This window comes from Leptonychotes weddellii, chromosome X (assembly GCF_054177405.1).
Source record: "Leptonychotes weddellii isolate Sample4059 chromosome X, ASM5417740v2, whole genome shotgun sequence".
Lineage (NCBI taxonomy): Eukaryota > Metazoa > Chordata > Mammalia > Carnivora > Phocidae > Leptonychotes > Leptonychotes weddellii.
In genome coordinates, this window is record NC_138385.1 from 52,225,842 (window position 1) to 52,297,930 (window position 72,089).

The 72,089-nt window shown below is 37.2% G+C and overlaps 1 protein-coding gene across 1 annotated transcript; it reads right to left on the reverse strand.

Moving 5' to 3' along the window:
• Positions 1–23,950: 23,950 nt before the first annotated feature.
• TBX22 (T-box transcription factor 22) lies at positions 23,951–31,751 on the reverse strand. Its single transcript, XM_006726911.1, has 8 exons — positions 31,577–31,751; positions 30,777–30,960; positions 29,959–30,060; positions 28,407–28,581; positions 27,352–27,516; positions 26,916–26,980; positions 26,446–26,531; positions 23,951–24,570 (listed from the first exon to the last, which is right to left on the reverse strand). Exons 1-8 carry the CDS (start codon positions 31,749–31,751, stop codon positions 23,951–23,953), a joined length of 1,572 nt encoding a protein of 523 aa, XP_006726974.1.
• Positions 31,752–72,089: the final 40,338 nt, after the last annotated feature.

The window sequence follows — 72,089 nt, forward strand, 5'->3', positions numbered from 1 at the left end:
TTGGATAAGTTATTTAATTATCTGTGCCTTGGTGTCATCACTTATAAAATGGAGTTAATATTAGCAACCCTCTTGAGTATTAAGGTGAATTAATATATGTTAAGTACTTGAAATCATGACTGGCATGTAGTAATTTAAAGTAATTTAATTTTAGCTTTTAAGTAATCACATGCATTGCATTGGTCAAATTATAGCTAACATTTATTAAATACTTACTACATGTCAGCTCCCTCCCTGAAGGATCACTGCAGGCTAGCTGGGTCCTTTGCCCAAGACGCTTGTTCCTTTCCAGGTGGCCTATTCTAAATTCTGGTAACACTTCTTCCCTAAAAATGGTGTCAGTCCTGTTCTTACTAGTTTCTTTTGGACCTCTCTCATCAGGACTTTTATGCAGTATGAGCCCTTTTCAAATGTTCTGAAGATTCTGGTTACATGCCTGCTGGCACACTGGATGCAGGCACCTAAAAAAAATACATAAACTCTTGAGAGCTAAGCAGGCACTGGTTGAACCAAAAAGCATCTCTGAATGGGAAGAAATCAGAGAGGGAGACAAACCATGAGAAACTCTGGACTCTGGGAAACAAACTGAGGGTTACAGAAGGGAGGGGGTGAGGAGATGGGGTAACCAGGTGATGAGTATTAAGGAGGGCACGTGATGTGATGAGCACTGGGTGTTATACACAACTACTGAATCACTGAACACCACATCAAAAACTACCGATGCACTATATGTTGGCTAGTTATAAAAAAAAAAAAATGCACCTCCAGACAGGCCCTAAGTTTCCATCCTTCTTTATTTTTTTTAAAGATTTTATTTATTTATTTGACAAAGAGAGACACAGCGAGAGAGGGAACACAAGCAGGGGCAGTGGGAGAGGGAGAAGCAGACTTCCCTTGGAGCAGGGAGCCCGATGTGGGGCTTGATCCCAGGACCCTGGGACCATGACCTGAGCCGAAGGCAGACACTTAACGACTGAGCCACCCAGGTGCCCCAGTTTCCATCCTTCTTGGGTTTTTTTTTTTTTTAACCTCCTTAATCCTTACCTTCTTCAAGCCCCACCAAAAGTGTCATCTTTTCTGTGGTAAATGTATACAATAAAATATTATTCAGCCATAAAAATAATGAAATCTTGTTATTCATGACAACATGGATGGACCTAGAGGGTATTACACTAAGTGAAATAAGTAAAATAGAGAAAGACAATAACCACGATTTAATTTATATGTGGAGTCTAAAAAAAAAAAAAAAAAAGACAAATTAACAAACAAACAGACTAATAAATACAGAGACCAAACTGGTGGTTGCTACAGGGTAAGGATATGGGGGAATGGGCAAATAGATGAAGGGAATTAAAAGGTACAAACTTACAAACTTTCAGTCATAAAATAAATAAGTCACAGGGTGAAAAGTACATTACAAGGAATATAGCCAATAATATTATAATAACTTTGTATGGTGACATGATAACTATACTTATTTTGGTGAGCATTGTGTAATGTGTAAAGTTGTCAAATTACTATGTTGTGCACCTAAAATTAATATAACGTTGTATGTCAACTATTCTTCAATTTTTAAAAAGGCAAACTGGGCAAACGTCAGATAGGAGATTCCTACTTTATGCTTAATTAAGACATGTAAATGGTGGCTGAAATTGGTCTGAAATATTTAAATCATTACTCTTTATTTTGCAGAGTGTGCAATTTTCAAATGAATTTGCAAATGTTAATTAAACATAAGTATGATGTAAAAAAGTCTCATCTCTTATTAGTCTCTTTATATGAAATGCTTGATGACTGACATTTGCATAGTAATTCATTAATTCAACATTTAGTGAATGTCCCTTTTGTGTCAGATACTACAGATGCTTGCAGCTCAGACATGAATAAAACATGGATGAGTTGCTGGGTATTCAATCACTTCCCCACCTTTATGGCTTTCCCTTGTCTCTCCCTGGCCAGAGCCTCAGACAAAGTAAAAGGCTGGGACTAAAGGAAGTGAAAAATAATGCTAGTGGAGAATCTTAATGTTTCTAAAAGAACACCAAGACATATGGTGGTAGAAGTAGTGAAGGAGCTAATTCAACCACTTACTCTGTTATTAAGCTGTCAGTGACTGGGTCACAACCATCTGTGGTGGAGAGAAATCCATGTTTTCTTTTATTTCTTACCCAGTATTTTTGAGGACTAAGTTCCAGAAGTCAGAAAGAGTGAAAGGGATTCAAGGGAAGAAACAATAAAGCATCTATGTACTTGATAAATCCTGAAGTTTCTCTCAAATTAATACTGGCACAGAAGGAGACCAACTTTTCTTTCCTATCTCCTGATATCTCTATAGGAGATATTTTTAGGTACTTTGGGCTTTGACAGTCACACTAAAAGTCAGAGAAAGGTTTTATTGAAAGGTATCTACAGAGAGAACTCTATTAAAAAAAAACACTAAGAGCAGTCTGGGGGTAAAAAGGGATTGTATTTTATTGTATTTTATTTATGGAAGTCCACATGTTCTTTTCATCTGCCTAAATAAAATTGCTCTGAGACTTAAGAGTTGGCCTATTGCTCAAAGCTTTGTTCATACATGCATCCCACCTTTTAGAATTTTATCCTTTTAGTTTAAGAATTGTATTGTGTCATATGCAGAACCCAGTTTCTGACTATAGACAAACTAGGTTCTAATCCCCACTCAGCCACACAAAAGTTGTGATGCTGTCTCATTAAACCATCCTAAGATTCCTTTATCTGAAAAATGGAGCTAATAACAGCCTATGCATAATTACCTGAGGAGTGCATCTGTAATGCATATGGAAAGCTTAGCACAAAACCTGGCACATAGAAGACACTCAGATTGGGGCATTTCTTGGGCTCTCTTCTGTTCACCTAAATCCATCTCTGAGTCCTGACTGCAAATGCATGACTAGAAATTGACTTAGAAATATGTGAAGCGCCCAGTTCATGGAGCCTAAAAGCACAGAAGATGTTTTAGAATTCTGCCAAGGGGTGACCCTGGGTCTGGACCATAATTCCTTCATGCCACAGCCTCTAAGTCCCAACACAATTGAGTTTTGTCTACTTTGTTTTTCCTTTCTCCACAGCACTTTACTTTTGTTACCAAATCATCACTTGTTCTCATTTTCAGTTGTTGAGGTAAGTTTTATTTTTATCCTGGAAGTAGGGTGTCTAAATTTCTTTCTGTGAATAGAAATGAATGGTTTGGTCTGCCTGATGAAATCAGTCATTGGAAAATATAACCAAGAAGAGCTTTGTTCTAGGATCTGTTCTATATGACTATGAGGACTAGATTTCTAGAAAGTCAAAAGCCATCTACCCATTGCCCCCAATCAATCAATCAATCAATCAATTCAGGCAGCTTCAAAGAACCTGCAGATATCAAGCCAGAATAGTGAACTTCCTCTGGGCAGATGATGTCCAGGTCTATCCTGAGAGCCCAATAGGCTCCTTCTCCAGAGATACATAGTGCATCTTCCTGAGGTATGATTTTAAGAAGTATGTTTAATGTCAATAAGCACTTGCTTTGAGGCAGGCAGTGTGCTAATTTTCTTATATGCCCCATTTTATATAAACTCTCAACAACCCTATGAGATTGGTATTACTTGTCCCATTTTGCAGATGAAAAAACTAAGGTGCAGATAGCTTACACAATTTGTTCAGGGTCACAGGTAATGGAGAAACTGGTAATTTGAAGCCAGATCTGCCCAATTCTAAACCCCATACTCTTAACCATTATGCTATATTGCCACCAGTATATTCTCTCCAAGCTAGTGAGGTGTAGTAGGTACCCTTTTTCCTTGAATTTGCACATATCCCTGGAAGGCATATGACATAAGTTTTATCAGTTACTGATAGCTCCATTTGTGAGTTTCAAATATTTTCTTCATTCTTTCCTTCATTAACTAAACATTTACTGAGCACATACTTGTCACCAGGAATTGTATATAGGTTTCGGGTGTACAAAAATAAAAATAAGATGCAGAACCAGCTCTCTAAGAGTTCAGTTTACTATTGTGTTGCCAATTGACAGGTTTGATTTGTTGGGGGCAAGCGGGATTATATTGATAAAAATGACTTCCATTTTGTTCATCTTTGTATTCCAGCTCCTAATCAGTCACAGAATAGGTACTTAAACAAACAAACAAATAAATAGGGGTGTCCAAGTCAAGAGTCACCACCCTCCTGGTTTTACAAAGGAGAAGTCTTGGTGCCTGATGCCAAGGCAAAAATTCTAAAAGTTTAGGCTCCTGACAAGTGCTAAAAAAGCAGCTTCCCCCTTAAGTCATGAGAAAAACAGCCAATTTTTCCCCTTGAAGCAGCCTGTACCTTGTATAGTGACAAAACAGAAAATGAAACGTGAAACAAACACATCCTGTCCATCAAACATTTCTAAGACCAACATGGAGTTAAAGGTACCACTGTTAACAAGCAGTATGGTCAATGGTGGATTAACTGTCTAATTTCTTATATTGACAAAGTGGTTGGCCATATATGGTGTGGTAGGAGATGCTATCACAATGTCAACCTGCAATTGTGTCTGCCTAAGGATATGATCACTGCCTTACCCCCATTTTAATCCCCAGCACTGGCATACACAGTGCTTAAAATTCATACTCCTTTGATTTAGGGTAGTGGTTAATTAAAAAAAAACAAAAACAAAAACTATGGCCAACCAGATCTTGATAATATATATAAACAACTGAAAAAGAACTTACTGGAGGTATGAAGCATTGTCCAAAGACATTTTGATGGGCTAAGGGAGTTAAAAGTTAACATTGAATATATTAAAATCAGGCTTAGGTATGATATTCCAGTGAGCTGGGTTAGAGCTTGGTCTAACTGGCCTCAAACATCCCACATAGCTCAAATACTACAACACATTTTTCTTGGAACTCTCCCAACCTGTTTTATCATCATCATTTTTTTTATTTTATTATGTTATGTTGATCACCATACATTACATCATTAGTTTTTGATGTAGTGTTCCATGATTCATTGTTTTAACACCACCTTCTACCTACAAAGCCTTGGAGCATATAAAACTCCCTTTTACATGTAGTCTTATTGGATGTTCACAATGAGCTTATGAGAATCGTATGTCCAATAAATATTTATATAGGGAAAATGTTTTCCAGGATAAGAAAGTATCCCAGGGTCATGTGAATGATAGGATGGAATCTGCCATTGAAGCTTGCAAATGCTATTATCTTTGTGGAGTGACACACGCACGTCAGGATACTTCTTTGCTACTGACAAAGTGATTTATCAAAGAAGAATGTATATATTCTATTGTGTATCAGCCTATTCTGATACATACTATATATTTTATATTATATATCTATATATCTGTTTAATATTATGTATATATATATTCTATATATATTGCAGAGATGAATATGACTATGAAGGCATCAGTGGAACATGAGATAAGTAAATACAACTTTCTCATCTGAATCATAAAATATATGCTTTCTTTCCCAAAATGAAAAATGGGTTTTACTTATGGAAACATAAGCACAATCATTTGAATTTAGATTGCTGCTTAACAAGCCCATTTAGATCCTGGGCAAGTCAATGGACACAAGTCATTTACAAACAATATAATTGGTCAAAATCTTTTTGCTGAAGGAGAATTCAATCAACTGGGCTCTTATCCCTGAAAACCAAATGATCTGGCCATATGCATTTGTCTTCTTTCCATCCTTTTGCATAATTGAAAATCATCCCATTATAAATAAAGATGCTGAGTAATATTATCTAATATTTCTACAGTATTGCATAGGTTACTAAGAACATTGATATGCATTATCTCATGTAATCATGGTGACCTCCCTTTGAAGTAGTTACTGTCCCATTTTATAGTTGAGGAAACTGAAAATAAGTGATTAAGTAACTGGCTCAATTTCATATAGCTAACAAGTAGCAGGACTACAGTTAAATTTAGGTCTTCTGGCTATAATTCCAAAGTTTTAGTCATGACACTTTACTCTTGCTATGGAAAACATTTACTTCTATCCATTGGTAACAATTATATTTCAAACTCTGGTAAAAATCCATAAAAACATTTTGCCATGTAACATTTTCCTATGTAGCAAATCAGCAAAACTCTGCCTTCTGGAAAATATAAAGCAGCTATACTTGTTTTCCTACATAAATTGATATTGGAATGATTTGGAGGACCAAGTCAAGGAAGAAATAGTGAACAGTTTGTTTGGCTAATGTGGTTGCTAAGGCAATAGGAGGCTTTCACTGTTTATGCTTTTGAAAATCAAATGCTTTTTAAAATTTTCCACTTGAATCAAACAATATAAAAGTATTGGGCTCCTATTTCAGGAATATCACATGTAGAGTGTCTTCAGGGATACATTTTTTTTTTTTTTATGGAGGGAGACAACATGGTCCTTACCAGGCAGTTAATGGAACGGTTAACTATTTTTATTGTTTCTCAGTGTGTCCAGGCTTTGTGAGACACATGGGTAGTGTCCTTGCAGTGGCCAACACCAGAGGAGGTGGCAAATATGGAGAGATGTGGCATAAAGGTGAGGTATATTCTCTATAGAAACACCAAACAAGGCATAGTCAAAGCTATATTTGAATGAGTTGATGGGATTAGGAGCAGAAAAGTGTTTTGGCTAAACAAGTGAAAAATAAAAATATTTTCAAACATGTTGCAGGCACCACTGCCTCTGTAAAAACAACTCAGCCTTTTCACATGCTGTTCCTTTATAGTGTATTTATTTTAATGAAGTACATATTTTTCAGAAGCATTCCCTATAGAGTATAATCAGAATTGTTCTTTTTAGCAATGCATGGGATACATTTTTATTTATCACTGTCAGAAGTGAGTCTGTGGGGCACTTTTTGGTATTTATTCCCTCTCCTCTTAGTAAATGCCAGGCTGTTTAGTTAGCGTTCTTTGGCTCTCTCAAAACAGGCCATTTTCTCTTAAAAGAAAAGAGCAATCTAAAATAGAGCTTTTCTGTTCCTAATGTGAGCATCTTTTTGCTTGTTTTCTCTGATCTTCCCAATGTTGCTGAGAAATAATGTCCTCTTAGCATTGCTGCTGTGACTCTATCATAAGCAGGTTTTAGACCCAGGAGCTCAGTCATTTTTTTTTTTTTTTAAATTCAGTCTCCATTCTCTGGGATCCTGAAGTGTGTATTCTAGTTGATTGAGGATAGTACTTCTATACTAAGCTTCATGCCCCAGACTGTAATAGTTTTTTAAAGCCCTGCCTCTTCCTTCTCTTTATATATGGAGCACAGCCTCTCTCCCAGCCTTTTGTGTATTTAGAATTTATAGACTATGTAATAGCCAGAGGAGGGTGTGTGAATGCATGTTCATTCCCACCAGCCCCAGACTTCTTTCCTCTTTCATCACTGGTCATCATTTTTAAGAAGGCGTACTGGGACAAAGGTAGCCTCCAGTGCTCAGGTTGGTCAGCAGTACCAGGAGAGAGGGTCTTCTCTCACAATAGGAAAGCAGATTTGTGTACATCCACTTGTTCCCTAACCTGAGGCCAAAGTTTGTGATTTTCTGCATCAAACCCAGTCTGCGAAGATGAGGGTAGGTCCACTTCAAACTCCTGCAAAGAGGAGGGGTGAGAAGTGCACCTGTGCAGAGCACTTCCATTTTCTCAGGGTGGGGGAAGCACACACAACCATGTCATCATTTGCTAGGTGGAACTCAGAAAAGGTTGAGCATGGCTTGAGGTTAAGTTCAACTTCTCCAAAATCCAGGTTCTTTTTTTTTTTTTTTAAAGATTTTATTTATTTATTTGAGAGAGAGAATGAGATAGAGAGAGCATGAGAGGGGGAGGGTCAGAGGGAGAAGCAGACTCCCTGCCGAGCAGGGAACCCGATGCGGGACTCGATCCCGGGACTCCAGGATCATGACCTGAGCTGAAGGCAGTCGCTTAACCACCTGAGCCACCCAGGCGCCCCAGGTTCTTTTTGATTACATGCTTTCATACTTTCACCCTCATGGTTCTCTGAGATAACAGATCATCTCTTCCTTTTGGGGCATTACCATTTAAGTTCTGGAAACTTGTACTTCAGAAGGTGCCTCCTCTCTGCTCTTCCACTAACTTTATTATCATTAGCCAAAAGCAGTTTCTCTCTGCTGGACAGCGATAGCCAGCAAGAGACCCAAAGAGGACCCGTGTTTTTCCTAAGACTGCTAAGCTGAGCCTCTTGCTTAGAGCCCTTGGTGGCTTCCCACTGCCTTCAGGCAGAGGTGGTCTGTGCAGCAAAGCCTGGAATGAGCCCTCCAGATGAACTGGTGATAAACTCTGAAAATAAAATGCTTTGAAGGAACACTAAAGTTAAACAGGTGCTGAGTTATTGCCAAAGGCTGGTGTATCTGAACATAGTATTTGTTTGAGAAGTCTTTTTTTCTAATAGAGAAAATACTGTTTTTTATTTTTTTAAGAGAGAGAAAGAGAGTGAGCCATGAGCATGGGGCTGGGGGAGGGGCAGAGGGAGAGGGAGAGAGAGAATCTTAAGCAGGCTCTACACCCAGCATGGAACTCGATTCGGGGCTCAATCTCATGACCCTGAGATCATGACCTGAGCTGAAATCAAGAATTGAATGCTTAACCCACTGAGCCACCCAGGTACCCCAAGAAAATACTTGTTACAGAGTCATCAAATCACTTCAATACCCAGATAATAAGAGAAATGTCCTGTTTTTGCAGATAATCTATAGGACAAGAAATTGTGTTACAGGCTTATGGGGATCACTTTCCTGGAAAACCTCCAGTGGCATTTAACAGAAAACTATCCCAGGAAACCTTGGGCCAATCTATTCACCACTCTTTACCTCAGTTTTTCCATCTGTACAATGAATGATGGGCTTCACTAAATAATATTTAAAGGGTTCTTCCAGCCCTGATGCCTTATGTTCTTTGAAATTCAAACAACTGGGTTACTAAAGAATTCTTTCTTTGAGTATAAAAAGGGTCTGGCATTTATGCTCATCCTAATACAATCTGAAAATTCAGAATAAGGAAAGGAGCAGATCTTTCTTTGGTCTAGACAGAGGTGCTGTTAACCTCACATCATTTCTGGCCCTGCAGTTTAATGGGGGAGCACCTGGACCATACATGAAGCCAGGTAGTCTATCCCGGACTATTAATAACTTTAAGCAAGGAAACTTTTAAAAATATTTTTATTATGTTAGTCACCACACAGTACAACATTACTTTTTGATGTAGTGTTCAATGATTTATTAGCTGCATATAAGGTTCTTATTACAGCTAGACTTAGCTATATGTAAAATGTACTTCATAGTCAATAGCTCTGCATTATTCTTCTGGGGAAATAAAGCTTTTCTTGACTGGGTGAGGTTTTTGATATTTTTGTAAAATGTGATGAACTTCATCACAGAAGCAGTATGGATCAATATCAAAGGATGCAAGTGAAAGTAAGAGCAGATACTTTTCTATGTAGTAATGATAAGGACACTGTTTTGTTCTTGAGTAATCTCCCCAATCTCAAAATCATTCCTAATATAATGTTAAATACCTGCCCTCTCTTTTAAGAGATTTAACATTTACTTTATTTAATATCATAATTTCTACCATTTTCTCTTTTTTAAAGGTTTTATTAATTTATTTAACAGAGAGAGAGACAGCGAGAGAGGGGAGTGGGAGAGGGAGAAGCAGGCCTCCCGCGGAGCAGGGATCCTAATGTGGGGCCCGAGCCCAGGACCCCAAGCTCAGAATCTGAGCCAAAGGCAGATGCCTAACAACTGAGCCACCCAGGCGCCCCAATTTCTGCCATTTTAATTAGTTTTTATAAATGATTTGTATTTTTAGAAGGTTAGATCCTGATTTTTTATTTTTATTTTTAGCTAACATTTTCTCAATTTCTCTTTTGTAATCTGTATCACATTTTACAAAAATGTGTCTGTTGATTAGACATGTGAATTAAAGTAAATGTATCTTTTTAAAAACATTTTCTATGTTGAATAACGCTAAAAATGGCTGAAAGTAATTTTGTAAGTTCATTAGATATTTTCCCTTTAAGTATTTTTTTTTAAAGAAAGAAAAGAAAAATACCCTGATTCAAAGCAGATGGAGCTGTCAAGGATCACTCACACAGGTGAGCTGAATTGAGCTGATTAGTTAAGTGCTTACAGCTGTTAGTTTAGACTTAGAGGAAATTGTAGAAGATCAGGTCTTCCCCTTACCGGATAAGATTTGAAACAATCATTGTGAATAAAAATAGAATTGTTATAAGAATTATGTTCCTTGGATTTGCAAAGTAAAATAAAGAACAAATGAAAAGCAAAAACACAAAGTGCCAAAGACTTCTCAAATTAGCAAATACAACAGGAGATTTTGAGCAGCTTCTTGTCTTAAAAGTGAGTTTATAGTAAGAAGTAATTCAAACACCTTAAGGCAGACTTAATGAAATGTAAAGTTCTCTGTGAAATAGCTAACATTTTCCCACTCAAATTTCGGTAAAAGTCTGAAATATAAAATATTTATTTGAAAGCTGAAATATTGCATATTCTATACAGATGCATTGAAGACTCCTAAAAATGTCAAAAACAACCAGAATTCTGTATGTGGCAGATAGCTGAACAAACATCCTCAATTTAATATTAGGTCTTTAAAGCCTCCAGGTGAGTAAGTTGAAAAAACTTCTTTAACTTTAGAATTTTTGATCATACAGTTTTATTTGACTAAAAACAGAAACAGGCCTAGCAAAGTGAGATTTATAGTTGCTCATTTCTGGAAACTGATCATTTATTATCAAACCCATCCTGCATAAAACTGCCAGATAAGATCTTATTATTACAGTGTTCTCTTACCTGAACACTTCCAATGGCTCCCCATCAGGAGCTAGATTAAAGCTCTAAGGCTTGATCTCAAAGACAAGACCCTCAAAAATCCAATCTAACCCACCTAATACTAAATATGGTGCAAACAGGGATTTGTCAGCCACCATAGTTTAAGCATCTCAACTAACCCACACTGTTATAACATTATTTTAAACTGTTTTTAATGTGTTCAAGTCTTGCCTCTCCAAATAGACTACAAATTCTTTGAGAACAAGAACCATGCCTTATACTTTTTTTATTCTGTTGAACATATCATTGTATAGAATATGCTCAAAGTATATTTGTCAAATGAATGAATCAATAACTGATCATGACAGGTGGCATATTTCACAGGTTTCAGTACAGAATAGAACATTTTGACCACAAGAAAGAAGTGAGTGTTTCTCTTTCTTTGAAGTGTAGCTGCAGTAAATGCTGGGCAGTTACAACTTTTCTGAGAAGAAAGTGAGGTTATATTCTACTTATAAGTAATCTGCCTGTTTTAGAGCAGATTTATTCTATTTTAATCAAGGTAAAATGATTCTTTTTTTTTACATTTTTTAAATTTTATTATGCTATATTAATCATCATACATTACATCATTAGTTTTTGATGTAGTGTTCCATGATTCATTGTTTGTGATCCTGCCACCATTAAAATGACAGCAATGGAATATTACAACCAATTTTATGTTCATAAATTCAAAAATTTAAAATAAATGGACCAATACCTCCAAAACTACAAAATATGAAAACAACTGAGATGAAATAGATAGCTGAAACAACCATATACCTATAATGGAAATTGGATTTGTAATTTAAAAGATGACATTGAGAAGGACTTTTGTAATGGCAGAGTAAGACTTCCAAAAATCTAATCCTCCATAAAAGCAAAAATGTGTTAAAATCAGCTTTTTTAGAAATCTGGAAAATTAGCAAAGGCTTGCAACAGAGGAGTGTTATTCCGAAACCACAGCTAAATTTTGGTAAGAACAGTGAGGTTTGGGACATTATTTACCTTTCCCTATTCCCAACTCTCCCTTCCCCGCCTAACTCAGAAGTTCTTAAAAACAAATGGTTTATGGGGCGCCTGGATGACTCAGTCAGTTGAGCATCTAACTCTTGATTTCAGCTCAGGTAGTGATCTCAGAGTTGTGGAACTGAGCCTCACCTTGGGCTCCACGCTCAGCAAGGAGTCTGCTTGAGATTCTCTCTCTCTCCCTCTGCCCCTCTCCCCTAAAAATAAATAAATAAATCTTTAAGAAAATTGTTTCAATAAGTGATGGGAATTAAGGAGTGTACTTGTGATGAGCACTGGATGTTGTATGTGTGTTGAATCACTTAATTATACAACTGAATCTAATATTACACTGTGTGTTAACTAGCTAAAATTTAAATAAAAACTAAAAAGAATAAGCAGATAGCCTCTCAGTTACTGTTATCTGTGAAAATTAATAGCTTAGCAGATCACTGGAGGGGAAGAACAAGTTGGGAGGTCCTCAATGGTATAATTCCAAGATAATTGTTATTTTTTGATAAATTAGTCATCTCCTCCCTAAAAATCTGTACTCTTAGGGCTTATCTTTATCTGACATGACTCAGATTTCATTCAGTGGGAAGAGCCCATTTCATAAAACATTTGCTAAAATCAATCAGCCGCAATTCTTTTACATCATATATAACTAAGATAGCAATAACAGTTGGGGCTAAAAACACACTCACCAAAAAACTTAAAAGGGAAAACTGGAGAGTGAGATATCCATAGCAGACTATGAAAAGCTCCAATATATTCCTGGGAATCTAGAAGGTTACACACATTCTCAGTACTGTGTTCATACCCAGAAAGATCCGAGAAGGTCTTCCTTCTCACCTCTAGCTAATCTTGAGGCTCTGTGTAAACAGAAAGTTTAGACTAAAGTCTAAAAGTGAAGACTAAGAGATGTAAACTGTTTGTTTGAACATTGAAGGCATGTCCCAACATACACAGAGAACTCCTTAAGGCTGGGAGACTTAGTGGTTCAAAACATTTATTTATTTATTTACTTATTTATTTATTTATTTATTCATTCATTCATTATTTTATTACATTGTGTTATTCACCATACAGTACATCATTAGTTTTTGATGTAGTGTTCCAGGATTCATTGTTTGCGTATAACACCCCGTGCTCAAAACATTTAAAGAAATCACTGTCGATCATTAACTGACCACTAAACTAACTGAACAGAAATGTCAGTGGCAGTACACAACAAAGAATACAGACTTTACAAAATTAGTCCCAAAAAGCCACTAAACAAACAGGAACAGTAACAACAACTAACAGAACCAACAACAAATCTTGGGAAAAGAGAGGGAATCTGATCATTAGAGTTGCTATGTTATATTATTTAAAATGTCTAATTATTAACAAAAAAATGTGACACATGAAAAGAAACAGGAAAACATGGCTCATACACAAGTAAGAAATAATCAATAGTACTTGTCCCTGAAGTGCCCACATGTGATATTTACTAAATGAAGACTTTAAATCAGCTACTGTAATTATAAAAAAGAGCAAAAGGAACTTATGGAGTTGAAAAATATAGTTACTAAAATGAACAAAGTACTACAGAAGCTTAAGTGGAGATTGGAAGTGGCAAAAGAAAGAATCAGCAAACTGAAGACAAGTTAAATGTGATTTTGTGGTCTGAGAAGCCGAAAGGAAAAGCAATGAAGAATAAATGAACAGACCCTCAGAGACCAATGGAACACTATCAAGTGTATTAGCAGATGCAAATAAAAGTCTCCAAAGGAGAAGGGGCAAAGATAATATTTAAAAAATTAAAGGACAAAAACTTCTCAAATTAGAAATGATCTATACATCTAAGAAGCCGATGAACTCCAAGTAAGATCAACAGAAAGAATCCACACCTGGACACATCATAGCTAAACTTTTGAAAGACAAAGACGAAGCAGCAAAAAAAGAAACTCATCACATTACAAGGCATCCTCAACATTAAAGAACTTGTCACCAGAAACTATTGAAAATAAAATGCTGTAGGATGATACATTTAATGTGCTGAAAGAAAAATATTATTAACAAATAATTTTATATTCACCAAAATTATCCTTCACAAATGAAGGCGAAATACAGGCAAATTGTCACTAATAGATATGGTCTGTAAGAAATACTAAAGAGTGTCTTTCAACCTGAAGTGAAAGGACAACAGACAATAATTCTAATCCACACAAAAAATAGAGAGCTGGGATAGAGGTAAGTACATATATAAATATATAATATATATAAATGTATTTTTGTTTATGACCTTTTTCCTATCTGATTTAAAAGACACTTCTATAGAGACACTTGGGTGGCTCAGTTGGTTAAGTGTCTGACTCTTGATCTCAGCTTAGGTTTTGATCTCAGGGTAAAGACACTTCTATAAAGTAATAATTATAAAATTATGCAGATCAGTTTATAATACATACAGATGTAAATTGTATGGCAATAGCATAGAAGACATTGAAAGGAACATAAATATATTGTTGCTATTACATTGGTATTAATCCAAGTTAAATGGCTATAAAATGTTAAATTTAATCCTCAGGGTGATCCCTGAGGGAAAAAAATTAAATACATAATAAAAGAAACAACAAGGGGGTGAAAATGGGACACTAGAAAATATCTATTTAACACAAAAGAGGCATTAGTGGAATAATATGGAACAAAAAAGAAGTCAGACATAAAACAAAAAGCAAAATGATAGATGTAGATTATATCTTATCAATAATTAAATTTAAATGAGTAGCACTTCAAATAAAAGGCAGAAGTTGAAAAATGAACTAAAAACATGATCAATATGCTGTCCAAGAGAGACATACTTTAGATTCAAAATCATAAATAGATTAAAGGAAAAAGATGGAAAAAAGATATACCATGCAAACAGTGACTAAAAGAGACTTGGAGTGGGTACACTAGTATCAGACAAAATATACTTTGAGACAAATATTGTTACTAGAGACAAAGAAGGCCATTGTATGACAATACTCATTCCATAAAAAGATATAATGATAATAAACATAAATGCACATAACAAAACTGTCCCAAAATACAGGAAGCCAAAACTGATAGAATCGAAGGGAGAAATAGACAATTCAACAATAAAGTCCAAGACTTCAATACCTTGTTTTCAGTAATGGATAGAACAATTAAGTAGAAGATTAGCAAGGAAATGGAGAACACTAAAAATATAAATCAACTAGACCTAACAGACCTCTATAGAACACTCAACAATAGCCTAATACACATTTTCACATATTTTCTCAAGTGCACATGGAACATGCTCCAAGATAGACCATATACTAGGTCATTTTAAAAAGTCTCAATATATTTAAAAGAATTCTAATCATACCATGGAATGCAATTAGACATCCATAACAGAAGAAAATTTGGGGAAAACACATTATGTAGAAATTAAATAACACATTACTGAAAACAAAAACAAACAGAAATTCAATGGGTAAAAAAAATCACAATAGAAATTTGAAAATATTTTTAAATGAATGAAAACTAAAGTACAATGTATTAAAATGTATGCATCTAAAGCAGCACTTAGAGGAAAATCCATAGCTGTAAATGTCTGACTTAAAATTAAGGAGGGCACCTGATATGATGAGCACTTGGTGTTATACACAACTGATGAATCATTGAACACTACATCAGAAACTAATATGTTGGCTAATTGAATTTAAATAAAAAATAAAATTAAAGAAAGATCTCAAATCAAGAATCTAAACTTTCCCTTTAAAAAATTGGAAAAATAAGAGTAAATTAAACCCAAAGCAAGCAGGAAAAAAAAATACTGAAATTTACAGCAGAAATAAATGAAATGGAGCCTAGGAAAATAATAGTAAAAGTCAATGAACCAAAGATGCTTTTGGAAAAGAGTAACAAAATTGACCAACCTTTAACTAGGTTGACCAAGAAAAAAGAGAGAAGGAATACATTTTTAAAATCTGAAATAAAAGCAGGGATAATCACTACTAACATTACAAAAATAAAAAAGCATCATGAAAGAGTATTATAAACCATTTTATACCAACAAATTAGAAAATCTAGATGAAACAGATAAATTCCTAGAAAGAGCAAACTACCAAAACTCAATGAAGAGGAGTAGAAAATCCGAATGGAACTATAACAAATAAATAGGTTACAGTAGTAATCAAAAAATGACCCAAAAAGAGAAGCTCAGGTCCAATTGGTTTCACTGGTAATACCCATCAAATATTTAAAGAATAACACCATTCTTCACAAATTAAAATGACAAGTTACCAGTAGAAGCTTATTGGAATAACAGCAGTGGCAGCAGCAACAAAAACAACAAAAGTAACCACAAATTCTGGCCAGGTAGAGGATAAACTGGATAACTAATACATTGTTGCTGGAAATTTAAAATGTACCTCTGCAGTACTATTTGGCAGTTTCCTAAAAACTAAACACACAACTACCATACAACACAACAATTGCACCCTTTCATCATTTAATCAGAGAAATGAAAACTTAACCTTCACACAAAAACCTCTACATAAATGACCATAGCAGCTTTATTTATCATAGCCCCAAACTGGTAGCTATTCATATGTCTATCCACCGGTCAATGGTTAAACTGTGGTACATCCATACCACAGAATACAATTCAATGGAAATATACTCCCTTCTCACTAATATTTTGATAGTATATATCCAATAATGACTTATTTTAGAAGCATTATGCTTATTGTACACTGTTGTTTTAGTTCTAATTTTTTTTAAAGATTTTATTTATTTATTTGAGAGAGAGAATGAGAGAGAGCACATGAGAGGGGGGAGGGTCAGAGGGAGAAGCAGACTCCCTGCCGAGCAGGGAGCCCGATGCGGGACTCGATCCAGGGACTCCAGGATCATGACCTGAGCCGAAGGCAGTCGCTTAACCAACTGAGCCACCCAGGCGCCCTTAGTTCTAATTTTTAAGTTAGCATTAAGGGAATTCAATATTTTAATCCCAACATCTTTATCCAGAGGACCGTTGCCATTTTTGTCTTTTAAGAAAAACTGGCCTGTGAAAACAGGATTACATTTTATCCTGTTAATTTGGTTTAGTATATTCTTTTTTTAAGATTTTATTTATTTATTTGAGAGAGAGAGAGAGAGAGAGCACACAAGACATCACAAGCAGGGAGAGTAGCACAAGGAAAGGGAGAAGCAGGCTGCTCATTGAGCAGAGAGCCCGATGTGGGGCTGGATGTGGGGCTCTGGGATCACGACCTGAGCCAAAGGCAGATGCTTAACCCACTGAGCCACCCAGACGTTTCCAGGTTAGTATTTTCTTGGTTATCAAACTTACTCATAGTTTTGGGACCTTAAACTGGTAAATATCCATGTTGTATCAAAAAGCATCAAAGACCTCAAACACTTTAAAAAATGTATGTTCAGTGTGTGTAGACATACACAATGACTAGAATTCAAACTATACACTGCTTGTGATTATGGATCTTTTTGTGTCATTTGCTTTTTGTGTTTTTTAATTTTTGATAATGTAATTATAAACTTTTAAAAGTTGGAAAACAAATGTTATTAAAAATATATTATTCCCCTCACTCAGAATCCAGAAGGAGAGACATGCATATGAACAACTCAACTAAAATATAGCATAATATGTGTGTGTGAAGTTTCACTCTTCTGTGAATAGTAGCTAGGGTCTTCACCCCTTCTACCCACTGGAAGGCTCTGTATCTTGACTAGCCAGTGGTTCAAGGCAAGTGCCCTGATTCAGCACACCTAAGGGACTGTTGAATTTAACTATAAAAATTGAGGGTAAAAATTGGATTAGTTTATCTTGATCCCCTATGTGTGGTGCTAGGATCCACAGAACCTTTTTGAAATGTGAAACTCCATCTTCACCCCCACCTCATGAATGTTACAACTATAGAAAAGAATCATGGTGACAGGTTTCAAAGTGATAGTATCTTTGCCAAATAGGTCTTTCTTCTGCCTGGCATCATGGTTTGAAGAGAATCCAACCTGAGTTTTACAAAATACCTATTAATGTAGCTAAGTATTTGGCCTGTGCATGAGTTCCCTTTGAGCCAAATACAATTATCTATGGAAGTTCAGTAGTGAGTAACTTTGTTACTTCAACTTGGGTTTTACTAAGAAATTATGCTTCCTTGGGTGCCTGGGTGGCTCATTCGGTTAAGCGTCTGCCTTCGGCTCAGGTCATGATCCCAGGGTCCTGGGATAGAGTCCCGCATCAGGCTCCCTGCTCCGTGGGAAGCCTGCTTCTCCCTCTCCCACTCCCCCTGCTTGTGTTCCCTCTCTCGCTGTGTCTCTCTCTGTCAAATAAATAAATCTTTAAAAAAAAAAAGAAATTATGCTTCCTTTAAATTTTTATTTGTTACGGGGCGCCTGGGTGGCTCAGATGGTTAAACGTCTGCCTTCGGCTCAGGTCATGATGCCAGGGTCCTGGGATCGAGTCCCACATCAGGCTCCCTGCTCCTTGGGAGCCTGCTTCTCCCTCTGCCTCTCTCTCTCTCTCTCTGTCTCTTATGAATAAATAAATAAAATCTTTAAAAAAAAATTTTTTTATTTGTTGGTATTTCTATGGGACAATTTTACCTAAAATTTTAAAAATTTAATAGAATAAAAAACACAGTATGATTAGGCATTAGAATAATTGGTAAGATATCACAAAATAGTCACATCACAAAAGAAATATAAAAACTCAATTTCAGGCAATATTTAAAGGAAGGTAAAATACTAAAACATCAACATTTTCCCAAAAAAATGACCATAAAAATGGAATATAGACTGAATTTTCAAACAAAAAATATTTAGTTTGAAGACATTAATTTTTATCCAGTATGAAAGCATGATTTTATTCCCTCTTGTTCTAGTAAAATTTTGATTTATTTATACCATTTTCTATAGCTAAAATACTACATTATACTTTGTCATGTACAAAGTATGTGATCTAAGTCCAAAATCAAAATTCTGTCATGTTTAACACAACAAATATATAATTTGATAAAAGAGTTTAATGATAAAACTTGTACTATGATTTCAAGCTTTTCTATTATATTTAATTTTAATTTTTTAAACTCTTTTAGGTACTTAAAAAAAAATCTAGTATACATGTATACATTTCAACAAAGTAGAAATTTCCTATAACTATGTTCTGTACATCTGCTCAGTATAATGTGTGTTTACATACTGATGTGAAGTACAAATTTGTAAACATGAACATTTGAAGCTTTGACAAGAAACAATACTAATCTTTTTCCTCTCAATATTTTATTGAAACAGCATGTTAAAAGTTGGCCAGCACTACACATGTAAATAGTTTTGATACTGAATATGTTTCCAATGTTCTATATATCTATTTATTCTGTTTTATGTTGTAGTCTAAACCATGTTTATTTGCACAGTTTTAATACAAACTATCATTTAGTTGCAAACCAAACCTAAGAAAGTTAAAAGTATACGAAGGCACTTATATCAAAGCAATTGCCACCCATGCCTAAGCTATGCATTTGGTTTGTTTTAAACTGATCCAATAAACATGTTAAATTCCAGTGAAATTAACTGGCAAAGTGTTGCTGTATATCAGAATATTATTGTTATTTTGGCTAATTGAAGATTTTTCAGCACAAGGGCAACATATCTCTAAATTACAGTAAAAACATTGTACTCCCACCCTGTCAATTCAATTCACAAGACAGTACATGCAATTAGATGTATCTAAGCGTATTTAAATCTGTCTTTCCACATAAGTATATATAATTAATAGTATAAGTATGCAATGAGTAGGTGTTCTTTCTGGCATCTCTTTTTGAGGAGAAAGAAGAAACAGTATAAATTATTTAAAACAAAACTAAACTAAAACTCCACTGATTTGATAAATTACAATGTGACATCTGTAATTTATTATATTGAATATTCAGATAAGGAAAAGATTTCTTATTGAGATTTAGTAAGGAGATAACAACTATATATAACCCTACTATTTACTTGGACACATAACTCTATTGTCTGAAAACATCTAAATTTGTCATCAGCATGTTTGTAGATTTTTGTAAAACATATTTTAAGTATTTATACAAAAAGTTTATTTCAATGATGTCTGACTTAGCTAAATTACACTAATAACACTTAAAAGATACATGTTGTCTGCCTTATGTACACCATAATTTTTCCCAAGATTAAGGATTAGGAAACTGAAAGGGAAAATTTCCATAATGTCCAATACACATGCTTATTTTTATTCATCATTGGCACCTTGTGAAGTTGTCAGCACATAGAACTCTGATCATTCAAAGACTGATTCACTGACTATAACTTGCTAATTCTGCTTGTGCATTTCTTTTTTTTTCCCAATTGTGCATTTCTTTTTATGACATAGATACCCTTCAATCTCATAAAAATAAAGTCATGCCCATTTCCAGACCACATGAAGAACCCATGCCTAATAGCAGTGAAATATCATAAATATTTACCTTCATAGCTTGGGGAAAATATAACTCTCCATTTTTTGTAGTACAGTGAATAGGAACAACGATATTAATGTTTGAAGACTCTAATAGTATATAATCTAAAGTTATATGTTGGACCTCAAAATGTAATGTCCAGTGGGTTTATCTCCTCTATTTAATGAAAAGAAATAATAGTTTTGATATTCTAAGCTATGTTACCTAAAGTTATATATTGGTTTATAAATGTAATTAATAGAGAATTTATCCACTTAGACATATGTTCTGCAACTAGGCTCAAACTTGAAATAAAGTTCGGAAGAAAATAAAAAAAGAAGAAAGAAAGAAAGAGAGAAAGAAAGAAAGAGAGAGAGAAAGAAAGAAAGAAAGAAAAAGAAAGTCCTTGATTTCAGAGTGACTATTCCACAAAATAGAACCTTCCTGACAAAGGAATCTGACTACAGGTCTAGGCTTGACTGAGAGTTGTGCAAAGATAAAGCAACATTTACTTATTTACTGATTCAATGTAAAGATTTTACAAAGTTGATGAAAAGTTTATTTTCTCTAGATTTACTTGGGGTACGTCATATTGCCAGGTCAAGTTAAGAATCAGATTTTATACATCAAGTCAGCTAAATTAAGATTTTTTTTATTATTTTTCTTTTTTTAATTTTTTTTAAGATTTTATTTATTTATTTGACAGAAAGAGAGAGACAGCAAGAGAGGGAACACAAGCAGGGGGAGTGGGAAAGGGAAAAGCAGGCTTCCTGCTGAGCAGGGAGCCTGATGTGGCGCTGGATCCCAGGACTCTGGGATCATGACCTGAACCAAAGGCAGACACTTAATGACTGAGCCACCCAGGGGCCCCTAAGATGTTTTCTTTTAAAAGGGGGAAGGGATGGATATATATGCATGATAAAACCAAATGGAAAAATAAAGGGGGGAAATCAGAGGGGGAGTCGAACCATGAGAGACTATGGACTCTGAGAAACAAACTGAGGGTTCTAGAGGGAAGGGGGGTGGGGGATGGGTTAGCCTGGTGATGGGTATTAAAGAGGGCACGTACTGAATGGGGCACTGGGTGTTATACGCAAACAATGAATCATGGAACACTACATCAAAAACTAATGATGTAGGGGCTCCTGGGTGGCTCAGTCGTTAAGCGTCTGCCTTCGGCTCAGGTCATGATCCCAGGGTCCTGGGATCGAGCCCTGCATCGGGCTCCCTGCTCGGCGGGAAGCCTGCTTCTCTCTCTCCCACTTACCCTGCTTGTGTTCTCTCTCTGGCTGTCTCTCCCTGTCAAATAAATAAATAAAATCTTAAAAAAAAAAAAAAACTAATGATGTAATGTATGGTGATTAACATAACATAATAAAATTTAAAAAACCAAATGGAAATAGCAGTTTAGGTTATTAGACTTGGGTATCTATTAAGTATCATTTGGCTACTTTCATTTGCTAACTATTTCACACCTTGTCTAACCAAGAGTGGCTTTTGATTTTTGTAGGTTTTTAAATCAAGATTAATATTTAGTTGATTCAGTTGAAATTAATAGGATTCCACAGATTTTGGTTTTTATTCCATAACCATAGCCTCAATTTACCAAGTTACTCAAGTTTCACACTATCTTATTAAGGAGTAAGAATTTATTCAGCATAAAATAGTAAGGACACTAAATATTAATTATGCATCAATTAAAGTTGTTAGCAGCTTCCTGCAGATAAGGAACTTGTTGAGAAAGCAGGGAACTGCTTACTGAACTTCTTGAGGTCTCTTCCAAGTCTAATTTTCAATGAAGCCTTTCCCTTGGTTACTTATTCAATTGAAAGTATGAAATGACAATTTATAAGCATTATACAAAAACAGTTTAAAATAGATGTTTAGATTCTAACATTTAAACTTTTACCCTTTTATATTAATCATCTTTACCAATATATTTCTGTATTATCAATTTTAAATGGCTAATATATAACAAAATTATATGAAATATAAATCATGGGCTACATATATTTGAATGGATACAAAATTAGTGCCTTCTCTTAAATAATTATTAAAAAGTAACCCGGAGATTTTCTGGATTTTTCAGTTAAATACTTTGTTATTAATTACCAAGTATCTGCCATATAAGCCATCAGACTAAGTTTCATTATACTTTGATACGGGAGTTTCTGCTTTAAAAAATTGTAGTTTATTTTAACAGTAACCTGTTTTGGAGTAGACAGAAATAAAGTATACTTGCTGCTTTAATCCCCAATTTGATAAACCCAGGTTTAGTACAGATAAACCCTGGGTAGTACAGATTTCCTGCCTCAAAGACTTTTATAACAGGTATCTAATTAATTTGGGCTACAAATAATATTTCATCTTGACTAGAATATTCAGTTTAAATGTAACCATGTGCTGTTCTGTCCCTATTCCCAGAAGTGAAGAGGAATATAATCTTAATGCATATATAGGAATAGCACATTTATAAGGTACACTTAAGAGGGAATAACCATTTTGAGAAAAATTAAATAATAATATGCTCTTGCTAATATGTGTTGGAAACAGAAAAGGCAGTTTAGAAGTTTGGTTAGTTTGAGAAAAGTCAAGCCATATCATTGTGATGTGAAGCACCTTGGCTTAATAAATTGTAGAGCTAGTGGCATAAAAATTTAAATTTGATTTATTTTAAAGACATACAAGTTATACGTAAGTTATACTTAACATTTTTTTTTCAGAAAATTTAGGACCAGGTGAAAGGAAACATTTCAACTTCATAAACTAAAATAAAATCTCATTTATGCTACTTTTTGTCTAGTCCAATTTACCATGACTGACTCACAGGAGTGGAATTAAACAGTACAAATGTAATGATATTTTCATATTCATGGACCCAAAATATTATCTCCCTTAAAATAATAATTTATTAGTCTTTTAGGAGAACTACAATAATTTGTTTTTGAAAACTGTACAAAACACCAGGTTTGTTAAAGGAATAAGTAAATAAGCTTCACCTGGGAATGATCCAAAAATAAAAGGAAATGAAAGATCAAATTTATTTAGAATATTTTGTTTTTCATTTAATCTTTGTTTTCCTTCAGGATTAAATGATCTTTAGGCTGAAACAATTAATATTTGAAAATTTGTGTCCTTATTTGTACCTTAAAATTGAGATTAGTAGCTTCTTCAACAGTAAAGTATAAGACAAATGAACAATGATTTTTTTCTACAATTACTAGAAAATTACAATGAATATAATATTCATGGATAAAACTAAAATTGTTTCATTGCTTTCACAGGAATTAAATCCAACTTCTTTTGGTCATTGTCAATATGTAAGAGGCAGTTGACATGGTAAACTGACTTCGCTATAATTAAAGGTTTCATCTGGAGTCAATTTTCTATCTCATCAAATAATATTTATTGACTATCTTATTTTGAGGCCCAAGGCCACTGTAATCAGAGATTGTTACAGGTCATATTTGACCTATAACAACTTCTTATGACCATCTAATAAGGCACTTTAAATGTGTAACAGAGAAATACCTCTAATAATAAAGCTTTTAAAACCAAACAGCTCTTAACCTTTCTTTGGCTACAAATAAAGAAAATACATGCTTATGTGTAATTGTTTTAGGAATGTGATTATTCCATTAAAGGTAATGATTGATTGTTGGATACCAATGAGCATGAGTGCATTTGCCTTCTCTAAAAGAAACTTGGCTATTGTCATTCACTTTGACTTTGAGATGGTTGGCAACATTTACCAGTCTAGATGGCACTGAGAAGTTATACCTATAAAAACCATAGGAAGGATGGAAAGAACAACCAATTGCTTCCTGGGCAATGGGATTTGGTGATAAAATACTTCCAGGTGGCTGTAGTCCATACAACATTTGATTGGAAGAATTAGGTGCCTGTAGACACTGCTCACTTAAGTCTTCAAATGAACCATTTTTTGAATTGGTGATCCCCAGAGAAGATAACATGGAAACTTCCATCATGAGTGGGGCTAAACACTGAGAACTGTTGCTGCTTGCTAGTCTTTCAGGAGAAGGCAAGACAAGAGGCTGCTGTCGCCAAAAATTAGTTGGGCAAATCTTGTAGCAAAGGGGCAGGTTGATATTGTGCAGATACACCTCTGGACAGGGCGTTCCAAGGGAGCTTGTAGGTAAGTGAAATGTAGGCAGAGAGCAGGGTGGAAAAAGCAAGGAGTTCAAAGGAGAGGGAGCCCCTCCACTAGAGGTCACTGGAGATGAGCCACTGCTTCCACCTGTGAATGACAATCCAGTCAATGAACAATGAAATTGATGTTCCTAATGAATGAGTACTAATGACCATAAACATGCTTCATTCTCTTCTGGGAGTTCACAGTTCTTTTAACTTCTTTGGGAAAGAATATGTTCATTCCTCTGACCAAAGTTGAAAAGAATACCTTTACTACTACCACTATTACTTTTAACACTACCATTATGTATCATGTATTGAGCATTCACCATGCACAAGATCTGTGCTAGGCACTTGGACATTTATCCAATGAATTACAAAAGATGCCCAAATAAATAGTACCTAGAGCCAATTATATCTTACAAGTTAAAAAAATAGTTTTTAAACTTTAAAAAATTTACAAAAATGAGTATTTGATTAAATTGAACAAATTGGTTGAGATCCTGTAGAAAGCTTCAGTCTGATAAAAATATTGGAACGCATGAAAATAATCTTTATAAACTAAAATGATATTTAAGTGCATTTGTTAAAGACAATTTTTAGTTTAAAAATATCAAAATAAAGATGAAAGTTCATCATAATGTTGTCAGGTGATTTTTATGTTTGCCAAGCATCTACTAAAGTTAAGGATAATTAATTATAAGGTCCAGGATAATCTAGACTTTCCATCTTATTTTCGTGTTTGAATTTTAAAAATTTGGTTATTGACTAAACTTGATCAAGTTTTTTTGTGGGTTTCCTTTTTTCTTTGTGTTGTTGTTGTTTTTCTTAACTATTTTGTGTAGGCGTAGCCTAATTCTTTATTAACAAGGTGGCAAATATCTTTTATAATTAAGCATTCTAAAATTATTTAAAAAATGGTACCCATTTTCTTTGCAATTTGAGAGCAATCTGGACATTCAGATAATTAAGAAAACTGTGTATTCTAAATTATTAATTAACGATCATCTTTAGTTTGTTTCTTTTTTTTTTAGTGCACTTCATGTTGACTTGGATATTTTAAAAGCTTGCTGCCTAGATGCTATTAAAGTGCTCACATTTTTCTATGCAACTTTGTAGACCAAATTAATACAATCAATCCAGTGAAATATTTTACCAAATGATTAAACTCGATCTGTTTTCAATGTTATGGTATCATGTAAAATTCAACATAACTATAATGTTGATGATTTTCTCCACTATTATAAACTTGCATTAATGTTCAAAGACAAACAACTTTAATGGAATAAAGACAAAAGTGGTAAAATAATTCTATGTTGTTTGCAAATACTCTTTTATTTATTATTAAACACCAGAGACATGAAGGTATACATTTTTCCACCAGAAAGTTTGCATTGTCTAATTATTATTATTATTTAATCATGTAATGCACTACATGAGAACAAATTTCTTGCAAATATTTTTAATGCTTGTGGCAATTAAACTAATTGTGATGACTTAGTGTTGTTTTCAACATTTATTTTCCCTACTTACAGTAAAAGGAAAATTAGAACTAAGTGATGGTAAAATTTAATGGATATCATTTTAACATGTGCTGAAAGTTCATGAGAAACATATTTATTTCAATATCCAGTATATTTGCAAATAAGGCCACAAATGTACCATAGGCAGATTCTAAAGAATGTGAGATAGTGAGATGCTGAAGAATCCAAGTGAGATCTGGAGATCTCAGGATACATGATAACTTAAGAAGCCTAAAGTCAATAAATCCACCATTGCCATGGCTCTGTTCTTTTCCTTCAAGCCAGTTCCCCCCTCTTTTTGCCTCTTACTTCCTCATCAAGATAAATATAAACTCACTTTCGTGTAAACACACATTTTCTGGCATGAACTTATCCCTTGTGTAGTATTTGCTACAGAGGTTCTGACTGTTGTTATTTCATTAACACTTAAAAGTAAACATTAATAAAACTTTTCTTACTTTGTGTGTCTGCACCAAAAGTTTTAAAATCCAGAGTGAGAGAAGGCCTCCAAGGGTAGATCTCTAAAAGCCCATCCAATACACCCCTGAAAAATAGATTCAACTTTAAGCAAGTCCAGAGTTCAATTCCTGAAAATAATGATTTATGTAAACTTTTAAGTTACTTTATTATAGTTTTTAGGGGTCAATACCTGAAATATTTTTCTTTTATAGCTATACTGCTGAATAAAAATCACAGTAATTATTCCCTGAATAAAAGCCTCAGGGATCTAGAATAAGCAATATCTTCAAGGTGGGTTGAGAGGGAAAAGGAGGAGGCAAGATTTTACAGACAAAACACTAGATTCCTTTCCTACTACCTACTAGTTTGAAAACTTAAGGCCTCTGAGTCTCTGAGCCACAGTTTCCTTATCTGTAATACTTATGAAAAAGACTATATAAATATTAGATATGATTGTAATGTTGCTTACCTGTTTCTTCCGGGATCTCTAAATCCTTTCGCAAAAGGATTCCTGTCTATTTTCAGTTTGGTAATCTATGGATTAAAAAAAAAAGAAAAAGATAAAGCCAGTGTCCTCAGTAATAACACTGTCATCCTTGCTTTTAATGGTTACAACAATCACAAAACACTTCAATGTGTAATGTGGCACATTCAACTAATATAAGCATATTGCTAAGTTGAATTTGGAATGGTTACCTCCTTTCTCACCTGGCACTTTGTTCTGCTCTCCTTTCTAATACAAGATCCACACAATTCATAATCAAACTTGCCTTGATGACAATGCAATACGACTATGTTATTTTTTTTTTAATTGTGGAAAATTCAATCCATATAGTGCAGCTTGCCTTTATCCAGAAAGTCCCTCTGGGGCCAGCCCTGCTTTCCTGGGACCAAGTTGTCCTTACCTGCTGGTTTTGGTAAGCTGTCACTGTGGTGAACTCAGTTTCTTTAAAGAAGAATGTTTTAACTCCTTCAGTGGGCAGGGACTGAATCCTGAACAGGTCAACCTTGCTGTCCTGTTCCATCACATGCACACGGGGCTTGTACTTATGCATAGACTGCAGAATGATCTGGAGGAGAAATCATCAAATGTTTGCCTAGAAAGTGGCTTCCCGACTGCAACACCGGTTTCATCTCATTGGCATCCCCATCATGCCCACATGCAAAAGTGAGGCTAAACCAGAAAGGCTTAGTTACACACACAAGGACTTTTCTGTGACATTTTGTTCTGGACAGACATGCTCAGGGCTAAGAGGTTTCCAGATAGGAGCACTGCAGCAGCATTAGGCAGCGGTGATTCCATTTCCAGATGAAGCCCTTTCCTATTTCCAAGTGTGGGTGACCATGTGATGTCCCCAAGTATAACTAGGATCTGACTGCCTGTTATAAGTTCCCTGGGCTTATGGTAAATGAAGGGCAGCCACCTGACATACCCCACCTCCTAATCCCGGGGGCCTCCTTCTCTTTTTTTGTGGCTGGCACAAGGCCAGGCCAGGCATGGCAGGAGCAGGATGCATATGGGAAGAAGACTCAAGATCCAGGTAACCTGAAAATAACCTCTTTCATAAAGGTGAGTTGTGGAGGAGATTTCTGTCATACCATGTCAGACAGAAGGTGCTCATCTAGGAGAAGGTAATCAGAGCCCACAGTGATTGCCCTGTAGGCTGAGAAGCAAAAGAAAGCTCCACAAAGTGCATTCCCTTCCACACTCCCAGACCAGGCATTATGGCTTAAACAAATCTTATTTGGTCTTCAAACTCCCTTCACTCACCATTCCCAACCCCCAGCACTCTCAGATGCCAAAGGTCACAGGAGCTACTTTGGTCACAAGCCCAGAATTTGAAGAGTTCCTAAAGACCATCTGGGAGAAGCATCCCACACCTCTCTAGGGTGACATGTAAGCTGATGATGCCTTGGCACCTCCATTCCCTCCTCAGTCCAAAGGATTTCAAATACTTACTTGGCCTTTGTCATCCATCTCATTGTTGGTGAGTTTCAAGCGATCAAAGCTGATGATCTGCCGCATCCAGGTCTCTCCAGAGCAGGGCGAGTCTGGGTGAACATAGAACCTGGGAGTGATGCATGAGTGGTCTGTATTCCCAGCTACCATCCACTGTGAGCTGTGGTACACATACCTAAAAAAGCACAGAGTGTGGCTTTAGGTGAAATGGGCCAAAGCCAGGTGTGTGGGAGAAAGGCTGCCGGATCCAGTTCTAATGGCATTTGCCAAGGTTTGCCTGCTAATCCCAAAGGCAACTAGTAGAAGATCCAACTTTATTTCCAAAGGGAGTTCAGGGGCAAAAAGCAAACTGTATACAAACATATGTTATTAAAATGCAATGAAGTTCCAGGGTGAGTATAACATCATGGGATTTGAGTCTGGTTTGTATTTCCTCACAGAAACAGCAACAGAAATTGATCTAATCCACTTTGCTGTGCAGAGACAGACTAAAAATCCTTGTCTCTAGCCAGAAGCATCAGAATCAGAGAGAAAGCAAAAGGGTGAGGAGGGTGTCTGTCCAACCCACCTCCACCAGTGACCTTCAAAACCCTTTCACCAACAAGGCTTCACATCAGAATACTGTATGAAAATCTAGCCCATGAGGCCTCAGGGCTGATTTTTACCCTGTTTCTAATCTCAACCACTTAACTGTGCACTGCATTCCCAAGCCAGCTCAAACACAAGAAGCAAACAACTTGTTCTATTTACAAGCTGCAGCTCCAGTAGGCTCTTGAGCTGCGCTTCCTCTTTGCCCCTCAAATCCAGCACTGGGCATGATGCGGGCTCTCTCTTAGAAAGGCTAGATATCCAGTTCAGTGGAACACTCACAGCACGAGTAAGGGCAGCTCCTGCACAACCCCCATAGCCTCTAAGCCAAAGTGCTGGCATAGCCGTGCATCTGGGATGCTAGCACTGTAAGACCTTTTGACTTTAGATCAATTCGACCACTATTAGCCTGCTTTAAGTAGGGAGCCTGTTTCAAAATGAAAAGTTATTTGTAATTTCTAGGACCTGGCCGCTGCTTCAGGAAAGAAGCTAAGGAAGGAAGAAATGATAGACCTAAATGCGATAACTGCTAAATTAGCATTAGATGGTAAATCAAGACATCACTCCAGGACCCTGAGGCCAAAGTAGTACAGCCCAGAGCCCAGTGCAGCACCAGAAGCACAGTCATTTCTCCCTAAATTCCTTCAAACAACTTCCTTCCAAGCTGCCTGAGTCCATATCCTCTGCAGTTGGCACAGCCAAGGCCAGAACAATGGGTAAGCAAAGGGTTTGGAGTACACTGAAACACCAACTGGCACCTGCTCCAGGAGTGAGAAGAAAGAGAAGCAAGACTGCTCTTCTCAGTCTGAACCTCCATTTGAGTGAGAATATTCAACTCCCAAAGTCCATAGGAGAGCAATACCACCGCTATGGTAGAGCTTTCAATATAGCATTCTCATGTTCCATAAATCTGAATCCCCATTCCCAGAATTGGCCTGCAGTACCCTCCTTTGGGCCTGGTTACCTATAACGTTTGGAATCTACTGGCACCACGTCGATGGCCACATAGTACTGCTTCCCTGGGTCCAGCCCTTTCACTTTGACTCGAACAGAGGGGAACATCCGCCTGTGGGAAAGAAAATAGCCACTGACCTAGTGCTTTTGGAGATATTTGGAGTGGGATGGGGTTAGGGGACAAATGAAAAGTGAAGAAATTCACTGTACCTGCCCCATTCTAGGACAGATTCAAGGAATGATATTTGCTACATGAAGAAAGATTGTTGGTTGTACGCTTGATTGAACAAGTTCAGGATTGCTGAGTGGAACAGAATATTCTTACCACAAAGCTTTTTCCACCCTACTCCCCACCACCACCATTAATAAAAAAACTATATAAGAGAAAGTAGAGAAAAAACTGTGCCTGACCCCTGAGTTTTCAGTGGTACTTTCTGTGAGGCAGATTTGGGAAAGACTAAAATTAGGAAGATTCATGCAAAAAAAAAAAAATTAACTAACTGATGTGATGCTGCCCCAAATCAAAAGGTGAAAGCAGAAAAGCCCACCTCAAATTGCCCCAGGCTAGCTTGGGATGGTAGGCTGGGGACCTGCTAGATGGCATATCCTCCACTGATAACTGTGAGGCTTTAAGGAGAATTTCTTGAAGTCATTGCCTACAGGAAAGAAAAGCTGAGCCACTAATAGTGCGATTTATTGAGAGGCAGTAACTTTCCAATGCCTGTGGGGGGCAGGGGTAAGGACAGATACAGAGCATAAAACTGGAGGCACCACATTTTATGGGCTCCTACTGTGTGCATCCCTTGAACAGCTTGGGCAGAACCAAACCTGCCAGCCTTGGTAATGATCATCTCAGTCCCAATGTCATGGAATCTCTTCCACAGTTCAGATCCTTGAAGCTCCACCTGGATAGCATCTTTCTCTTCCAGATTTTTGCAGCTGTTGTCACTGTCACTGCCGCTACAGCCTGAGAAAGCAGTTGCTGAGGGCTCAGTCTTGGGTCGCTTTTCTGCTGGACACAGAGACGCCAAGAGTTTGAGAGAGGTTCTAAGTTCCTGCATCCCCTTCGTAGTGATGCCTGTCTTGGAACAGACTGGCCTGGTCTCTTCCCTGGGAAATTTGGAGGCAGATACTCAAGTTCCTCACAACACCCACTGTGGCCCTCCGATGGGGAGAAAGGGGCCCAGGTCGCGTCCTGGGAAAGTTACCGTCCTTCTTCAAATTGGCCCATCCTTACTCTCTCCGGACTTTTGGACCCTGAGGCTGAATCCCCTCAGAATCTAAGTGCCTGCCTGCTTCCTACCCGGAGGAGAAACAGCTACCGTCTGGCTCTCAGGGCTTGGGGAGGTTGAAGAGTCTAACTTCTCCACAAACATATAGGGAAGTTCCCCTTCACCGCAAATGAACCACACAGCAATACGGACTGAACTTGGAGGCTCTGACGCTTCCCCTATAGCCAAGTGACCGAGGTGTCCCCGCGGCCCCAAACGGTGCCACCCAGCTGGACCAAACCGTCCTAGTGTAGGGCTAGTAGTCCTCTCTCAGCTTTGGGAGTGGAGCTGAGACTTGCAGATCAGCATGCTCGGGTAGCAGGCTCAAGGCTTTGGGGCTGCGGTAGGAATACTTACCGGGCTGCTGGCTCTTCTTCCCTGCGGCTCTGCTCCTTCTCTCCTCCTCCTCTCCGCCCTCTTTTTCCAGCAACTCAGACTGCATCTCCTCCCTCGAGTCTTGCAATTTTCTTTTCCCGGATCTCCCCACCAAGGCTTCCACCGAGAAGGCAAGCGCCCGAGAGCTCAGAGCCATCCCCGGAGGGGGTGAAGGGAATGTGCAGTGCAAAGTTTCAACCTGAGCTGGGTTAGGGAGGGAGAGGGAGGGAGGGCGCAGAGGACAGGGCAGGGAGGGAAAGCAGGAAAAACCCCAAATTAGAAAAAAAAAATTCTGGATCTATAGTCAACGAAAAAAAAGTGTATGTGTGTATAATTTGTATATATATACACACACACGTGTGTGCGTGTGATTTTTTTCTTTAAATAGACAGAATGAAAGTAGAGGAAGATCAAACTTTAGCCAAAGTCCTCTGGAGCCTAGTCTCCCTTCCCTTTGTGGTTTCCTCCCTCCCAGTGGACATGTGCAGACCATCAGTCCTCAAATCGCTGATTCCAGGACCTGGCAGAGCACAGAGATTGGCAAGCACAGGTCTTTTAGGGAGCCGACCTGCCTCCAATAGCTGCTCAGGCCGCTTGGATTGGGAGATGCTGTTGCATCCTACTGAGTGAATACCAGGCTGGTCACAGCGTCCACTGTTTGTTTTGGAAACTGTCAAGTTATACATACACACACACACACACACACACACACACACACACATATATAATAAGCAAAACCATCATGAGTGACACTTCAGAGTCTGAGGGGTAGAGGTAGGGGTGGGGGTGGGGGTAGGAGTGGGGGTGGCAGGAAAGAGGCCCCCCGAAGAGGGATACACAAAGTTATTGTTTTACATTGAACTGTGAAATTCAAAGATATGTGAAATAATTGCTCACGAAAAGCAACTTTTTCAAAGTCCAAATATTATTTAACCAGATTCAGAGAAGTGTATCTGGGTCTTTTGTTTTGCAACAAGTGCACTGGGAAACGTAGAGGAGTACAAGCTTTCTGGACAAGTTTGTTCTAGAGTCTAGCTCTCAAACTGAGTGGGCCATGTGCTAGTCTATCCTATCTATCCAGGTGGGGAGGCAAGGGCCTGCATGGTCAGGAGACTCCCAGATGCCCACTGTCAATGCTCAGAGTAAACCTGGGCCTTCAAGCCCTGCCTCTACTGGAGCCCAATATTCCTATACACAGCGTCTTCTTAGTCATATGACTTAATCATCAAAGACAACCTAAGGACTCCAGGGCCACTAGCAAAGCACCAACCTGAAATTTGTTCCCAACAATGCTTCACCTCAAAATGTTGGGCTCAAATAATTTGTGTCCCCTGGAATATATTCCTGGGCTGTGTTTTACTTTTCCTTAAAATGGGTAAGCACGCTTTTTTTGTGTGTGTCAGGAAGAAAGTTGCTTACCACTTCCTAGGAGCATGTCTATGCATTTAGATATGAGATGTCTGCCTGTATGCATGGGACTTGGTCATCCACTTTTCATCAGAAATATGAAATCAAACACCCCTGGACTCTTTTGCAGACTGCATCCTAACTAATGACATTTGTATTTGTTTAGAAAGGTTCTCCTATTCTTCTCTCACATGTTTGTTCAAAGAACATTTAAAGTCAATCAAACTCTTTTAAAAATAGGATAGAACCTGAATGAACTGATAGTATCTCAGTACTGCAGTTTGACAATAAAAGATTTCTTGTGGCCTATTAGTTTCAGCTCCTTCTGTACAAGTGTGAGGTGATAATGGTGGTGGTGGTGGTTGAATGAGGTGGGGGGAGAGCATGTCCTGCTGATCCATGGGAAAGCAATTTTCAGGCAATTAGGCAATTGGTTATGACTTTAAGCATCTGATGATCTCAGATAGTATGGAAGGGGTTAATTACAGCCTGAATGCTGCTGAACGGTTTGGTTCAATAATCAATTATCCACTACTTACCATGCAGGGCTGGGAAAGACACGATCCTTAACCTGCAGGGGCAGAATGAAGCACAACATGCAAGGACAATGTACAAAGCACTTGGGCTGAAAAACAGCCAGGTCTGGGTGTGATCTTGGCCACATCTTTATGAGCATTTGTTTCTTTCTGCAGCCATTAAAGGGGATGGGGATGATATTAATGCATTTTCCCATCCCTTCTTATTCAGAAGATATACTTTTTTATCTATTGTATGTTTTTAGCTAAAAGACTCAGCTCAGAAACAGAAAAGTCAGAAGTTCATTTGTTAAATTTAGAGCGTTAATCACAATGTACCACTTGCATTACTGTCTCCTAATATGGGCATTTTCTTGCTTTTGAATGATTACTCATTTTATTGCTAAAAAGCAGGAAATTACCTTGTGTAGCAGGGGAAGGTTTTGCTTAGTAGTTTTTTTTTTTTTTAAACCAGGTTTCTGGAAAAATAAGGCAAAAGATGTTTGTTGCAATGTCCATTCTAGTATTTCAGACTATCCACTATATGGTGTGATATTTTAAATCAAACAAATACCGTATCTTAGGATATGTTCCTTTCTTAGGATAAACTTATCCCTCAATATTTATAACACACAATATTTATAACTTAGTCATACAGGACTTTTTATTTTGTAATCTAAACTTTTTCCATTCGCATTTCAGTATCTATCTAATGAAATAACTGGGAGAAATGGAGCTCAGCTCTCCCTCATATGTACAGGACTAAGGTGTAGTTAATTCCTGTTTACTTTTATCTGAGAGAAAAGTTATTGCAAGTCACAGAACCAGCTTTGCAATACGTTCAGCTGCTGAAGCACTGGGCTACCAGGTACTGGGGGCATGAGGGAGATACATTTATGTCAGTAATTCATTTTCCACAGCTGGGAGTCTCTTTTGAGTATTCTCTTTTTTTAACCAGAACACCCATGAACCTCTATAAGAGATTTTTCAACCCACATGTAACATGCAGGGAAGGAGGCCCTGGGACTCATAGGTACCCACATTAGAAAGAAGAATAATTTTTTAAGAAGTATGACACCTGGAAAATACTTACAGTAAGATGTTGATTTTGAATTACCCAAAAAAAGTTAAAACCAGAAACACAGAATTTATCACTTGAAGGAAAAATGAATTTGTGGTTAAAACAAATCAAGTCTTTTCAAGATAGATAGATAGATTGATAGATATAAAGAGGCTATAGATGTGTCTTAAAGGATATATGGTTTATTAGAGCTCTTAGTATGAAATCTGAACCTGTTTTAAGGAAATAGCAATAAATTTGCAATTATTTAATAAAAATTCCAATATTTTCTTAATTGCCATAAATAGACATGTGAATTAAGACATGCACAAAAGGGATGCCTGGGTGGCTCAGTCTTTAAGCATCTGCCTTCGGCTCAGGTCATGATCCCAGGGTCCCTGCTCAGTGGGAAGCCTGCTTCTCCCTCTCCCACTCCCCCTGCTTGTGTTCCCTCTCTTGCTGTGTCTCTCTCTGTCAAATTAATAAATAAAATCTTAAAAAAAAAAGAATCAGAATTACCTCCAAATATGCCTTATGATTCAGCCCCAACAAAAGTGGGCTAGGATTTGAGAAATGGCAACATTTGCCAGTTTGACAGTTTCAAATAAATAATTCTGACATAGCAAAGTATCACCAGCACAGATCATTTGACTAGTGATATACCAAGTTTATTCCATCAATGAATTAATTGTTGGAAAAAATAATACTCTTTAAGAAAAATTATTGTGTTTCTCTAAAACCAGGTAAAGGCTTGTTTTATACCCTACCCACCACACTATCTCACCAAATGACTGCATGCCATCAACGCAGTTAAAACCCTGACTTCAGATCAGTGGGGCCACCTTCCTCTGGCTCTGTGTAATCTGGGCATACATGAGCCCAACAGAAGTAGATCCTGCCACTAAGGAGGAAATAGTCCTGAGCTTCATACACTGGGCCCCCCAAATTTCATGCCCATTTAATTTCTATTTATTTCTTCCTTGGTATTTCCAACATGTTTTCCCCTCCTTACTTTGGCACCCCACCCCATTATGCTCAGGGCGTGTGAATAAAGTGTTAAAAGTTTCCTTCCCTATATTCATAACGATCTGTTTTTGATCAGGACTTTTCAGTACCTAACATCCACGGAAATATTGATTTGGGGAAACATTTGGGAGTAGGTAGAGGGATATTCCCTAAGTCATCAAAACACCAAAAGTAGGCAAACACCTACCCAGCCTATGTTTAAAGATAATCTAAGCCTACTTTCACCCACTATCTTCCTTCCCAGGGATCCTATATTAACATTACCATGCAAAAAGCTGATCCTGCATGAAGTGAATATTTCCAGAGTTAGGACACTCTGATCAGTATTTCCAAGGGGCAAAAGGGTAGGCCTTAATAATAAAGCAATAGAAATACAATAAGAAAGATACAAAAGAAGAACCACTGAAAACAACAAGGACCTCAATATCTGAATTCATCATGTTTTAATTACTGGGGAAGAAGGAGAGCATGAAGGAAGAGCAAAGTCACTGGTTAATATGTGTTGGCAAATGAATGCCAGCCTTTAATAAACTGGGTCCACAGGACCATGATGTATACCCTGGAGGCAACTCACTGGTCACTGCTGAATTAGGGGACTGACTAAATCATCTCAGAGGAGGCAGTTAAGTAATTGCCGCTTAAACTTTGGACTTTGTACATCTAGCCTAAAACTTGACTCACCCGAGAGCACCTAAAAAAAAAGGTTGATAAAAAGTTAAAATGCACATATATTTTTATATTTTATGATTGTGAATCCAGAGTCATTTAAATTGTGCATATTCAAATTTCTCATGGAAAGTAATTAATGAATTTTTTCAAGGCATTATACCAGTAACTCTTTGGAAAAGAATTGGGTTAGGAGGTTTAATCTGTAGCATTTTATTTTTTTATTTTTTATTTTTTATAAAGATTTTATTTATTTATTTGAGACAGAGAGAATGAGAGAGAGCACATGAGAGGGGGGAGGGTCAGAGGGAGAAGCAGGCTCCCTGCCGAGCAGGGAGCCCGATGCGGCACTCGATCCTGGGACTCCAGGATCATGACCTGAGCCGAAGGCAGTCGCCTAACCAACTGAGCCACCCAGGCGCCCATGTAGCATTTTATTAAATACTAAATCACTCTGTATCACTTTTCACAATTGATTTCCATTCTCAGATTGTGGTCCCTAGTTTAAACTGAAACCTAGTCATTACTTTCCATTTTGGCAAGCTTAAAACTTTACAGTAATTTTTACTGACCCACACATCCTCATTTCTTTCTCCTTGTCTAAGGACTACCTAGAATATCTCTTGATATTTTAATAAGTTTTGCGGCTGGAAGAAAAATTTTACAATGGGCATTTGTGTGTATGTGTGGTTGTGTGTGCTGTGAAAATGACTACAGGTTTATATTTTAAGTAAAAATGTTTGATGATATGCACAGAAAAGGTGACAGTAAGCATTTTCCTCAAGAGCGATTTTTTTTAACAGAAATTCTACCCTCTATTCCCCATCATTTTATTTTGTCATTGAAAAGATTTAAAATTCAGTTTTGAGTGGGATTTTAGTGAGTTTATCCAGCACAGAGTCACTGTTCACTTTTCCTCTAGATGACGTATTCATAAAAACTGGAGCCATTATAGAATGTCTATGCCCTCCAGGGCACCAGAGCTGGTTCAATTTGAGGATATTGGTTTGACAGAGATCTCAGTCTATTCCATCAAGTCCTCCAGAAATGATAAGCCAGACCAGATAAAGCTTCTATGGAGGGATCTGCTAATAGAGGACTCAATGGGTTTCTGTTCCCACCTCCTACTCCATCTCAGTGTCTCTTTCTTTTTTTTTTTTTTAAAGATTTAATTTATTTATTTGACAGAGAGAGAGGGAACACAAGCAGGGGGAGTGGGAGAGGGAGAAGCAGGCTTCCCGCGGAGCAAGGAGCCCAATATGGGGCTCGATCCCAGGACCCTGGGATCATGACCTAAGCAGAAGGCAGACGCTTAACCACTGGGCCACCCAGGCGCCCCTCAGTGTCTCTTTCTTGATGTCTCTCTGACATGCTACTTCATTTTTGTGTGTGTATTTTTGTCTCAGTCTCTTTGTCTCTCAGTTTGTGTCTTTATAATTCTCTCTTCTTTCCCTTTTTTGTTTTCTCATTCTTCTGTTTAGTCCTCTCTTTCTCCCTCTCTGCTGCTCTTTGTCTTATATTCTCCCTCCTTCTAATAGCCTTAGAAGGTGTCCATGGAGAGGAGTAAGTTGTACTGAATTAGCCATGCCAGCCTACAGCAATTTCCTTGACGACTCTTTTCACTATCAGGTGCCTTCTTTACTCTCCTTCTCTAGCTTGAATGCAGGTGGTGTGTGTGTGTGTGTGTGTGTGTGTGTGTGTGTGTGTGTGTAGGGTTACAACACAGTGTACTAACTAAAGCTCTGTTGAGAAAAAGAAGGAATAAGTAAAAGAAAAAAGGCGTCTCTTGGCACACCCTGCTCCTCCTCCACTGGGGGTAGCCAATGTCCCATATTTTGAGGCCTCAGACATCCTCCTGAGGGTGAAGGACTGAAGTCAAGTCAGTGCAAGGAGAACTGAGAAAAAGCCTTCTGGCTAAATGATCTGGAGCTCTGTGGGGAAGAACCTGAGGAGAAAGTATCACTGCTCAGAGACCTCTGGTCATCTCTCAGTGCTAGACACTTGCCACTCATTTGAATATGCTTCTGTCAGATATGGCTGAGTTGTAGACCAAAGTCCTCACCTTCTAGTAGGGCAAGTAGGCCTCTCCCTTTAGTTCCCTTGCTCTCTAAACCTGTCCAACACCTGCTTCCTGGGCCTGGGGGCCTTCTGGCAGAGTCCCTGCTTAAGAGAGGGACTATTACTAGGTCTTTATGGTATCACTTCATACCCTCAAAAGACAGGCCACATTTAGCCTTCGTTCATTTTAAGAACGTTAACATTCCACTTGGAGTGCCCCAGGAGAGGTTTCAGGATCCCTGTCACAAAGCCCCTTTCCCCACCCCTGCAGGAGTGCAGAAGAAGATAAATTTAATAATTATGACTTCAGCTGCACGTTCCTAACTTGACTAGTTAGATTTGCCTAGTGATAGCTAAAAAGAGAGGTAGAGGTTGAGAAGAATTTTTTTGCCCAAGGCCCCCAAAGAAAACCCACAGTCTGACCAGTAAGGCTGGGGTTTTTACATGTGAGACAAGAAGTAGTTGGTCACAGTGTCAAGAGGTCAGGCCAGCCTGTGGTCAGAAAGCTGAATTTCAGTCTGGGTTCATTCCAAAATGTCAGCACCAACTCATCAAAGTCCAGAGGAGAGTGGCCTGGAGCCAGGGCGCAAAAGAACATGATGTTCTGGCGTCTAGCTGCCAGAGCACCACTTGCTACTTCCTGGGATGGACCCAGCACACACCTTCTCCCACATGGAAAACCGCATTGACTAGAGGCCAACCATTAAGGTACAATGCAAGTCTGTGATTTTACTTTTCAAGTCATTATTTAAAAACGAGTTAGTTAATATATAGCACAATAGTTTCAGAGTAGAATTTAGAGATTTATCACTTTCATACAACACCCGGTGCTCATGACAACAAGTGCCCTCCTTAATACCCATCACCCATTTAAACTATCCCCATGCCCACCTCCCCACCAGTAATCTTCAGTTTGGTCTTCATAGTTAAGAGTCTGTTTTATGGTTTTCCTCTCTCTCTTCCCCTCCCTATGTTTCATTTCTGTTTCATTTCTTAAATTCCACATATGAGGGAAATCAAATGGTATTTGTCTCTCTCTGACTGACTTATTTGGCATAGCATAATACACTCTAGCTCCATCCATGTCTTTGCAAATGGCAAGATTTCATTCTTTTTGATGGCTGAGTAATATTCCATTGTATATATAGGGTAGTTTTATTTTTAACTTTTAAGGAAACTCCATACTGTTTTCCAGACTGGCTGCACCAGTTTGCATTCCCACCAACAGTACACAAGAGCTCCTTTTTCTCTACATCCTGTCCGCCACTTGTTTCTTGTGTTTCTGACTTTAGCCATTCTGATAGGTGTGAGGTGACATCTTATTGTAGTTTTGATTTGTTTTTACCTGATGGTGAGTGATGTCAAGCATCTTTTCATGTGTCTATTAGCCACCTGAAAGTCTTCTTTGGAAAAATGTCTATTCCTGTTTTCTGCCCATTTCTGAACTTGATTACTTTATCAGATATGCCATTTGCAAATATCTTCACCCATTCCAAAGGTTGCTTTTTAGTTTTGTTGATTGTTTCCCTTGCTGTGCAGAAGCTTTTCATCTTGATGAAGTCCCAATAGTCCATTTTAGCTTTTCTTTCCCTAGCCTATACTTATCTAGTAAGAAATTAAGGCCAGTGTCAAAGAGGTTATTGCTTATTCTCCTCTAGAATTTTGATGGATTGTGTCTTACATTTAGGTCTTTCATCCATTTTGAAATTATTTTTGTGTATGGCATAAGAAAGTGGGCCAGTTTCATTCTTTTGAGTATTACTGTCCAACACCATTTGTTGAAGAGACTGTCTTTTATCCATTGGATATTATTTCCTGCTTTGACAAAGATTAGTTGACCATATAGTTCTGGGTCCATTTCTGGGTTTTCTATTCTGTTCCATTGATCTATATGTCTATTTTTGTGTCAGTACCATACTGTATTGATCACTACAAATTTGTAATATAGCTTGAAGTCTGGAATCATGATGCCTCATGCTTTGCTTTTCTTCTTCAAGACTGCTTTGGCTATTCAGGGTCATTTGTGGTTCCATACAAATTTTGGGATCCTTTGTTCTATCTCTATGAAAAATGCTGGTGGTACTTTGATAGGGATTGCATTAAATATGTAGATTTCTTTGGATAGAACAATATTTGTTCTTTGAATCCACAAATATGGGATGTTTTCAATATCCTTGTGTCATCTTCAATTACTTTCATAAGTGTTTTATTGTTTTCAGAGTACAGATCTTTCATCTCTTTGGTTAGGTTTATTCCTAGGTATCTTATAGTTTTTGGTGCAATTGAAAATAGGATCATATGTACAATGGAATATTACTCAGCCATCAAAAAGGATGAATACCCAACTTTTATATCAACATGGATGGGACTGGAGGAGATTATGCTAAGTGAAATAAGTCAAGCAGAGAAAGTCAATTGTCATATGATTTCACTTATTTGTGGAACATAAGGAATAGCATGGAGGACATTAGGAGAAAGAAGGGAAAAATGAAGGGGGGGAATCAGGGGGAGAGACAAACCATGAGAGACTAGGGCTCCAAGAAACAAACGGAGGGTTTTAGAGGGGAGGGTGGTGGGGGGATGGGTTAGCCCAGTAATGGATATTAAGGAAGGCATGTATTGCATGGAGCACTGGGTGTTATAGGAAAACAATGATTTCTGGATCACTACATCAGAAATGAATGATGTATTGTATGGTGACATAACATAATAAAATTAAATTAAATTAAAAAAAGAAAATAGGATCAATTCCTTCATTTCCCTTTCTGCTGCATTATTGGTGTTTAGAAATGCAACTGATTTTTTTTTTTAAGATTTTATTTATTTATTTGACAGAGAAGGGCACAGCGAGAGAGGGAACACAAGCAGGGGTTGTGGGAGAGGAAGAAGCAGGCTTCCCGCCGAGTAGGGAGCCCGATGCGGGGCTCGATCCCAGGACCCTGGGATCATGACCTGAGCCGAAGGCAGATGCTTAACGACTGAGCCACCCAGGCGCCCCAAGAAATGCAACTGATTTCTTTATGTTGATTTTGTATCCTGTGACTTTACTGAATTCGTTGATTTTGATTCTAGCAATTGATTGATTCTAGCAATTTCTTGGTGAAGTCTTTAGGGTTTTCTACATAGAGTATCATGTCTTCTATGAATAATGACTGTTTGATTCTTCCTTGCCAATTTGGATGTTTTTTATTTCTTTTTGTTGTCTGATTGCTGAGGCTAAGTCTTCCAGTATTACATTAAGTAACAATGGTGGAAGTAGACATAACCCCCTAGGCAGCATATAATATTTCATAATATTTTCCTATAATATTTTATATTTCTTTTGTGTTGTTTGTAGTCTCTTCTTTCTCATTTGTGATTTTACTTATTTGGGTCCTTTCTCTTTTTTCTTTGCTAAGACTGGCTAGGGGATTATCTATTTTATTAATTCTTTCAAAGAACAAACTCTTGGTTTCATTGATCTATTCTACTAGTTTTTTTGTTTGCTTGTTTCTATTTCAGACTTCTGCTCTAATTTTTATTTTTTCCCCTTCTGCTGGCTTTAGTTTTCATTTGTTGTTCTTTTTCTAGTTCTTTTAGGTGTAAAGTTAGGTTGAGTATTTGAGATTTTTCTTGCTTCTTTAAGTAGGCCTGTATTACTATATAGTTCCCTCTTAGGATTACTTTTGCTGCATCCCAAAGGTTTTGGACCATTGTGTTTTCATTTTCTTTTGCTTCCATGTATTTTTTTATTTGTTTAATTTCCTGGTTGACACATTCATTCTTTACTAGGATGTTCTTTATTTGTATTTCTGGTGTTCCCATTTTTTTTTTCTTGTGGTTGACTACAAGTTTCATAGCATTGTGTTCAGAAAATATGCATGGTATGATCTCAATTTTTGGAGTTTTTGAGGCCTAATTTGTGACCCAGTATGTGATCTGTTTTGGAGAATGTCTCATGTGCACTAGAAATGAATGCATATTCTGCTGCTTTAGGATGAAATGTTCTGAATATATCTATTAAGTCCATCTGGTCCAGTGTGTCTTTCAAAGCTATCGTTTCCTTCTTGGTCTTCTGCTTAGATGATCTGTCCATTGATGTAAGCATGGTGGTAACATCCCCTCCTGCTATTGTATTATTATCAATGAGTTCCTTTATAATTTTTATTAATTAATTTATATATTTGGGTGCTCCAAAGTTGAGGGCATAAATTTTTACAATTGTTAGATATTCTTGTTGGATAGACCCCTTTATTATGATGTATTGCCCTTCTTCATCTCTTGTTAGAGTCTTTGGTTTAAAATCTAGCTTGTCTGACATAAGTATGGGTACTCTCACTTTGTTTTGTCCTCCATTAGCATGAAAAATGATTTTTTATCCCCTCACTTTCAACTCGGAGATGTCTTTGGATCTAAAGTGAGCCTCTTATAGGAAGCATACAGATGGGTCTTGTTTTTTAGTCATTCTGATACCTTATGTCTTTTGGTTGGAGCATTTAGTCCATTTACATTCAGAGTAATTATTGAAAGATATGAATTTAGTGTCATTGTATTACTTGATTTGTCATTGTTTCTGGAGATTTTCTGATCTTTCTAATCTTTGTTGCTTTTGGTCTTTCTTTTCCACTCAGAGTCCCCTTTAATATTTCTTCTAGGGCTGGTTTAGTGCTCATGAACTCCTTTAGTTTTTGTCTGGGAAAGTCTTTATCTCTCCTTCTATTTTGAATGATAGCCTTGCTGTATAGAGTATTCTTAGCTGCATTTCCCCCACCCCCACATTCATCATTTTGAATATATCATGCCACTCTTTTCTGTCCCACCGAGTTTCTGTGGCAAGATCTGCTGCTAAACTTATTTGTCTTCTCTTGTAAGTTAGGGATTTCTATTCTCTTGCTGCTTTTAGGATTTTTTCTTATATTTTGCAAATTTAAGTATGATATGTCTTGGTGTTAGCCTGCTTTTGTTGATTTTGATGGGTGTTCTCTGTACCTCCTGGATTTGGATGTCTTTTTCCTTCCCCAGATTAGGCATGTTTTCAGCTATAATTTCCACAAATAAATCTTCTGCCTCCTTTTCCCTATCTTCTTTTGGGACCCCTATGGTATGAATTTTATTACACTTCATGGATTTGCTGAGTTCCCCAATTCTACATTGTAATCCAATATTTTTCTTTCCCTCTTCTTTTCAGCTTCATTACTTTTTGTAATTTTATCTTCTATACTACTTATTCATTCCTCTGCTTTTTCCATCCTTGTCATCATTACATCCAGTCAGTTTTGAATCTTGGTTATAGGATTTTTTTTTTTTATTTTGGCCTGACTGGTTTTTAGGTGTTTTATCTCTGCAGTAAGGGAAATCCTGGTGCCTTCTATGCTTTTCTCAAGCCCAGCTAGTATCATTGTTATTGCTGTGTTAAATTCTGGATCAAACATTTTACGTATATATATATTTTGATTAGATCCCTGGCTCTGACATTTTCTTATTCCTTCTTTTGGCATGAATTCCTCTGTGTTGGCATTTTGTCTAGATCTCTGTCTTCTATGTGTTAGGAAAGACTGTTATGTTTCCTCCTCCTGAGAGTCATGGCTTTATTAAGAAGACGTCACATGGGGCACCTGGGTGGCTCAGTCAGTTAAGCGTCTGCCTTCGGCTCAGGTCATGATCCCAGGGTCCTGGGATCGAGCCCCGCATTGGGCTCCCTGCTCGGCAGGAAGCTTGCTTCTCCCTCTCCCACTCCCCCTCCCCTGCTTGTGTTCCCTTTCTCGCTGTCTCTTGCTGTCTCTCTCTGCCAAATAAATAAATAAAATCTTAAAAAAAAAAAGAAAACGTCATATACTGTCTAGGGCCTGGCACTATAGGAGGTGTCTCTGATGTATGTTGTGTGCACTCTGCTGCTGTGTTTTGGCTGCTCTATTCCTCAGGTCGGTCCTCTGCAGAGTTTCTCTTTGCCTGGAGTGGGGAGTGTTTGGATCTTGTCCAGAGTGTGGCAACTTTTAACTTGGTGTGCTGTGGTCTGCTTGTTAAAAGAGACATGATGTTATTTCCACTAGAGCTGAAGCTTTGCAGAACTTTATGGTCCATAGATCTGGCGTGTGCTGCAGGTCTTTGCTGGTCTTCTGGGGGAGGACCCTGCTCTGGTTCTCAGGCAAGCTTGCCCTAGAAAAGCAGCACCTGCAAAGCCCAGGGGTATGGGGCTTGGTGTAAATGGTTTAGCCTGCCACTTTTGGCACTGTGCTGTTTACTTAGTTTATGCTGAGAAACAGGGGAGAGAAATGGTACCAGCTGGTTCCTTTGTCCCAGAGAGGGGAGTTCGTGTCCCATGCTATAAGGGATGCCTTCTCAGAAGAGCAAACAATCTCCCTGTGTGTGTCCCAGGCTTCCCTCGGGTCCCTGCCTTCACTCTGACAATGTCTGGGCTTTCTTCAGTGCAATGCACCTGTGCTCTATCCGAGGCAGACTGGTTGAGTTTTAGAACTCCAAACTTCAAGGGCCTGGCATGGCAGGGACCTGTGATAGTCATTCTGGGGAAGGTTTAACCCTACTGAATTGATGCAGGTTTGTCCCAGCAGGGCAGTAGCACCAAAGCACAAGGGGTGGATTTTGGTGTATAGTGCAGCAAAGAGACAGTATCCATGTTAGCCACCATCAGCAGGTGTGTCTGCACTTATGTTGAGGGGGAGGGGAGGGAAATGATACCTGCCAGCACTTTTGTCCCCCGATATTCAATGCCACCCCTCCCAGATGAGCTCCAGGAAGGTGTAACCGTCTCTTCCAGTGCAACCCAGGGGATCCTCAGATTACTCCAACCACTACCAGGCTATCTTTCTTCCACCACAGGAGCACTGTAATTTCACCAGGTTCCACAATAGCCATGCCATGGACCTCTAAAACTCTAGTCTTTGAGCCCCACTAGCTGTAAAAACTCACAAAAATCATTTTTCCAGTCAATGTTTTTGGGGGAGTGTTTTCCTTGTGTAATCCCCTGTGAGCTCCTCTCTCTCTCTCCTATGACCAGAGCTTCCTTCTCTCCACAGCACCAGCAATCCTTTTCTCCCACAAATCACATTTCCATACCTCTTACCTTCCATGATGTGGCCTCTTCTTCCCCTCTAGTTGTACATTTTGTTCTGTTAGTCCTAAGATCAATTTCTTGGATATTCAGAATAATTTAATAGTTATCTAGCTGTGTTCAAGGGATGAGGTAAGCCTAGGGTTCTACTACTCTGTCATCTTACCTCCTTTGTCTCCACATTCAGTGATTTTCTTTTCTTTTCTCTTTTTTTCCCTATTTTATTATGTTATGTTAATCACCATACATTATATCATTAGTTTTTGATGTAGTGTTCCATGATTCATTGTTTGCATATAACACCCAGTGTTCCATTCAGTACGTGCCCTCTTTAATACCCATCACCAGGTTAACCCATCCCTCCACCCCTCTAAAACCCTCAGTTTGTTTCTCAGAGTCCATAATCTCTCATGGCTCATCTCCCCCTCCGATTCCCCCTCCCTTCATTTTTCCCTTCCTGATATCTTCTTTTTTTTTTTTTTTAACATATAATGTATTATTTATTTCAGACATACAGGTCTGTGATTCAACAGTCTTACACAATTCACAGAGCTCACCATAGCACATACCCTTCCCAATGTCCATCACCCAACCATCCCATCCCTCCCACCTCTCTCCACTCCAGCAACCCGCAGTTTGTTTCCTGAGAATAAGAGTCTCTTATGATTTGTCTCCCACCCTGGTTTTGTCCTGTTTCATTTTTCCCTCCCTTCCCCTATGATCCTCCTCTTGTTTCTCAAATTCCTCATATCAGTGAGATCATATGATACTTGTCTTTCTCTGATTGACTTTTATCGCTTAGCAAAATACCCTCTAGTTCCATCCACGCTGTGGCAAATGGCAAGATTTCAATATTTTGATGGCTGCATAATATTCCAGTGTGTGTGTGTGTGTGTGTGCATGTGTGTGTGTGTATCACATCTTCTTTATCCATTCATCTGTTGATGGACATCTAGGCCCTTTCCATAGTTTGGCTATTGTGGACATTGCTGCTATAAACTTTGGGGTGCACATGCTCCTTTGGATCACTACATTTGTATTTGGGGGTAAATACCCAGTAGTACAATTGCTGGGTCACAGGGTATCTCTATTTTCAACTTTTTGAGGAACCTTCATGCTGTTTTCCAGAGTGGCTGCACCAGCTTGCATTCCCACCAACAGTGTAAGAGGGTTCCCCTTTCTCCACATCCTCACCAACATCTGTCATTTCCTGACTTGCTAATTTTAGATTCTGACTGGTGTGAGGTGGTATCTCATTGGGGTTTTGATTTGGATTTCCCTGATGCCGAGTGATGTGGAGCACTTTTTCATGTGTCTATTGGCCATTTGGATATCTTCTTTAGAAAAATGTCTGTTCATGACTTCTACCCATTTCTTGACTGGATTATTTGTTCTTTGGGTGTTGAGTTTGATAAGTTCTTTATAGATTTTGGATACTAGCCCTTTATCTGATATGTCATTTGCAAATATCTTCTCCCATTCTGTCACTTGTCTTTTGGTTTTGTTGACTGTTTCCTTTACTGTGCAAGAGCTCTTTTATCTTGATGAAGTCCCAATAGTTCATTTTTGACCTTGCTTCCTTGCATTTGGCAATGTTTCTAAGAAGAAGTTGCTCAGCTGAGGTCGAAGAGGTTGCTGCCTGTGTTCTTCTCTAGGATTTTGATGGATTCCTGTTTCACATTTAGGTCTTTCATGCATTTTGAGTCTATTTTTGTGTGTGGTGTAAGTAAATGGTCCAGTTTCATTCTTCTGCATGTGACTGTCCAATTTTCCCAACATCATCTGTTGAAGAGACTTTTTTTTTTTTTCTGTTGGATGTTCTTTCCTGCTTTGTCGAAGATTAGTTGACCAGAGTTGAGGGTCCACTTCTGAGCTCTCTATTCTGTTCCATTGATCTATGTGTCTGTTTTTGTGCCAGTACCATGCTGTCTTGATGATGACAGCTTTGTAATAGAGCTGGAAGTCCGGAATTGTAATGCCGCCGGCTTTGCTTTTCTTTTTCAACATTCCTCTGGCTATTCGGGGTCTCTTCTGGTTCCATACAAATTTTAGGATTATTTGTTCAATTTCTTTGAAAAAAGTGGATGGTATTTTGGTAGGGATTGCCTTAAATGTGTAGATTACTCTAGATAGCATAGATATTTTCACAATATTTGTTCTTCCAATCCATGAGCATGGAACGTTTTTCCATTTCTTTGTGTCTTCCTCAGTTTCATTCATGACTATTCTATTTTCTTTGTTTTGAAGCTTCCTGCATGTTAACTCTTTTTATTTTTCAAGTTTTTTATTTAAATTCCAGTTTGCACATTAACTCTTTTTTTAATTTAAATTCAATTAGCCAACAAATAGTACAATATTAGTTTCAGATATAGAGTTCAGTAATTCATCAGTTGCATATAACACCCAGTGCTCATCACATCACATGCTCTCTTTAATGGCCATCACCCAATTAACCCATCCCCCAAACCACATCCCCTCCAGCAACCCTCAGTTCATTTCCTATAGATAAGAGTCTCTCATAGTTTGTCTCCCTCTCTGATTACTTCCCAGTTTTCCCTCCCTTTCCCTATGATCCTCTATGCAATTTCTTATATTCCATATATGAGAGAAACTATATGATAATTGTCTATCTCTGGTTGAATTATTTCACTCAGCATAATACCCTCCAGTTCCATCCACATCAATGTAAGTGGTAAGTATTCATCGTTATTGATGGCTGAGTAACATTCCATTATATATATATATATATATATATATATAAAATAACCACATCTTTTTTATCCATTCATCTGTCAGTGGACATCTCAGCTTTTTTCACAGTTTGGCTATTGTGGACATTGCTGCTATAAACATTGGGGTGCATGTGCCTCTTTGGATTGTTACATTTGTATCTTTGGGGTAAATACCTAGTAGTGCAATTGTTAGGTCATAGGGTAGCTCTCTTTTAAATTTCTTGAGGAACCTCCATATTGTTTTCCAGAGTAACTGTACCTGCTTGGATTCCCACCAAAAGTGTAAGAGGGTTCCCCTTTCATCATAGCCTTGCCAACGTTTGTAGTTTCCTGACTTGTTAATTTTAGACATTCTGAATGCTGTGAGGTGGTATCTCATTGTGGTTTTGATTTGTATTTCTCTGATGCCAAGTTATGTGGAACATTTTTTCATGTGTCTGTTGGCCATTTGTATGTCTTCTTTGGAGAAGAGTCTGTTCATGCCTTCTGCCCATTTCTTGACTGGATTATTTGTTTTTTGGCTGTTGAGTTTGAGAAGTTCTTTATAGATCTTGGATACCAGCCCTTTATCTGTAGTGTCATTTGCAAATATCTTCTCCCATTCCATAGGTTGCCTTTTAGTTTTGTTTACTGTTTCCTTTGCTGTGCAGAAGTTTTAGTATTGATGAAGTCCCAAAAGTTCATTTTTGCTTTTTTTCCCTTGCCTTTGGAGACATGTGTAGCAAGAAGTTGCTGTGGTTGAGGTCAAAGAGATTCCTGCCTGTGTTCTCTAGGATTTTGATGGATTCCTGTCCCACATTTGGTCTTTCATCCATTTTGAGTTTATCTTTGTGTATGGTGTAAGAGAATGGTCCACTTTTATTCTTCTACATGTGGCTGTCCAATTTTCTCATCACCATTTATTGAAGAGACTGTCCTTTTTCCAATGGATATTCTTTCCTGCTTTGTCAAAGATTAGTCAACCATAGAGTTGAGGGTCCATTTCTGGGTTCTTTATCTGTTCTATTGATCTATGAGTCTGTTTTGTGCCAATAACATGCGGTCTTGGTGATCACAGCTTTGTAATATAGCTTGAAGTCAGGCATTGTGATGCCTCCCAGATTTGGTTTTCTTTTTCAACATTCTTCTGGCTATTCGAGGTCTTTTCTGGTTCCATAAAAATTTTAAGATTATTTGTTCTAGCTCTGTGAAAAATGTTGATGGTATTTTGATAGGGATTCATTGAGTGTGTAGATTGCTTTGGGTAGCCCAGACATTTTAACAATATTTATCTTCCAATCCATGAATATGGTCTGTTTTTTTCCATTTCATTGTGTCTTCCTAAATTTCTTTCATAAATGCTCTGTTGTTTTTAGAGTACATATCTTTTACCTTTTTCGTTAGGTTTATTCCTATGTATCATATTTTTTGGAGCAACTGTAAATGAGATCAATTCCTTAATTTCTCTTTCTTCTCTTTCTCTGTCTTCTGTCTTGTTATTGCATAGAAATGCAACTGATTTTTGTGCATTGATTTTATATACTGTCACGTTGTTGAATTCCTGTGTGAGTTCTAGTAATTTTGGGGTGGAGTCTTTCAGGTTTTCCCCATAAAATATCATGTCATCTGCAAACAGTGAGAGTTTGACTTCTTCTTTGCCAAATTTAAAGCCTTTTATTTCTTTTTGTTGTCTGATTGCTGATGTTAGGATTTCTAATACTATGTTGAACAACAGTGGTGAGAGTGGGCATCCCTGTCATGTTCCTGACCTTAAGGGTAAAGTTCTGTTTTTCACATTGAGAATGATATTCACTGTGAGCTTTTCATATATGACTTTAATGATATTGAGGTATATTCCTTCTATCCCTACACTGTGAAGACTTTTAATCAAGAAAGGATGCTGTATTTTGTCAGTTGTTTGTTCTGCAACTATTTAAAGGATCATATGGTTCTTGTCCTTTCTTTTATTAATGTAGTGTATCACACTGATTGATTTGTAAATGCTGAACCAACCGTGTAGCCCAGGAAAAAAATCCCACTTGGTCATGGAGAATAATCCTTTTAATATACTTATGGATTCTCTTGGCTAGTGTGTTGATGAGAATTTTTGCATCCATGATCATCAGGGATATTTGTCTGTATTTCTCCTTTTTGTTGGGGTCTTTGTCTGGTTTTGGGATCAAGGTAATGTTGGCCTCATACAATGAGTTTGGAAATTTTCCTTCCATTTCTATTTTTTTGGAAACAGCTTCAGAAGAATAGGCATTAGTTCTTTAAATGTTTGGTAGGATTCCCCTGTGAAGCAATCCAGCCCTGGACTCCTGTTTCTTAGGAGATTTTTGATTACTGCTTCAATTTCCTTATTGCTTATGGGATCTGTTCAGGTTTTCTATTTCTTCCCTTTTCAGTTTTGGTAGGTTATATATTTCTAGGAATGCATCCATTTCTTCAAGATTGCCTAATTTGTTGGTGTATAGTTGCTCATAATATGTTCTTAAAATCATTTGTATTTCCTTGGTGTTGATTGTGATGTCTCCTCTATCGTTCATGATTTTATTAATTTGGGTCCTTTCTCTTTTCTTTTTGATAATTCTGGCTAGGAGTTTATCAATCTTATTAATTCTTTTGCAGAACCAGCTTCTAATTTTGTTGATCTGTTCTACTGTTCTTTTGGTTTCTACTTCATTGATTTCTGTTCTAATTTTTATTGTTTCTTGTCTCCTGCTTGGATTAGTCTTTTTGTGTGTGTGTGTGTTCTTTTTCCAGCTCCTTTAGGTGTAAGGTTAGCTTGTGTATTTGAGACTTTTCTAGTATCTTGAGAAAAGCTTGCATTGCTATGTACTTACCTCTTAGGACCACCTTTGCTGCATCCCAAATTTTTTGAACAGTTGTGTTTTCATTTTCATTTGTTTCCATGAATTTTGTAAATTGTTCTTTAATTTCCTAGTTGACCCATTTATTCTTTAGTAGGATTCTCTTTCAGTTCCAAATATTTGAGCTCTTTCCTCATTTCTTCTTGTGATTGAGTTCAAATTTCAAAGCAGTGTGGTCTGAAAATATACAGGGAATAATCCCAATATTTTGGTACCAGTTCGACCTGATTTGTGACCCAGTATGTGATATATTCTGGAGAATGTTGCATGTGCACTAGAGAAGAATATGTATTCTGTTGTGTTAGGATGGAATACTCTGTATATAATTGTGAAGTCCATCTGGTCCAGGGCGTCATTCAAAGCCCTAGTTTCTTTGTTGATCTTTTGCTTAGATGATCTATCCATTGTTGTGAGTGGGGTGTTAAAGTCCCCTACTGTTACTGTATCATTATCAATGTGTTCCTTTATGTTTGTTATTAATTGTTTTATGTAATTGGCTGCTCCCAAGTTAAAAGCTTAAATATTTATAATTGTTAAATCTTCTTGCTGGATAGACCCTTTGCATATGATAAAATGTTCTTCTTCATCCCTTACTACAGTCTTTGGTTTAAAATCTATTTTGTCAGGGCACCTGAGTGGTTCAGTTATTAAGCGTCTGCCTTTGGCTCAGGTCATGATTTCGGGGTCCTGGGATCAAGCCCCACATCAGGCTCCCTACTCAGTGGGAAGCCTGCTTCTTTCTCTCCCACTCCCCCTACTTGTGTTCCCTCTCTCACTGTCTCTTTCTGTCAAATAAATAAATAAAATCTTTAAAAAATAAAATAAAATCTATTTTGTCTGATATAAGGATTGCTACCCCAGTTTTATTTTGATGTCTATTAGCATGATAAATCGTTTCCCCCTGCTTACTTTTAATATGGAGTTGTCTTTGGGTCTAAAATGAATCTCTTGTGGACAGCATATGAATGGGTCTTGCTTTTTTTTGTAAACTGATACCCTGTGTCTTTTGATTGGAGCATTTATGCCATTTACATTCATAGTAATTCTTGAAAGATATGAATTTAGTGCCATTGTATACCTGTAAAGTCACTGTTTCTATGTATTGTCTCTGTTCCTTTCTGGTCTATATTAATTTTGGGCTTTCTCTTCACTCACAGAATCCCCTTTAATATTTCTTGCAGGGCTGGTTGAATGATCACAAATTCTTTTAGTTTCTGTTTCTCTTGGAAGCTCTTTATCTCTCCTTCCATTCTGAATGACAGTCTTGCTGGATAAAGTATTCTTGGCTGCATGTTTTTCTCATTTAGTACCCTGAGTATATCATGCCAGTCCTTTCTGGCCTGCCAAGTTTCTGTGGATAGGTCTGCTGCCAGTCTAATGTTTCTACTCTTGTGGATTATGGGCCTCTTGTCTTGAGCTGCTTCCAAGATTTTCTCTTTATCTCTGAAATTTGCAAGCTTCACTATTATATTTTGGGGTGTAGGTCTATTTTTTTTGAGGGGGTTCTTTGTGCCTCCTGGACTTGAATGCCTGTTTCCTTCCCCAGATTAAGGAATTTCTCAGTTATGATTTGATCAAATATACCTTGTGTCCCTCTCTCTTTCTTCTTCCTCTGGGACCCCAATTATTCTAATATTGTTTTACTTTATGGTACCCCTGTTTTCTCAAAGCCTCCCCTCATGATCCATTAGTTGTTTTTTTTTCTCTTTTTCTCAACTTCATTGCTTTCCATCATTTTGTCTTCTATGTCACTGACTCTCTCTTCTGCCTTATTTCCCCCAGCTTTTAGAGCATCCATTTTAGACTCCATCTCAGTTAAAGCATTTTAAGTTTCAGCCTGATTATATTTTTGTTCTTTTATTTCTGCACTAAGGGATTCTCTAGCATCTTTCATGTTTTTTTTTTTTTCAAGCCCAGCTTGTATCTTCATTATCATTATTCTAAACTCTAGGTTCAACATCTTACTTAAATCCATATCGATTAAATCTGTGGGAGAGAGTATTACCTCTGGTTCTTTCTTTTGTTATGAATTTCTCCTTCTACAATTTTGTCCAGAGAAGAATAGATGAATGAAAGAACCAAATAAAAAATATCAACCATGACCCCAGCGAAATATACACTAGACAAATACAAATAAATCAAAATCCAAAAAAGGCAAAAAAAAGGTGGGAAGAGATATAATCTAACAGGCACAAGATCCCAAAATTGTAAAGAAAAAAAAATTGCATATCTTCAAAAATAAAATTAGATACAATGAAAGGAAGCCAATAATGAATACATTTATAAAATATAAAAGTAAAAATGAAAATTTAAAAAGATTTAAAAAAATAATTGATAAAATAAGAAGGTAATTGAAAAGAAAAAAAAAAGAAAATTTTAAACCGAAAGACTAAAGAATCACAAGGAAAAACCCCTCAAATTCTATATACTATTTTCCCCTATGCAGGAGTTTTTCAGTTCTCTGTAATCCATACACTTGGTATTAGCCTGATGTTCCTGTTGGTCTTCTGGGGGAGGGGCCTGTTGCACTAATTTTAAGGTGTCTTTGCCTGGGTGGGGTTGCAGCACCCCTGCCAGAGGCCAGTCTCAGTGTCAGCTGCCACTTGCTGGGGCCCTGCTCTTGGCACCATTGCCAGATCCTGTGTGCACCCGAGCTGCTCCTTCTGGGGGAAGGAGGAGGGCAGTTGTGGTTCTGCCAGTTGCTGTGCCCATATTCCAGAAACAGTTTCCCAGTCCTGTGCACACCTGCACAATTCCTCCCACGAGAAGGTGGAGTTTCTCACAGCGGTTCTGTCACTTCCTGGGCCCCTGCTTAGAGAGCGGTCACCCAATGGCACCAGGGTTCATGGTTTATGGCAACACTGAGCTGAGAGCCCACTCCAGGGCTCCCTAATTGTAGACAGCATCCCCTTTCCAATGCCTGGGAACTCTGCTATACTCAGACATCCCTGTTCTTTCTGTGATTCCAGGGATCCTGAAAAGACTCTATCCCACTTAGGATTCTGCCCCACTTCACCACCTAAGCACCTTTCAAGCAGGGACCTCCCTTACAGGAGCAGACTTCTAAAAGTTCAGATTTTGCACTCTACTGCTATATCACTTTCTGGCAGCCAGCTTACAGAGGCTTCCTCCCCCCAGTTTATTTTCCCATATATCCACTCAGATTCACTTCTCCACACCTCCTACCTTGCAAAAAGTGGTTGCTTTTCTATTTATAGAATTGCAGCAATTATTTTCTTAGATCTCATATTGAATTCACAGGTGTTCAGAATGATTTCCTAGGTATCTAGCTGAATTTAAGGAATCTGATGAAATGAAGGTCACCTACTCTGATCATCTTCCCTCCACTCCTCTTAAATATATTATTTTAATCCTTACAGCAACCACAAGAAATGAGGTAGGTAATTTTATTCCATTATCCAGATCAAGTAATTGAGGCCTAGAGAAAAAATTACATTCCTTGTAGAGACAATTACAATGAGCTACCAAGACTACTGCTCAGAGAACAGAAAGTAAAGACTTTCTAAATCTGCTATTATTACATAACCTTATCCTGCTCTAGTTTCCTGCAGTGATTCAAGGTAAGAGAGCCAAGATAGAAATGCTTGGTCACAAGCTGGGTGAGCACAGAGTGTGGCCAGAGACCAGAGAGACAGGAGTGATTGACTGCTTTTCTCTGAGGACTCACTGAGGAGTGGGGCCCTGAGCTCTTGGCTCCTCTGGGGCAAGAGAATGGAAGGGCTCCTCCAAAGCTGTATGGAAAGCTTTCAGGGAACAAAAACTACTGAGAGCAAACCCAAGCAGATTATTTAGCCTGGCCCCTGGCAAGGGCAGTGCAATTCCACCTCAGGCAAAGACATTTGAAAATCACTGCAACAGGACCCTCCCCCAGAAGATCAGCAAGAACAGCCAGCCAAGACCAACTTTACTGAACAATGAGAACAGCAAAACGCTGTGCTAGGGGAATACAGCACATAGAATTCATGGCTTTTTTCCCCATGACTTTTTAGTCTTTCAAACTTAATTTTTTTAATTTTCTTTATTTTCTTTTTCTATTTTTTTAGTTGAATTTTTCTTCTTTCCTTTTCAACCAACATCTTATCAATTATGTTTTTAAAACCCTTTTAAATTTTCATTTATATGATCATATTCTATCTGTCCATTGTATTTAACCTAATTTTTTGTATATATATAAATTTTTTCTTTCTTTAAAATTTTGGGATACAGTTTTTTCTAAAAGACCAAAATATACCCTAAATCTAGTGTATGACATTGTCCTAGTCTCCCACCTGATCACATTCTCTCTTTTTCTTTAATTTTTTTCATTATTTTCTCAACCAACTTCTTATAAATTCCCTTTTTAAAATCTTTTTAAATTTTAGGGGTGCCTGGGTGGCTCAGTTGGTTAAGCATCTGCCTTCAGCTCAGGTCATGATCCTGGGGTCCTGGGATCGAGCCCTGCATTGGGCTCCCTGCTCAGTGGGGAATCTTCTTCTCCTTCTGCCCCTCCTCCCTGCTCATGCTCTCTCTCTCTCTTTCATATAAATAAATAAATAAAAATTAAAAAAATAAATAAAATCTTTTTAAATTTTCACCATTACAGTCATATTCCATCCCCTTATTGTATTTACCCTTATTTTTGTATATATATAAGGTTTTTCTTTCTTTAAAATTTTAGGAGGCAATTTCTTCTAACAGACCAAAATACACCCAAAATCTAGTGTGTGGCTCTGTTCTGTTCACCAAATTGATCATATTCTTTTTTTTTTCCTTTCTTTTCCCCCCAGTTTCAGGTCTCTTCTGATTTGTTTAGTGTATATTTTTCTGGGGTCGTTATTACCCTTTTAGCATTTTATTTTCTCATTCATCTATTCTCCTCTGGACAAAATGACAAGAAGGAAAAAACTCACCTCAAAAAAAAGGACAAGTAGCAGTACTGACTGCCAGGGGCCTAATCAATTCAGACATTAGTAAGATGTTGGAACTAGAGTTCAGAATGATGACTATAAAGATACTAGCTGGGCTTGAAAAAAGCATGGAAGATACTAGAGAATCCCTTTCTGGAGAAATAAAAGAACTAAAGCCTAACCAAGTTGAAATCAAAAAGACTATTAATGAGGTGCAATCAAAAGTGGAGGCACTAACTGCTAAGATAAATGAGGCAGAAGAGAGAATTAGTGATCGAGAAGACCAAATGATGGGGAATAAAGAAACTGAGAAAAAGAGAGATAAACAACTACTGGACCACGAAGGGGAGAATTCGAGAGATAAGTGATACCATAAAGCGAAACATTAGAATAATTGGGGTCCCAGAAGAAGAAGAAAGAGAGAGAGGGGCAGAAGGTATATTGAAGCAAATTAAAGCAGAAAACTTCCTTCATTTGGGGAAGGAAACAGTCATCAAAATAAAGGAGGCACAGAGAATCCCCCTCAAAAATCAATAAAAATAAGTCAACACCATGATACCTAATAGTAAAACTCACAAGTCTCAGAGACAAAGAGAAAATCCTGAAAGAAGCTCTGGAAAAGAGGTCTACAACCTACAATGGTAGAAACATTAGATTGGCAGCAGACCTTTCCACAGAGACCTAGCAGGCCAGAAAGGACTGGCATGATATATTCAGAGCACTAAATGAGAAAAATATACAGCCAAGAATACTATATCCAGATAGGCTGTCACTGAAAATAGGAGAGATAAAAAGTTTCCAGGACACACAAAAATTAAAGAATTTGTGTACACCAAACCAGCCCTACAAGAAATATTGAAAGGGGTCCTCTAAGCAATGAGAGAGCCTAGAAGTAACATAGACCAGAAACGAACACAGAAAATATACAGTAATAGTCACTTTACACATAATACAATGGCACTAAATTCATATCTTTCAATAGTCATCCTGAATGTAAATGGGCTAAATGCCCCAATCAAAAGACACAGGGTATCAGTTTGGATAAAAAAAAACAAGACCCATCGATATGCAGTCTGCAAGAGACTCATTTTAGACCCAAAGACACCCCCAGACTGAATGTGAGGGGGTGGAAAACAATTCACCATGCTAATGGACATCAAAAGAAAGCTGGGGTGGCAATCCTTATATTAGACAAATTAGATTTTAAACCAAAGACTACAGTAAGAGATGAGGAAGGACACTACATCATACTTAAAGGGTCTATCCAACAAGAAGATCTAACAATTATAAATATTTATGCCCCTAACATGGGAACAGCCAATTATATAAGCCAATTAATAACAAAATCAAAGAAACAGATCAACAATAATACAGTAACAGTAGGGGACTTTAACACCCCCCTCAACAAAATAGATCATCTAAGCAAAAGAGCAACAAGGAGATAAAAGCTTTAAATAACCCATTGGACCAGATGGACTTCACAGATATATTCAGAACATTCCATCCCAAAGCAACAGAATACACATTCTTCTCTAGTGCCCATGGAACATTCTCCAGAATAGATCACATCCTGGGTCACAAATCAGGTCTCAACTGGTACCTAAAGACTGTGATCATTCCCTGCATATTTTTGGACCATAATGCTTTGAAACTAGAATTCAATCACAAGATGAAAGTTGCAAAGAACTCAAATACATGGAGGCTAAAGAGCATCCTACTAAAGAATGAATGGGTCAACTAGGAAATTAAAGAAAAATTTAAAAAATTCATGGAAACAAATGAAAATGAAAACACAACTGTTTCAAATCTTTGGGATGCAGCAAAGGTGGTCCTAAGAGGAAAGTATATAGCAATACAAGCCTTTCTCAAGAAGCAAGAAAGGTCTCAACCTTTCTTACACAATACACAACCTAACCCTATACCTAAAGGAGCTGGAGAAAGAACAGCAAATAAAGCCTAAACCCAGCAGGAGAAGAGAAATAATAAATATCAGAGCAAAAATCACTGAAATAGAAACCAAAAGAACAGTAGAACAGATCAATGAAACTAGGAGCTGGTTCTTTGAAAGAATTAATAAGATTGAGAAACTCCTGGCCAGACTTACCAAAAAGAAATGAGAAAGGACCCAAATAAATAAAATCATGAATGAAAGAGGAGAGATCACAACCAACACCAAAGAAATACAAACAGTTATAAGAACATATTATGAGCAACTATATGCCAGCAATTAGATGATCTGGAAGAAATGGATGCATTCCAAGAGATGTATAAACTACCAAAACTGAACAGACCCATAACCAGTAAGGAAATTGAAGCAGTAATCAAAAATCTCCCAACAAACAAGAGCCCAGGGCCAGATGGTTTCCCAGGGATATTTTACCAAACATTTAAAGAAGAATTAATACCTCTTCTTCCGAAACTGTTCTAAAAAATAGAAATGGAAGGAAAACTTCCAAACTCATTTTATGAGGCCTGCATTACCTTGATCCCAAAACCAGAGAAAGACCCCATCAAAAAGGAGAACTACAGACCAATATCCTTAATGAATATGGATGCAAAAATTCTCACCAACATACTAGCCAGTAGGGTCCAACAGTACATTTAAAGGATTATTTACCATGACCAAGTGGGACTTATTCCTGGGCTGCAAGGTTGGTTCAGCATCCACAAATAAATCACTGTGATACAATACATTAATAAAAGAAAGAATAAGAACCATATGATACTCTCAAGAGATGAAAAAAAAGCATTTGACAAAGTACAACATCGTTCTTGATGAAACTCTTCACAGTGTAGGGAGAGATGGTACATACCTCAATATCATAAAAGCCATCTATGAAAAACTCACAGCAAATATCATTCTCAATGGGGTAAAACTGAGAGCTTTTCCCCTAAGGTCAGGAACATGGCAGGGATGTCCACTATCACCAGTGCTGTTCAACATAGTACTAGAAATCCTAGACTCAGCAATCAAACAACAAAAATAAATAAAAGGCATCCGAATAGGCAAAGAAGAAGTGAAACTCTCACTTTCTGCAGATGATATGATACTTTATGTGGAAAACCCAAAAAACTCCACCCCAAAACTGCTAGAACCCATACAGGAATTCAGTAAAGAGGCAGGATATAAAATCAATGCACAGAAATCAGTGGCATTCCTATACACCAACAAAAGACAGAAGAAAGAGAAATTAAGGAGTCGATCCCATTTACAATTGCACCCAAAACCATAAGACACCTAGGAATAAATCAAACCAAAGAGGGAAAAAAATCTGTACTTAGAAAACTATAGAATAGTCATGAAAGAAATTGAGGAAGTCCCAAAGAAATGGAAAAGCGTTCCATGCTCATGGATTGGAAGAACAAATATTGTGAAAAAGTCTATGCTACCTAGAGCAATCTACACATTCAATGCAATCCCTATCAAAATACCATCAACTTTTTTCAAAGAAATGGAACAAATAATCCTAAAATTTGTATGGAACCAGAAGAGACCCTAGATAGCCAGACAAATGTTGAAAAATAAAAGCAAAGCTGGTGGCATCACAATTCCGGACTTCAAGCTCTATTACAAAGCTGTGATCACCAAGACAGCATGGTACTGGCACAATAACAGACATATAGACCAATCGAACAGAATAGAGAGCCCAGATATGGACCCTCAACCCTATGGTCAAATAATCTTTGAGAAAGCAGGAAAAAATATACAATGGAGAAAAGACAATCTCTTCAATAATTGGTGTTGGGAAAATTGGACAGCCACAGGCAGAAGAATGAAACTGGACCATTTCCTTACACCACACACAAAAACAGACTCAAAATGCATGAAAGATGTAACTGTGAGACAGGAATCCATTAAAATTGTAGAGGAGAACACTGGCAGCAAACTCTTTGACCACAGCTGCAGCAACTTCTTCCTAGACACATCGCCAAAGGCAAGGAAGCAAGGGCAAAAATGAACTATTGGGACTTCATCAAGATAAAAGAGCTTTTGCACAGCAAAGGAAACAGTCAGTAAACAGTTGTCTGTCAGACAACTGACAGAATGGGAGAAGATATTTGAAAATGACATATCAGATAAAGGGCTAGTATCCAAAATCTATAAAGAACTTATCAAACTCAACACCCAAAGAACAAATAATCCAGTCAAGAAATGGGCAGGAGACCTGAACAGACATTTCTGCAAAGAAGACATCCAAATGGCCAACAGACACATGAAAAAGTGCTCCACATCACTCGGCATCAGAGAAATCCAAATCAAAACCTCAATGAGATACCACCTCACACCAGTCAGAATCTAAAATTAGCAAGTCAGGAAATGACAGATGTTGGCGAGGATGTGGAGAAAGGGGAACCCTCTTACACTGTTGGTGGGAATGCAAGCTGGTGCAGCCACTGTGGAAAGCAATATGGAGATTCCTCAAAAAGTTGAAAACAGAGATACCCTGTGACCCAGCAATTGAACTAATGGGTATTTACCCCAAATACAAATGTAGTGATCCAGAGGTACACGTGCACCCCAAAGTTTATAGCAGCAATGTCCACAATAGCCAAACTATGGAAAGAGCCTAGATATCCATTCACAGATGAATAAAGAAGATGTGGTGTATATATATATACAATGGAATATTATGCAGCCATCAAAAAATTGAAATCTTGCCATTTGCCACAGTGTGGATGGAACTAGAGGGTATTTTGCTAAGCGAAATAAGTCAATCAGAGAAAGACAAGTATATGATCTCCCTGATATGAGAAATTTGAGAAACAAGATGGAGGATCATAGGGGAATGGAGGGAAAAATGAAACAAGACGAAACCAGATAAGGAGACAAACCATAAGAGACCCTTAATCTCAGGAAACAAACTGAGGGTTGCTGGAGTGGAGGGGGGATGGGAGGGATGGGTGGCTGGGTGATGGACATTGGGGAGGGTGTGTGCTATGGTGAGCGCTGTGAATTGTGTAAGAGTGATGAATCACAGACCTGTACACCTGAAAGAAATAACACATTATATTTTAATAAAAAATAACATTTTAAAATATGTATTTATTTATTTTAGAGAGAGAGTAGAGGAAGGGGCAGAGGGACAGAATCTTCAAGCAGACTCTCTACTGAGCACCAAGCTCAATGCAGGGCTCAATCTCACAACCCATGAGACCATGACCTGAGCTGAAATGACAAGTCAGATCCTTAAGCAAATGAGGCACCCAGGTGGCCCAAGAATATTTTTGAAATGAATATAGTTTTATGTTATGTTGGGCAACATTTTAAGTTGAATTTGGGGAAAGCTTACCTATTATACATTGGCCCAGATCATTATGGCCTTTTCTAATCTTACTGACTCCTTAATACCATGGGGAGTTAATTAGTTTAATACTATGTACTGCATTCTGGTTATTAAGCAGAAAACAAACAAACAAAAAACTTAATTAAATTTATCTGACTTGTGTTTTTTTGGAGATTTTTTTTATTACTGATTCAATTTCTTTGCTAGTTATTGGTCTATTCAAATTTTCTATTTCTTCCTGTTTCAGTTTTAGTAGTTTGTATATTTCTAGGAATTTATACATTTCTTCCAGATTGTCTGATATGTTGGCATATAATTGCTCATAATAATCTCTTATAACTGTTTGTATGTCAGTGGTGTTGGTTGTTATTTCTCTCCTTTGTGATTTTATTTATTTGGACCCTTCCTCTTTTCTTTTTGATAAGCCTGGCTAAGGGTTTATCAATTTTATTTTATTTTATTTTAAAGATTTTATTTATCTATTTGACAGAGAGGGAACACAAGCAGGGGGAGTGGGAGAGGGAGACACAGGCTTCCCGCTGAGCAGGGAGCCCAATGCGGGGCTCAATCCCAGGACCCTGGGATCATGACCTGAGCCGAAGGCAGACGCTTAACGACTGAGCCACCCAGGCACCCCGGGTTTATCAATTTTATTAATTCCTTCAACAAACCCACTTCTAGTTTCATTTGTCTGTTCTCCTGTTTTTTGTTTATTTGTTTCTAGTTCATTATTTCTGCTCCAATTTTTATTATTTCCTTTCTGTTGGCTTTAGGCTTCATGTGTTGTTCTTTTTCTAGCTCCTTTAATTTTAAGGTTAGGTTGTTTATTTGAGATTTTTTGCCTCTTGAGGTAGGCCTGTATTGCTATATGATTCCCTCTTAGGACTACTTTTGCTGCATCCCAAAGGTTTTGAACCATCATGTTTTCATTTTCATTTACTTCCATGTATTTTTTTTTTATTTTTTCTTTAATTTCTTGGTTGACCCATTCATTCTTTAGTAAGAGTTCTTTAATCTCCATGTATTTGTCATCTTTTCAATTTTTTTCTTGTGATTGAGGGTGCCTGGTGTCTCAGATGGTTAAGCCTCTGCCTTTGGCTCAGGTCATGATATCCAGGTCCTGAGATTGAGCCCCCCATCAGGCTCCCAGCTCAGAGGGGAGTCTGCTTCTCCCTCTCCCCCTGCCTCTCCCTGTGCTTGTGCTCTCTCTGTCTCTCTTTCTTTCAAATTAATAAATAAAACCTTAAAAATTATTTTTTTTCTTGTGGTTGACTTCAAGTTTCCTAGCGTTGTGGTCTGAAAATATTCATAGTACAATTTCAATCTTTTGGTACTTGTTGAGGCCTGGTTTATGACCTATTTTGGAGAATGTCTCATGTGCACTTGAAAAGAACGTGTATTCTGTTGTTTTAGGACGAAATGTTCTGAAGATATCTGTTAAGTCCACTGGTCTAATGTGTCATTCAATGACATTGTTTCCTTGTTGAATTTTTGCTTAGATGATCTGTAAATTAGTATATGTGTGGTGTTAAAGTTCCTTACTAATATTGTATTTTTATCAATGAGTTCCTTTATGTGTGTTATTAATTGATTTATATATTTGGGTGCTCCAAAGTTGGAGGCATAAATATTTACAATTGTTACATCCCATTGGATAGATCTCCATTATGATATAGTTCCTTTCTTCATCTCTTGATACAGTCTTTTGTTTAAAATCTAGCTTGTCTGGTATAAGTATTGCTACTCTGGCTTTCTTTTTGACATTCATTTGCAAGATACATGTTTCTCCATTCCTTCATTTTCAATCTACATACAGGTGCCTTTATGTCCAAAATGAGTGTCTTGTAGGCAGCATATAAATTGGCCTTTTTTTAATCCATTCTGACAACCCATGTCTTTTGTTTGAAGCATTTAGTCCACTTACATCCAGAGTAATTATTGATAGATATATATTTAGTGCCATTTATTATTTGTTTTGTCATTGTTTCTGGAGATTTTCTCTGTTCCTTTCTAGTCTTTGTCACTTTTTCACTTCCCACTCAAAAAGTCCTCTTTAATATTTCTTGCAGTGCTGGGTTTGTGGTCATGGACCCCTTTAGTTTTGTGTGTTTGGGAAACTCTTTATCTCCTTCTGAATGATCACCTTTTTGGATAGAGTATTTTTGGCTGCAATTTTTTCCCAATCAGCACTTTGAATATATCATGCCACTCTCTAATTTCTTGCCAAGTTTCTGTGGAGACATCTACTGGTTGCCTTATGGGTCTTCCCTTATAAGTTAAGGACTTCTTTTGTCTTGCTGCTTTTCCTATTTTTTCATCACTATATTTTGCAAATTTAACTACAATACGTCTTGTTGGCCTGCTTTTGTTGATTTTGATGGGAGTTCTCTGTGCTTCTTGGATAGGGATGTGTTTCCTTCCTCAGATTAGGGAAGCTTTCAGCTATAATCTCCTCAAAAAACCTTCTGCCCCCTTTTATCTCTCTTTTTTGGAATGAATGAATGTTATTATGTTTTATGGAGTCTCTTCTCTAAGTCTACTCCCATGATCTAAACTTTTCCTTTTTCTCTTGTGTTCAGCTTCATTATTTTCCATAATTCTATCTTCTGTATCACTTATTCTTTCCTCTGCTTCTTGCATCTTGTGTTCATTACATCCAGTTGGTTTCAAATCTCAGTTGCTTTTTTATTTTTATTTTTATTTTATCTTGATTGTTTTTTAGCTCTTTTATCTCTGCTCTAAGGGTCTGTAAGGGTCCCTGATGTCTTCCATGCTTTTCTCAAGCCCAGCAGGTATTCTTTTGATTGTTGCTTTAAATTCTCCATCAGGCATATTACTTATATCTGTTTCAATTAGATCCTGGGACATGACCATTTCTTGTTCTTTCTTTTGGCATGAATTCCTCCATATTGGCATTTTGTCTAGGACACTGTCTTCTCTGTGTTAGAAAAGCCAGTTATGTTTCTTGTTCCTGAGCTTAATGGCTTCATCAAGAAAAGATCATATAATATCCAGGGTCTGACAGTTCAGGAAGTGTCTCTGGTGTGTGATGCATGCACTCTGCTGTTGTGTTTTGGCTCCTCTATCCCTCAGGTCAGTTGTCTGCAGATGTTCTCCTTGCCTGCAGTGGAGAGTCTTTAGTCCTTGGTCTGAATGTGGTGAGTTTTATCTAAGTGTGTTATGGTCTCCTTGTTAAAAGAGACCTGATGATGATATGTCCAGTAGAACCAAAGCTTTGCAGAGCTCTATTCAGTAGACATGGTTCATGCATGGGTTTGTGCTTGTCTTCTGGGAAAGGGCCCTGTTGCACTGGTCCTTAGGCACACTTGCCCTAGAAAAGCAGTACCAGCTGAGTGCCAGGAGGTGGGGCTTGGTGTAAGCAGCTTATGCATCCAATTTTGGCACTATGCTGTTTACTGAAGTTGGTTTATACTGAAGAGTAAGGGAGGGAATTGGTACTAGGCTGCCCCTTTGTCCTTGGATTGGGGAGTCCATGCTTGCCACTCTTAGGTTAGGACTTTCAGAGGGATGAATAATTTCCCCTCATGCATCCTATGTGTTTTTCAGATTGCTGTTTTCACATCATCTGTCTGGGTTGCTTGCCTGCCTGGAGCAGTACAGTGCATCTTGGGTTCTATCCCAGCCAAGCCTGCTAACTTAAAATTCTAAAATTAGGGGCCTGGTATAGTGGAGGTCTGCCCTGGTCCTCTTGGAAAGGGTATCGCTATGCTTGGACTGATAAAGTTTTGACCCAGAAGGACAGGGGCATGGCATTTGGTGCAAAGCAGGCTAAACAGGCAGTGTCTAGGTTAGCCGCCCTCAGCATGTGTCTCTGCATCTATGCTAAAGGATTGGGGAGGGAAATGACACCTGCTCTCTTTTGTCCCCAGAAAGACAGTGCTGCTTCTCACAGATGCACTCCAAGAAGAGAGAACATTCTACCTGATAACTTTGAACAAATTCTTTAGCTTTTCAGTGTCTCACTTTTTAAATCTATATAATATGGACAAGAGGAGGGAACTATCTAATAGGGTTTCTATAAGAATGAAATTAATGTTAATGCATGGCTGGCATCTAGTTAACTTTGTTGAACACTCATTAACAGCAAAAACAATATCAGTGTTCATTGACTTACATCCAGTAGTTTGAAGAAAATTCCTGAAATTAAACCATTTAAAATGATTATCTTTTCCAAATTCTAGTTTGGATTGTTTTATAATTATTATCTATAGTTCAATCCTCCCTGTTTTAAAATAAAAGTGAAAAACTTTAATTCTTGATGAGTCTGCACTTTGATTAGAAATGAAAGCTAACAAAGAACAGTAAAATTAAAAAAAAATATTGAATCATGCACTCTGGATTTCTTTCCAATAGATTTAAAAAAATCCTTTTATTTTGAAGTAACTGTAGATTTATGTACAATTGGAAGATACAATACAGAGAGATCCCATGTACTCTTCACCCAGTTTCTCTTAATGGTAACATCTTGCAAAACTATAGTACAATATCACAACCAGGATTTTGACCTTGGTAAAATCCAATGATTTTGTTAGCTTTCTCCAGTTTTACACACATTCAACTGTGTGCATGTGCTCATGCATATATTTAGTTCTATGCAATTTTGTCATAGGTGTAGGTTTGTGTGATCACCACCACAGCCAAGATATAGAACAGTTCGATTACCAAAATGATTCTCCATGTTCCTTTTTTATAACTATACCCAACTGCCTCTAGCCTTCACATCCAAAAATGGAAACTACAACATGTAACCTTTTGGGATTAACTTTTTCATTTAGCGTAATTTCTTGGAGCTTTATCCAAATTGTGTATATTGGTAGTTTGTTCCTATTTATTATGGTAACATCTATGGTATGAATGTGCACAATTTATTTAACCACTCACTTATTGAAAGACATTTGATTGTTTCCAGCTTTTGGTGATTAAAAATAAATCTGCTATGAACATTTGAGTACAGGTTTTAAAAAACTGCTTCTTTCTTCTGTCACCACACCTACTACATTTATTTCATCCCTTTGCCCATCCTCTTGGATTGTTAGAGATTCAGCTGCACTTTTATCAATGCTTAACTGGACATTTATCACATTCAAATTAGTAGTAAGCATGATGGATCAAATTCTCTTGATAAATTCTGATTCATCTGATCAATGTTGTGAAAAGGGATTGGTCTAGTTACTAGTTGTAAATAAATAGAAGTTTGCTAGTTTCCTATGGCTAAGTCATATTTTGCCCTATCCATTCTTTTTTGAAACTGCTGAAAGAGAGAGAGCCAGAAAATAGATTTAAGAAGCACAAAGACCATATCTCAAATGGACATATGCAGTAAGAGTATTTTATACAATTTTTACACTCATTTACCATTAGTAAAAGTGAAAAGGATTGAATTGTATTACATGATGCTAAATATTGGGATTTTTTTTTCATATGGATTTGTCAAATGAAGTTTGGAATACATAAAAGCACTTTCAAAAGCTTTATCAATTTTAAAACTGAATGCACAGACACAATTAGTTTTAAGAATTTGGATAACATAGAAAGATGAAATATTTTTGTCCAGGTCAACTTATTCATATCAGAGTCAGCAGCTTCCACTGCTTTCACTCTTCATTGAAGGAAAATCCCACAAACATATTGTTTTCTTACTATACTTTGACATTGAGTTGAAGTCTGGACTCTTTCACATTTGGTTTCTCTTTGAATGTTTTCCATATCACATAATCAGATATTGGATAGTTCATTTTTCATCTTAGCAAATGGCTATTTAACAGACATGGATTGGCAATAGTTATTTACTTTACTCTCTAATATTTATATAGCAAATTCTCACTTAAGCAGATCAACAAAGCACTATAACTATGGAGCATCAGCTGGGGCTTAGAAATATTTTTAACTAGAATTTTTTAATTATAAAAATAATTTATGGGTCACCTGGGTGGCACAGTTGGTAAAGCATCTGACTCTTTGTTCTGGCTCAGGTTATGATCTCAGGATCCTGAGATTGAGGCCCACGTCAGGCTCCATTCTCAGTATGGAGTCTGCTTGAGTTTCTCTCGCCATCTTTCTCTGCCCCCTCCCCTGCTCTCTCTCTCTAAAATAAATAAATCTTTTAAAAAATGATTTATTATAACAAAATTTTATTAAGCTAGTCACTTCTTGCTCTGTATTTTTAATTTTATTATTTTTATTTTTTAAAAGATTTTATTTATTTATTTGAGAGAAAGAGAGGGAGAGAGAGCATGAGTGGGGGTAGGGGCAGAGGGAGAAGCAGACTCCCTGTTGAGTGGGGAGCCCGATATGGGGCTGGATCCCAGGACTCTAGGATCATGACCTGAGCCTGTTAGATGCTTAACCAACTGAGCCACCCAGGCACACTTGCTCCAAATTTCTAGAACTCATCACAGTTAAGTTAGCTTCTAGAGGTATTTAGATAAATTGAATTCCGTGAAGCTTGACTGCCTATTTGCCATGTACCATCATAAACACTGGGGTGCTATATTGTGTCAGTTTTATATAAGTAGTTTCAATAGTAAAAATTCTCCCTGCCCCCACAGTAATGTAGCCTACTGTGCTCCAGTGACCTACCTGGATACCTAATTCCACCTTAAGAAAAATGTTTTTCTTTTTGGTAAAGTGTATCCAGTACACTTTGGATAAAGATATTATTCATAAAAGGGTAATTGTCATTAAAAAATAAAACATAATGGAATGCAGCAAAAGTCACTATAATCAGTAGAGCTAAAGTTTGTCTCAGAATATAATGATTTCAAAAATATATGCAGAATATATGTTCACTATAGCCAAAATATGGAAAGATCCCAGATGTCCATGGTCAGATGAATGGATAAAGAAGATGGGGTATATATATATATATATATATATATATATATATATATATATATATACAATGGAATATTACTCAGCCATCAGAAAGAATAAAATCTTGACATTTGCAATGACATGGTTGGAACTAGAGGGTATTATGCTAAGCAAAATAAGTCAGTCAGAGAAAGACAAATACCATATGATTTCACTTATATGTGGAATTTAAGAAACAAAAGAGATGAACATAGGGGAAGGAAAAGAAAAATAATTAAGACAAAAACAGAAAGGGCAGCAAACCATAAGAGACTCTTAACTATAGGGAACAAACTGAGGGTTGCTGGAGGGGAGATGGGTGAGGGGATGGGGTAACTGGGGATGGGCATTAAGGAGAGCACTTGAAATAATGAGCCCTGGGTTTTCTATGCAACTGATGAATCACTGAATTCTACCTCTGAAACTAATAATACAGTATATCTTAATTAAATTGAATTTAAATAAAATTTTGTCTTAAAATATGCAGAATACATAATAACCATCTACATAAATAGAGTTGATTTGAAAATATATAGAAATAGTCAATTATTAGAACATTTTTTAACATATTGCTGGGAATGTATAGGATGGATTACAAAGTTGAAATTAATAAATCATAGAAGTATGAAGTTTTATTCTAAATTTCACATTTTGTGATATTTAATATCTTCAACTAAAAAGAACTTTAATTTACAAAAATAAAATTTTACTTTTATTTTGTATCTATTAATTACTTGAAACAAAATCTACTATAACAATTATACTTCTGCTAATTAAAATTCAAGGCACACTTTTTAACATGTAACATTATCAATAAAGGAGGGGCTAAAATTTAGAGTAGTGGATTTGTGATTCTGAGCATAGTTGAAATAGTCTAAGTACAAGCCAGTGTACTTGTATTTGACAAACCAATGCAATATTAAGAAGATCTTTATATTGACTAATTTGATAATTCACTAAAATATAATGTGTTATGTTAACACATTTTTTAAAGTTCTGTCATTGATAAATATATGCTTCAGATGCTGTACCAAAGATAATTTACTATTTTGATTCAATTATTGACCATTATCCAAATATGCCATTAAAATATTTTAAGGACAAATCCTTCATTTCAAATATCTCAAAGATTAAGTAAATATTTACAAAAATATCTCATAGCTTATTCTGATTCTTGTGAGATAACTTTTCTCTGTGTTCTCGACAGCTTTAATTTCATGTTCTAGTTTATTTTCCCCTATGAACTTTTATTAACTGTTCTCTTATTTATATATAATGTATGCTTAAGTGCATAACTATGGCTCCTAAAAAGCAATATTAAATCTGAAGTGAACTTTACCCTGAAAAGCTCAGGAATGCAATGTGCTAATGTGCATAAAATGAAAACAGAATACTGAACATTTTGTTTTTCCTTTATGTTTTGGTTATTCTCTTCCCACTGTGCCATAGTGTGGGGGAAATCCTTTCAGTAAATACTAACTCTTCCTACCTTACCATCTTATTTGATAATTGTGTGCTAAACTCTGAGGATTTTGCTTTATACCTCTGTTGTTATTTCCAAGTACTGGTTTGTATCCCTTTAGATGAGTTAATGAGTGTTTGAGTAAGAAGTTTCTTTTGCTTATTTGGTATAGTTTACTACTTAAAATTAGTATACAGGTAGTCATTGTTTTAAGAGATTGGACTTTCATCTTTGGTCATTTTATGTAGCTGAACCATTCATCAAGCTTTGTAGTAATACATGCTTTGACACATACCTCTACCAACCAAATTTATTCTTAATGTAAGAAATGAACAGAAAGGGACTATAACTCTTATCAGCAAAAATCAAACAAAACTATAAAAATTTTTCTCTAATCTTGTAATAAGAGAATAGAATATTCAAAACCTGTGAAAGATAATTCTTAGAAGTTAATATTAGGGATTGTGAGCCTTTTCTGTACATATTCCTTTTCTTATGGTCCCCTGGTCATGTGAAATAAACTCTATGTATTTGTGGACCTGTGTCAATCATTTTAGTGATAATGGACTTTGACTGAAAGTAACTAGTTTAACTCCAAAAAAAATCTTAAATATTTTTCTTCATTTTTTTCAGGTATCAGATGGGCAGTTTTATTTAGTTTGCATATGAAGCTTAATGTAATAAAGGTAAGTGTTATATCTCTATGCAAGCACGGCCTGAAAAACCTACCTATGAACAATATTTTTTGATGCTTCATAAGGTCCATACATTTATGTGTGTGTTTAATCACATGCATATGTGCAGATTTGTGTGTTTACATCTGTGTGTATATAATTCTTTTCAATTAAACTGTAAAGAGTGCTGGCTCTTTAAGCTTGGAGACTCCATTTCCTATAGCCCTCTAGTTCTCCTGGAGATAAGCTCCCATGATTTTTAAAGCTCCTAGAGTTAATCCCCACAGATTTTCAAAGCCTGATGTCATGAGGTATCAGTTTTCCAGTGAAGGTCCCCAAGGCCAGGAGGTGCCAGGTATGGGGTCTGATCCCCTTGCTTTTCCATGCTTATGATTTCCCTCCCATTTGTGGTTAGTCATGCTGGAGGTTTGGTTTTCAATTACATCTCTACCCCTCATACCATTTTTGATATGATCTTCTCTCCAAGACTAGCCATGGATGACCTGTTCTGCCAATATTCAGGTTGTTGAGTGACTTGTAATACATGTAACTGTTGCCTCAATGTGTCTGTGGGAGGTGATCTCAGGATCCTCCTACTCTATCTTCTTCCTTGGAGATGGAATTTTCTCTTACTTTTTCACCTGGCCCTGGGATGTTTAAGGCAGAAGAATATTGCCTCCCAGGATGTGTGGGCCACATAAAGGAGGTATGACTTTGGACTAGTTAGTTAATATATCAAAATATCCTCCCAGATGAACTCTTTACTATCTCTAAAATATTGGCTAGCCCCAGGAAGAGCAGTTTCTCCCCAGCAAGAAGATCAAAACGTCATAATAACAGAAAAATTTTAAAAACTACAATACAGAAAGTACTCCTCATAGTTTTACATTTTCATAATTCTTCTGGATCCTTTCTTTAAAAAATGTAATTTACGGGGTGCCTGGGTGGCTCAGTCAGTTAAGTGTCTGCCTTCAGCTCAGGTCATGATCCCAGGGTCCTGGCATCAAGCCGGATGTTGGGCTCCCTGCTTAATGGGGAGGCTGCTTCTCCCTTTCCCTCTGTCCTTCCCCCCACTCATGTTGTCTCTCTCTCCCCCCCCAAATAAATAAATAAAATCTTTAAAAAATAAAAATAAATAAAAATTAAAAATGTGATTTACATGAAGTAAAACATTCAAATTTTAAAATGTAGAATTTAATGAGGTTTGAAAAATAGATACACCTTTGTAATAGCTAACCCCATTAGGGTATACAATAATTTTATTATTTCATTAACTTCCATCACAGCTTTTTCCAGTCGATCTCCAGGGCCCCTGAAGTGATCATAATTCCATTTTTTTTTATCATAGATTAGTTTTGCCTATTCTGGGACTTCTTAAAAATGGAAATAAATAGTATGTATTCTTTTGTATTTGGCTTCATTGCTTCAAAAAATAATTTTGAGATTCATGCATATCTTTGTTATTTCTCTCCAAGGTACAGATAGATACAGATATAGATATAGACAACCAAATTGTTTCCCAAAGAGTTTGTAGCAGTTTACACTCTCACAAGAAATATATGAGCATTCCAATTGCTTCACATCCTTAGTAACATTTTATGTTATCATTCTCTTTAACTCTAGCCATTCCAGCTTCTGTTAAGTGTTTTTTTTCTTTTTTCTTTTCTTTGTGTGTGTATTGAGCATTTTCTCATGTATTAATTAGTCATTAATATATTTCCTTTTGTAAAGTGTCTATTCAAGACTTTGGCCCATTTTAATTGGTCAGCTATTTTTAAAAATTAACTAATTGTAAGATATCTTTATATATTCTGGTTAAGAGTCTTTTGTTTGATATGTACATTACAAATATTTTCTCCCAGTCTATGGCTAGTGTTTTCATTTAGGTAATGGTATCTCTTGATGAGAAATATTTTTAATTTTGATGAAA

Coding starts and splice junctions, on each gene's coding strand:
- TBX22 (XM_006726911.1), bottom strand. CDS start 31,751: ATGGCTCTGAGCTCTCGGGCGCTTGCCTTCTCGGTGGAAGCCTTGGTG. Junction 30,961..31,576: donor GAAGAAGAGCCAGCAGCCCG/GTAAGTATTCCT, acceptor CTCTGTGTCCAG/CAGAAAAGCGACCCAAGACT. Junction 26,981..27,351: donor CAGCTTACCAAAACCAGCAG/GTAAGGACAACT, acceptor TTTAATCCATAG/ATTACCAAACTGAAAATAGA.